The 59698-nt window shown below is 43.0% G+C and overlaps 2 pseudogenes; one reads left to right on the forward strand and one right to left on the reverse strand.

Moving 5' to 3' along the window:
- Positions 1 to 6452: 6452 nt before the first annotated feature.
- LOC119039427 (ribose-5-phosphate isomerase-like) lies at positions 6453 to 54229 on the reverse strand (annotated as a pseudogene).
- LOC119039437 (uncharacterized) lies at positions 37081 to 37223 on the forward strand (annotated as a pseudogene).
- Positions 54230 to 59698: the final 5469 nt, after the last annotated feature.

Genomic DNA, 59698 nt, shown 5'->3' on the forward strand with positions numbered 1-59698 from the left:
GAGATGGAACCTGGGAAGTGTGGTTTAGCAGTGCTCTCAAAAATGGTGCATACATTTGTGGCCAGTGTCTGTCAGAGAGGTAGAGTCAACGTTTCTAGCTTCAGAGAGCAATTGGATAAAAAATTGATGGAGGTCTGCTGTGGAAGAGGGGGACATGTTAAATTACCTTATCACTATCTTTTAAAACAGAGATTTGAGAGACACAGTTTGTGTTGATGGAACAAGGAATGGAGACTGAATTGGCACTTCAAAGGTTCTGATATGACCAGTGGAGGAACTGAAAGTAGTGCTATAGTTGAGTCAGGAGGGAGAGCGGGTACCCAGCAGGCAGTGAGAGGAAGTTAGGTCCTCACCTGTCGGAACAGAAAGAGGCAATGTGTCAAGTTGATAAGTCCAGAAATAGTATTTATAGATATAAAAAGTAACTGCCAGAAAAATTTAAAGCAGAAGTTGTTAAAAGTGGCTTCCTCTTAGACATGGGACAAAGAGAAAGGAATATTAAGATTGAGAATGGCTGCTTTGATGTCTTCTGTGTTATTTGATTTTTTTACTTTAAATAATTTTTATTTTTTAATTACAGTTTACATACAATATATTAGTTTCAGGGGTATAACCCAGTGGTTAGATATTATGTAACTTACTAAGTGACCACCCACTAAATCTCATACCTATCTGGTACCATACATAGTTATTAGACTATTCCTCAGGCTGTACTTTACATCCCCATGGTTATTCTGTAACTACCAATTTGTGCTTCTTAATCCCTTCATCTTTTTCACAAATTCCTTCAAATCCCCTTTCATCTGGCAACTGTCATAATGTTCTCTGTATCTATGAGTCTGTTTCTGTTCTGCTTGTTCATTTATTATGTTTTTAAAATTCAATTGCTGATAAGATATATATTTATTGCCATTTTATTATTCATATTTTTTATCATTTTTTCTTCTTCTTTCAGAAGATCATTGAACATTTTATGTAATACTGATTTGGTGGTGGTAAACTTCATTCACTTTTTCTTGACTCAGAAGTTCTTTATCTGTCCTATTCTAAATGACAACTTTGCTGGGTAGAGTAATCCTGGTTGTAGGTCTTGCCAATCCATTCTGGCCTGCAAAGTTTCTGTTGAGAAACCAACTAATAGTTCTATGGGAGCTCTCTTGTAGATAACTAACTGCTTTTATCTTGCTGCTTTTCTCTCGCTGCTTTTAAGATTATCTCTGTCTTTAACCTTTGGCATTTTAATTATGATGTATCTTGGTGTGAGCTTCTTTTTTTTTTAATTTTTATTTTATTGATTATGCCATTACAGTTGTTCTATTCCCCCCTTCATTTCCCTCCACCCTCCCACCCCCACTACTCCCCCCCTTTAGTTTATGACCACGTATCTCAAGTTCTTTAGATTCTATATTTCCCATACTATTCTTGCCCTTCCCCCTATGTATTTTCTACCTACCATCTATGCTACTTATTTTCTGTACCTTCTCCACCCTTCTCCTTCTCCCACTCCCCTGTTGCTAACCCTCCATGTTATCTCCATTTCTATGGTTCTGCTCCTGATCTAGCTGTTCTCTTAGTTTGCTTTTGTTTTAGGTGTGGTTGTTAATAACTGTGAGTTTGCTGTCCTTTCACAGTTCATATTATTTTATCTTCTTTTTCTTAGGTAAGTCCCTTTAACATTTCATATAATAAGGCCTTGGTGATGATGAACTCCTTGAACTTGACCTTATCTGAGAAGCACTTTATCTGCCCTTCCATTCTAAATGAAAGCTTTACTGGATAAAGCAATCTTGGATGTAAGTCTTTGGATTTCATGACTTGGAATACCTCTTTCCAGCCCCTTCTTGCCTGTAAGGTCTCTTTCGAGAAATCAGCTGACAGTCTGATGGGAACTCCTTTGTAGGTGACTGTCCCCTTATCTCTTGCTGCTTCTAGGATTCTCTCCTTCATTTTAATCTTGGCTAATGTAATGATGATGTGCCTTGGTGTGTTCCTTCTTGGGTCCAACTTCTTTGGGACTCTCTGAGCTTCCTGGATTTCCTGGAAGTCTATTTCCTTTGCCAGATTGGGGAAATTCTCCTTTATTATTTGTTCAAATAAGTTTTCCACTGGTGGCTGTTCCTCTTCTCCTTCTGGTACCCCTATAATTCAGATGTTGGAGCGTTTAAAGATGTCCTGGAGGTTCCTAAGTCTCACCTCATTTTTTTGAATTTTCATTTCTTCATATTTTCCTGTTCAGTCATTTTTTCCTTCCTTCTGGTTCACTCCCTTGATTTGAGACCCAGTTTCCTTTCTATTACTATTGGTTTCCTGTGCAATTCCCTTCATTTCAATTAGTTTAGCCTTCATATGTTCCTCTAATTTGTGACTAAAATCAACCAGTTCTGTGAGCATCCTGATCACCAGTGTTTTGAACTGTGCATCTGAAAGTTTTGCTATTTCTTCGTCACTTAGAGTTATGGGCTCTGGGGCTTTGAGATCTTCTTGTGCCATTTTTGGTCTGTTTGTTCCCGTTAAGTATGAGGAGCAAAGCCTTAGGGGTGGGGCAGGGCCACCAGGGCAAGGTCGCTGGGTTGTGAATCTGTATGTGGGGGCGGGGTCAGAGCGGGAAATGATGTCCCCCTCTTCTGCTTCCCACCACTGGGTGAGGAGCAGTGTAGAGCCACTCAGGTAGCTGGATTGTGACACTGTATGTGGGGGCAGGGTCAGAGCGGGGAAATGGCAGCCCTCTCTGCTGCCTCCCACCACTGGGGCCTGCTGGGTCCTGTCTCACTGCCCACTCCCTCAACAGTCTATCTGCACAGGAATGCGGCACCACAGTCAACGTGCCGCCCTGCACCCTCGCTGGATCTGCCGGTTGTTCACTGGGTTGCTCTCTGGGTCACTCACTGGATCCGCCCTTTGCAACCCCATGCCTGGGATCCATGCGCCTGAGTCTGTCTGACTGAGTTTTTTTGTGCAACCCCGCTCCACCAGCTGTTGGTTTCACCCCTCTTACCAGTCAGGCTGAAGCATTCGTTGTTATCAGACTTCCAAAAAGTTCAATTTTCTGTGTTCTGGCTGTGTTTTATGTCGCTAATATTAAGTTGTCTCTAAACTTGGTTGTGTGAGAAAGCACAGCATCTCCACTTATGCCTCCATGTTGGTGGAAGTCTAGTGTGAGCTTCTTTGGGTTCATCTTGTTTGGGATTCTGTAGTTTTCCCTAAATACTCAATTACCGTCTCTAGGTGTCTGATTCTGTGGGTCACTCTCTTAAGAAGTTCCCTGGGCAGCCTCTCTTAAAGTCAGGAGGGCACATCTTGTTTGGGTATGAGGTGGGAGAGTGTGAAATAGGGGATAATTATTGGGAAGAGGAAAGAGAAGAATGTAGTAAGCAATTAATTATGTTTTAACTCAGCCCCCTCCATAGAATCACGAATCTCTAGAGAAGACATATGTCTCTTATATTTACAAAACATTAAAGAAACATGGCTGTGAGTTTGGGTCCTAAATCACAGTGGTTATTTCAAGATGGAATTCTTGAAATCTCCATTTCTCATCATTAGCCACAGTCCAGATTTGCTATAATCCAGACCAAAAAAAAAAAAAAGTATTCTGTCAATTCTATGAAAAACATATTGTACCTTTTGTTGCAGTAAAAAATGGCAAGTCCTCCAGTAGGGCTTTGAAGAAACAGAGACTTAAGTACACACAGACAACATAAAGTTGCCAGGGAGCATTGTCCAACACAAATGGTCTTCATTTTACAAAGATATTGACATAATTACATAACGTTAGGGCCAGAAGATATTTCAAGTGTTTTTGTAGCTAAGAAAACTGAAGCTGATCCCAAAGAGCTTGTTTGCAGGTCTGTCCAGTGGCAGACACAGAACACTGACAGTGTAGGGGAAGGAAAACTTCCTTCCGCTCTCCTAGATTTTCACGTGGCTGGTCTAAGACTTAAACTGACATGAGCTACATTAAGAGAAGAAAAGCACACAAATTTTATTTAATATTCTTATATGTACACAGGGTCTTCACAAGGAAAATAAAGACCCAAAGAAGCCATTAGACCAAAAAGCTTGTATTTTACACAAGGAACTATAAACTTGGGGAAGGTGACAAGACCAAGCGGCTCGGGCTGGGAGGCAGTAAATTGTGAGTGAGTAGAAAATCTATGGGGAAACTAATGGGAGATCAGGGCTATTGTAGTAGGTTTGTTTGTGCAGGTCCTTTAGGCATCGACCCCAGTCTCTGGTGATAACAGCGTTCTCTTCCTGTAACAGGGAAGATGTCTTTCTCATGGGAAATTTTATGACCTGCTTTTTTAGGTAGAAAAGTGGAGGTCAGAGACCCCTTCCTGCATCTGCTGTTTCTCAGGTGACTTCAGCTTAAAATAATGTGCCAAAGGGGCATATTTGGCGATAGCATGTTTGAACCACCCTTTCAATGGCAAGTCTTCACTGATCTAGTATCGAGCCAACAAATGTGCATGGAACATTTACTATGTATTCTATACTGTGCCAGAGCCACAGTAAATGCAAGCATAGGTGCCTGTGCAGGCATAACTAATTGATCACTGTACTCTTTCTGTTTTAGAACAACATCCAACACTGTGTTCCAGGCAGTCAGTGGAAATGAATCCTATCTTGTTCCCTAGACATAGGTAGTTCCTTTAAATAATTCTCAAATGTATTTCAAACACAATGAAAACTGTGGGGCTTGGCAACCTAAATGTTGCAAGGAAAATATCTCCCTATGGCCCACAGCAGAGATGCAGCTCTTCTGATGCTGCCAATGCCCACATCCTCCACTTTCATGGTCCAACTGCCATGAGCAGGTACGATGGTGCCTCTGGTTTTTTGTGGGGTTTCTTTGGCACCATACTGTGTTCTTTCAACCCTCCAACAATATAAAGAGGTGACGACTTCCAGTGCTGAAGCATGCAAGTAATAATGAAGGAAGAGATAAAATATTAAAAACAAAAACACAGTTACTTAAAAGTCCCATTTCACAGCAGTATTAGCAAGTATTTCTGGCCAATTGCTTACAACAACAGATGTCTGAATGGAACCCCTGATCTTAGCAAAAGAACCACCACGTTTTCTCCCTGATAGTTTACACTGAGTCACTACACACCACACTGCTACACTCACCGACTGCTGTAAACCTCATCTTAAAGTAGTGTGGAACAAGGTATTGTATGTGATCATGACAAAAACTGAAACCTGGAGTGTGGTAGAAAAGTAAACTCCAGTGTTTCCAGTAAGGCACCAGGGAGTCACTGTTGGCTGGGCAGTTCATTTCACCAGTTTAAAGAGAACTTGTGATTTATTAAAAAACTCAATATTCAGAAGCTTAACCGGCAGGGTCAAGTTGTAAGTTTAAAAGTCCCCTCCTTTTTTTTTTTTTTGTATATGTTTTATACAAAACATAAAATCAAGTTCTACTTTCTTTTTAAAAGGAGTGTTTTAATAGTAAAAAAATATATTTACCTTTCTCTTTTTAAATGTCTTAAAAAGGCATTTAAGCCCTGACCACTATGGCTCAGTTGGTTGAGCATCTTCCCACAAAGTGAAAGGCTGCTTGTTCTTTTACCAGGGAGACCGGAGTAAGAAGTCCCCCCACCTCTCCTCAGTTCTTGTCTTGCTCACAAGAGTTTAATTCAAGTGACAGGTAATACATATAGTGGAAATGAGATAACAAGTTTATTTATGAAATAGAGAAAATAAAGTATTAGTAAGTTTGTTAGTACATTTGTTCTATACACTCGAGCAACTGGCTGGCTATAAGTGGGCACTCAGCTAATCTGAGTGTGCCAACTCTTGGGGTTCAGGGGTTATATACTTTAGTCACTTTAGTCAGTTTCTAGGTTCTCCCTCATCCTTTCCCCTCCAGACCTTGGGATGGTTAGAAAGGCCTTCTTTCCCTGTTAGGGATGATACAGAATTTCAAGGGCTTATCACCTCCTGCACTATTATAATTTTGCTTATGATTCTCGGAAAGCCTGGCAATCCTATCGGACTGCGCTCAGGACCGCTGGGTCAAGGGGTGAGACATGTCTCCCTTTTGTTTCTAGCGTCCAGTTTTATGTTCTTTACTAGATCATAAAGGGGAAGTCCTGCTTTATTTCCCCTCTGGCCTCTCATTCCTGGCTGCTACCTAACAGTTTGATTCCTTGTCGGGGCATGTGCCCAGGTTGCAGGTTGGTCCCCAGGTGGGGCACATGCGAGAGGCAGCCGACAGATAATTCTCTCTTATGCACTGATGTTTCTCTCCCTCTTTTTTCCCTCCTTCCCCCTCTCTCTAAAAATAAATTTTAAAAATGACTCTCAATAATAATGCTTCAGAAAACTGGATTTAACTCCCCAGCCACCCTGTCAGCTTTTCAGCTGGCACACACATGGCTCTGGGAGAGGCATGTCCACCTGCTCTGGCTGGGGACTCAAGGTGAATACACTGCATTCCCACAGGGTCAATGGAAAGGTCTCTCCCTCATAGGCACTGAGCATCCTGCATCCTGAGGTAGACTCTCTCAGCCAGGCTGACAAATAGGCCTGTGTCCACTACACCTGGGATCATTTTGATAGATGGGTTCACTTCATTCCACTTGTGTACTTGGCCAAACCTCTAGTCCAGAATAAAATTCGTATTATCTGTCACCAAGGGACATGCCTTGTTGACAACCACTTGAACTTCTGAGTCACAGCTCAGCTTACTTGGACATGGGCCATTATGATAACCTTGATGGGGATGCCCTTGTGCTACTGATCCCCAAAGTTCTTTGATTCTTTCCTGAAATCAGAGATCTCAGTGAAGTGACTGGCATTGCCTGCCACAATCATCTCCCCTGGGTCAGGCAGCCTCCACTGCCCTTGATGAGATTGAGATAAGCATCCACTTCATCAGCACCTACTTCATCAGCACCATCCACGATGAGGTCAACCTCTGGGTGTCAGTCCAGGTCACTGAGAGTTAAACCATATCGCAGGATGTTGACAGGCCCGGAAGAAAGAGGGAATGCAGATGAAGTTCAGATTCCTTTCACTCTTTCAGCTATTCGCTGCACAACGTGGACAATTGTATAACCACTTCCAGTTCCCAGAAAAGAGGGAGAGAAACATCAGTGCATAAGAGAGAATTATCTATCGGCTGCCTCTCACATGTGCCCCACCAGGAGAACCCTCACATGATTCTCCACCACCCCATGGCTAGAGCTTCTTGGCCTCCTCAGCCTTGGATGTCAGGACGGGCCCAGGAAGATGCTGTTGGCTTCTCTACCTTTGGAGCTTGTTCTGCCCATTCCTTCATGAAGCCCAGGCAGCACATACCCCAGTGGCTGAACATGGGAGCCTGGGATGCCCAAGCCCACCAGGGCAGTGGGGCCAGGACCCACCCATAGAGGGTGCACAGTATAGTACCACTTTATATAATCTTCTTGTAAGTCCTGATGCTTGTTCTCACATGTATTTTTTTCAGACTCTGCAGCTCAGTTGGCCAGGGTGAAGGCATGTCTAAGCCCAAGGTCAAAACTGTGTCTCTGAACCCTGACAACAGCAGCTCAGCTTGGTCCATTAAGTTGGCTGTCTGCGTCAGTACAAGGTTCCCTGCTCAGCTTATGGAACCAGGTGAACAGAGAATCCATGTGAGCAGTCAAGCATTAAAGCAGCTTACAGCTCAGACAGAGAGAAGTGGTTAAGGAGGAGGGAGGGAGGGAGTGTCCAAAGCTAATGACCCCTTTTATGGTGAACTTGATACCAAATGTGGCACTATCCCAATGATCTACTTGTTACCTTGGCTATGGGAATATCACCAAGGCCTCTTTACAGCATTCAATCATTCAACAAACTGTCTGACCATGTATGATTTATCGAGCACTCTTCTAGGCCCTGGAGAAAAAAGAGATCAGAAAGCTTGTGTTCTTGGGAAACCAGCAGTCTGAAAACTGAATACAGACACATAAATAAATGGATGCAAAAGGAGGTTATAGACTATTAAAGAAGTAACCCAAAAATCAGCAGGTTCTCAATCAATGAAACCATACTGGAGACCAGGACAGACTACATAATTTACAGAGCCCAGTGCAAAATGCAAATGCTGAGTCCCTTATTTAAGAGTTATTAAGAATGTCAAGACAGCAGCAAGAGAGACTTAAACCAAGCCATGAGGTCCTAAGTGCAGGTTCTATGTGTTATGCAGGTTGTGCATTCAAGAAGTCAGCCCTGTTGGAGATTCTGGTCTCTGGAAGGATAAAGTCCACCCCTGAGAGGACCTAGCTCAGTATATGTGAAAGGAGAAGTGGTCAGATAATTCAGAATAAGCCCTGTGCTTTTCCCACACTGAGGATAACTTATGAGACTGAGCATCACGGTGACCCAGCATGACGACAAGGTGGTGATTCTTTGTGTCTCAATCCTATTTCTACATCCCCTGAAATCATAAGGATCCTCATCCAAATCTCCCTGCACAGCTTCTCAGGATTCATAGGCAAGTGATTCCAAGGTAGCTTATTCTGTGTCTGGCTTTGAAGACCATTAGCTGGCCAAGATCAGTCTTCAGCAATCTGATTAAATGTGATTCTAATCAGAATCAGCTGAGTTCAGCCAGACGCCCTGGGTTCTTGAAAATGCATGCCTTGGTCCACTGGGAAACCAAGGGCCTCAAATGTTCTTGAATATGCCAACAGCTCTAATAAGAGTGAAGAGTGCTTAATTAAAGAAGTAATTAGCTTTGTACATGGGAAGGAAAAATGGAGGAAAGAAACATATATCAGTAACTTTTAGTTGGGGAGTTTAGCTTTTGAAAGGGAATCTTATTGCTGGTTTGTAAGGAGAAACACAGTACTCCCCATCCTCTCACTCCACCCTAGGATGGGGAGTGTTTGACCTGAGTGAAAGTCAAGGACATAATGGGGCTGTGGTGTGAAAGGCTGGAAATTATGATGTGATTAACAAAAAAGGTTAAAAGCTCTGTCTTGCTAGTGGCTAGTCTCCTGAATTTTTCTTTTTTGTTGCTTCTCTTGGATCCTTTTTCTTATCTTTTCAGCTACTATGGTAAGAGACATTGAGGTGACCATTTGCTTGGAAGGGATGTCATCAGGTAAAAACCAAATGGTGGGTGGCTAAGGCTAGCTCTGCTCCAGCTCCTCTAGAGAAATGCTTTCTTTCCTCTGTTCTTTCCTTTGTCTTTGGGTTTGCCCTTCCCGCTTCCCCTTGTCATGGACGTAGTAGTATCTAAAGGCCAGGATTCAGACACTATTATTCAGTAAAAAGTTACCAAGCCTGCTTATGTTCCAGGTCTTTGCCAGAGGTGCCAAATGAGGGCCTTTGACCCACATGTGGCTGAGCCCAGCTACCAGAGTTTGAAGTCTTATAGTCAGAAGCCTTCCATGTAGCTCTCTCATGATCCTTTTATTTGGCTCTTGAATGGAGCTAAATCCAAGCTTTACTGCACTTTGTGACTTGTCTTAATTCATTTAAACAAAATGAACACTTATAAGTCCAGCATGGGCAAGACATCTCTGATCAAAAACTAATTTTTTATTATAGCTTGTAAAGAAACAAGTTTATTTTGACTTGTTTATGATAGTTACTAATTAGTTAGCATTGCATCTGACAATATTCTTCTGGCTAAAGTTGGTCTCAGTCTTTACAAAGCAAAAGTTTTATTCTGGAATTTGACTAAGACCAGCAGAGACAGGCAGTATGTTTCAAAACTGGCCAGCTAAATTGAAGGGGAGGCCAAAAGGTATTTCTCTAAAACTGCTGAGCAGAGTTCCATCCCTGGCCTCGCTACCCTCCTCAAGGCCCTGCCTCCCTTTTTCTGTGATTCTCAGGAACGGCCCATGGCACATGCACAGCATGCTACCCGTGGAGGCCATGGACTCTGTTAAACATTCTTATTCCTGTTCGATTTGTCTGCTCCCAAAGATCTGACTTCTAACTATTTGCATTGCACATTTTTTCTTTTATTTGTTATGCTATTATGTTGTCCCACTTTTTTCCCCTCTGCCCCCTGCACTCAACCTGCCCCCACTGCCATAGTCAATCTCCTCAACATTGTCCATGTCCATGGGTCCTTCCTACATGTCCTTTGACTAATTTCTTTCCCTTCCTTCCACTATTCCCCACCTCTCCACTCCTCTCTTACAGTGTTCCATGATTCTGTGCCTCTGGTTCTCTTTTGCTCATTAGTTTATTTTTTTCATTAGATTCCTCTTACAAGTGAAATCACATGGTATTTGTCTTTCACCAATTGGCTTATTTGAAAGTTTTGCTCTACTATACAAAAATTAAATAGTCTTCTACACTTAACCTTTTCACTCATGACCTCCTCTCTTTCAGGGCTTTAATGGAGACTTGGATTGCCCTGGAGGGCCCTGCGTCCTCCGCAGCCTCTCAAGTGGAGAGAGCTCATCCTTGCACACTTGCTCTATCTGATGGACACAGGTAGTTTCTTTTGGCTCTATGCTTCTTCCCATGTGGTACTGCTCTTGCATATTCTTTCAAACTCTCTTTCTTTGAAAACAATTAATATCCATCAGCTTCCTATTGCTATTGGTATCCTATTGCTTCTGTAACAACTACCACAAACTAAGTGGCATAAAACATCACAAAATTATAATTTTCCAGGTCTGGAGGTCTGAAGCTCAAAATGGGTTTCACTGGGCTAGATCAAGGTGTCGGCCTGTTCTGTGTTCCTTCTGGAGCCTCTAGGAAATCATTTATGTCCTTGCTTTTTCCACCTTCAGAAATTCTGCTCAGACCACAGTCACCTGTTCTTCCCCTGCCCAGTGTTCTTCTCCCTGAACATGCTCTTTGACCTCACAAAGCCCTGTAGTCCCCCGTTACAATCTATAAACAACCTGTTCTCTGATTAGTTCCTTCAGTGACAAGTTTATCAGCAACTCCATTTCCTTTCTCTCTTTGGCCTCCTTGCTCCCCTTCCTCAGCCGACTCCCACCCTTGCAGAATCACTGGCTGAGGGCTTCAGAGTTGTGAAGGAAAGCAGCCCATCACTGTGGTGCCTGGCACCCCTACGGGCTTGGGTCATCAAAGGTGCTCCACAGTGCCTTCTCTTGCCTTTGGTGAGCTCCCTCTGGCAGGTTCCATGTTGAAAATTCCAAACCCAGACTTCTCCTCAAACATCCCCTACAACCTCCACATCCCTCACTCTTGGTATACGATGTCTTCTCAGAGTCCAAAGAGAAAATGGGGGCCACATGAGTCAGAGCATCCTGCATTCATTCACCCACCTGAAATACATCTTTTCTTGCCTCCTTTCTGTTAGATTAGAGGGGAAGGGAGGCTTTAAGGTCAAGCCCCTCTCCTGTGAGCTAAATCCCATCTCCATCAATTTCCTCCTCTTTTAGACCTCCTTAATCTCCTTCCATCCACACTTCTCCAAAAACACATTCAAGTCCTTCTAGCCTAAACACAATCCTTCCCTTTACACACACCTACCCTCCAGTCTCATCAAACCTCTTTCTACCTACAAAGGTGGTACATGAATAAACTGAAAAACATCACCAAACCTTAAAAAAAACTTACTCCTTCATTATAAAATGAGAAAAAGAAAACTTTTAGTTGGGAAATCATCCAGTCTAAAGTGAACCAGAGGTAGGAGATGATGCCGGTTTGGGGCCCAGATCTTACGCAAGGTTGTGGTGGTGGGGTTCTCTTTGTAGAAAGGACACAAGATTAAGTACAAACGTGCAAGGTGGAAGTGCAAGAGGACAGGTAAAAGTCATGGGTCCTGAAACTCAAACCTTATTAGCTTCCCAGTAAATCTGCCCCTGCCCAGGTGATGGTCTGGGATGTTCCAATAATTAAGAATGTGGCCGAGAAAGTGTATATCTAGAAACTGCCATATGTTGTCTGAGAAAATGCTTCCCAGAGGGTAGCAAGCACATCGCTGCTACTATTCAAGAAGATTTGGGAGAAAACAAGATAGTCAAAAAAATGTTAAGCTATGTCTTCACATTCTATTTGTGGCAAGGGATACCAGATTTCTATTTATGCTCAAATCAAAAAAAAGTTTCTCTTACAAAATCTTTAATATTAATTTTTAATAAGTTAATTTAGAAATTAAGCTAATAATAGTACATACTGGTGGTATAAGGGTGTGGCAAACATTATGAAGACAGCATGAGAATGATCATGTTTGGGAGGCACTGAGCCAAAAGGAATGAGATGCTTTTTGCAAAGAAAAATCCAGAGAAACAAAATTTGTCACTGCAACTCCACTGTTGCCCATGAAGAAGGTACCACAGCCCATAAGCATGAGCACCTGAACTGCAGAATATATCCCACGGTAGAGATGGATGCACAACGCAGCACAGACTGAGAACGCCAGTAGTAGCGAGATGATTCCTCAGGCTCTGAGTTCATGCTTCCTGGCAATATTCCGATTATTACTAGGCTTTGCCTAAAAGCTGTAATACTCTCATTGGCAAACCATGAACAGCTGGCTTGCTTGGTAGTCTATACTCAGTACCAATTAATCAACCAACATGTTGGTTTTTTAACATAAGCTCTCATGGACTTGGAGGCCTGTGCTGGCAAACTTGGTTTCTGAGCCCACCAAACTGAGGATTAGAGGTCGATCTGCCAAGGTGATCTCACCTTTATCCTTGTCTAGGTGGCCAGCCTGCCCTCCTTCCTTTGGTGCCATCTGACCTGCCTGGACATCAAACAACTGCCTCATTTGCTTGTCAGCATTTCAGTTGGCCTCTGGCCCTGTCACCCACTAAGGCTGTTCTCAGGAAGTGTGTTCATGCTCTTCTTATCTGATCTGGGCTTAAATGCAGAGCTCAATCTCTACTGACCTCTCTCTGGACGCCTTTGAACATTCGACACCCTCCATCTGGTTTTTGGGTTCTCTGTCAATTTTTTAAAAAACTGTTTTCTGCCCAGATTCCACACTGGCTTGCTTAGTAAACAGAAATATTTCCAAGGCAGAGGGCAGAGAGCAGAACATTGGGGTCAGACCACTTACCAACTACAATAGCCCCCTTTAACCACAGTTTTGCTTTCCGAGGTTTCAGTTACCCACAGTAAACCACCATTCAAAAATATTAAATGGAAAATTCCAGAAGTAAACAAGTCAGAAGTTCTAAATTGCGTGCTGTTCTGTGGAGCATGATGAAATCTCACGGTGTCCTGCTCTGTTCCACCTTAAATGACAATTATTCCTTTGTCCAGTGTCTCCACGATGTATGTACTGTCTGCCTGTTAGTCACTTAGAAGCCGTCTCTGTTATTCCAGAAAAATGAAATCAAAATGACTGTCTCAGTACCTCAGCACTCATATTGTAGTAACCTTTAGTTTACTTCCTCATGGCCCCCAAGTGCAATAGTGGTGACGCTGCCAAAGAGAAGCCATAAAGCTTGTGTACATAGAGGAAAAAATACAGTACATGTAGGGTTTGATACTATCCACAATTTCAGACATCCATGAGGGTCTTGACATGTATACCCTATGAATAAAGGGGACCACTGTATATGAACTTGGACAGATCACCTAATTTTGCTAAACCTCATGATTAGTCACATGAAAAACAACAATAACAAAATATCTTCCAAATGGAATTGTTGCTAGCATTAAATGAGATGATCCACATAAAGTGCAGTGCTTAGCATATGATGAACACTCTATAAGTGACAGCTGTTTTTTTCTCAACCACATGCCTGGCTCCAATTCCTGTGTGATATGATCAAATGGATTTTTCCAGCCCTGAGCTTTCTTTTAAGAGCCAAGTTGGTATTTTAACCGTCTGCTGATATCCATAGGCCCCTCAAACCAAGCGCATCAACTACTGAACTCCTTAACACCATTCCTACCACCCTTCCCCAACCTCACCAAACATATTTACCCTGTCTTCACCTATTATTATCTTCATCTGTTATTATATGGTTAATAGTGTTATGATACACCCAGTCATGCGAGCCAGAAATTTTGGAGTGATTGTTATACCGTACCTTTCTCATACATCCCACTCTAACTGGCCACTAAACCTTGAATTCTTTCCCAAATATTGCTCCTTTAAGTCTCATGTTCAGGCCCCGGTGGACTGTGGCAAATGCTTTCTAAAAGTTTTTTTTCTCCATTCTAATTTATCATCTACAATGCTTTCAGACTTTTATCTTTCTTTAAAAATAAACCTATGACATCAGTCCTCTGCTTACTGCTTAATCAGCTCCAGGCCCTCCACATGCTGGTTACACCGAGCCGCTTCTCACTCCCTCCCCACCGCTGCTCTCCATCCGCACTCCGTCTGCACTGCCTGCACTACGACTTTGATTAATGCTTTGCTCTCTCAATTGTCCTGCTCTTCTCTGAACCTTCTGCTCCCTCAGCTTCAGCGCTCAGCTCAAACATCGCCTCCTCCGTGACCGTTCCTCTGGATCAGAATGCTATCAATTTCTTATGACAGGGCTGATTATGTTGTACAGTTTCTGTTTTCCCCACTTGGGTGTGAGCTCCCTGACTGTGTACATGGCTATTTCCTCACACAGTGCTTGTCACTGTGGGAACAGAGGGGAGGCAAGTACCCAGAAGGCAGCAAGCTGCACCTACCATTGGTTGAGCAGTTGCCATATTCCACACTTTAGACTTAGCATTCTACATCTATTTTCTCATTCACTCCACTTTTATCATCATTCCTTGGTCAATCTTCTGTAACATTCATCTGGTAAAACTCCATCCTTGGTTGTATTCGTTTTCTCAAGCAGCGATAGCAAAACTCCACAGACTGGGTAGCTTAAACAATGGAAATTTATTTCCTCCCAGTTCTGGAGGTTTAGAAGCTGGTCATCAAAGTACCCTCAGGGCTGGTTTCTGGTGAGAGCTCTCTTCCTGGCTTGCAGACAGCATCTTCTCACTATGTCCTCACATGGCCTTTCTTTGCACAAACAAGATAAAAAGCTTTTTGGTGTCTCTTCCTCTTTTAATGAGAACACCAGTTCTATGGGACTAAGGCTCCATCCTTATGACCATATTTAGCATTTATTACTTCCTTATAGGTCCTATCTCCTATATAGTTACCTTGGGAATGAGGGCTTCAACATATAGATTTTTGTGGGGGACACAATTCAGTCCATAATGCTTCCTACTCTTCCTACTCTTGTGTTTATACCCAAGTATCCAGACACAGATAAAGGAAAAACACACAACTATGCCAACTAGTTTCACTTTAAAATCTCAGGTGAGCCCTGGTTCATGTGGCTCAGTGGATTAAGCACCAGCCTGTGAACAAAAAGGTTGCTGGTTTGATTCCCAGTCAAGGCATGTGCCTGGGTTAAGGACCAGGTTCCCAGTTGGGGGCATGTGAGAAGCAACGGATCAATGTATCTCGCACATGAATGTTTTTCTCCTATTCTTTCTCCCTCCCTTCCCCTCTCTAAGAAATAAATAAAATCTCAAAAAATAAAATAAAATAAAGATAAAAACATCAAGGAAGCCTATCCAGCAGGTTTACATATTGATACATTCCTAGACCATCTGCTCACCCCTCTTTAAGAGGACTGTTTCACACCTTCCCCTTTGTCATCAATCATCCCAACAGGCCTTCTTTGCTCCTCATCCTCAGCTGAAGACCTTACTTCCTATTTCACTCAGCAAATCAAGTATCCATTTCCCCATCTATCCGAATCTGCTCCCATACCCCTGGGTGAATCTAACTGAACAGACACCACGCTAAGACCAGTCTTCCGACTGTGCATGGATTCCACTCCCCTTACCAGCTCTGCAAGAGCCCTGTTTCCTACATCATCAATGTCCCCCTTTCTATTGCATAATTTCGTTCAGCATAAAATCTGAATGATATAACATAGATACAATATCTCCCAGCTTAGAACAATGATAATAAAAACAAAAACAACAAACCTCCATAGCTCACTTCCTCTGGTCACTGCTTCATTTTGTCTTGTAGAAAAGTGCCGTGAACACATGATGAAAAGATATACTATATCCCCCTCTTTGCCATTCATTCTCTGGAACCCACACCAGTAAGGTGCTAACCTCCCCACATTACCAAAGCCATACTACTTGAGGTCACCAATGGTCTCCCAGTCAACAAAGGAACCAAAGAGCAATTTTTAATCCTCATCTTACTCAACCTGTGAGCTGCCATTGACAGAGTTTGTCGCCAGCTCGTTCTTGACATGCTCTTACCCTTGATTTCTGGGACAACTTTCTCCCCTCCCCTTAGTGCTGCTCGTTCTCAGGCTCCTTAGATGGATCCCCCTTCTTTCATTTCTCTCTCGTGTGGAGACTCATGGCTCATATCTCTTTTGTCTCTACCATCACTTTCTAGGTGTCAGGATCTTGACTTTATCATATTTATGCTTAAAACTCACCAGTTTAACATGTCTAGCTCCTACCTCTCTCTTAAATGGCTTTTGCATGTTCAGTAGATACCTTCATTCTCTTTCCAGAGTTATTCCTCCTTTAGTGCTCCCCATCTCAATAAATAACATCATGATTCATAGTGCTGCAGGCACCAAACCTTGAAGTCATCCTTGACTCTTTCTCTAACATCTCATATCCACTCTACCAGAAAGTCATGTAGATTCTAATTGCGAAATAGATCCAAGATTTACTCATTCTTATCTGCTCTGCTGTTGTCAACTTGGTCTTTGTCACTAGGACTTCTCTCTTGAATTATTGCAACAGCCCCTTACTATATAACTTGTCTACTTTTATTGTTACATCACTACCATCTATTCTTCACACAGCAGCCAGGGTGATCCTTTAAAAAGTAATCAAAGCCTATTATTCCTCTGCTTTACACCTTCTTGATGGTTCCCATCATACAGCATAAGACCTCGAGCCCTTACAAGGCTTGGTCCTATATTGTCTGACACTGGCCTTCTTCTCTGACCCCATAGTCTCTGTCTACTCCTTTTCATATTTTGATATGCTCCAAACACACTGACACCTTCAAGGAAGAGCAAGAGGGTCAGACATATCTGCCTCTGTGCCTTTGCACTTGCTGTTCCCTTTGCCAGAAAACCTCTTTCCCCAGAGAGCCACATAGTTTTCTCCCTTCTTCTATTCAAGTGTCTGCTCAAGTGTCACTTCCTCAAAAATTTTCCTTAAATTGCCTCCCCCACAATCTAAAACATACACCATCACTCTGTCTCCTTAACTGACTTCATATTTCCTCACAGCAGAGATCTTGAATTGACATGCTATTTTTCAATCTATTTATGTTCTTGGCGATTGCTTCTCATACTAAAATGTGAATTCCAGAAAGACAGATGCTGCCAGTTTTTTGCACTGCCATGTGTCCCAGCACCTAGGACAGTGTCTGGCACACAGTGAGTACTTGTATTAGTTTGCAAGGGCTTCCCTAACACAGGGCCACAGGCTGGGTAGTTTAACAGAAAATGACTGTCTCATAGTCCTGGAGGCTAGAAGTCCGAGATGAAGGTGTCTGCAGAGTTGGTTCTTTCTCAGGGCCATGAGGGAGGGATCTGCTCCAGGCCTCTCTCCTTGGCTTGTAGCTGGCCATCTTCTCCCTGTGTCTCTTCACGCTATTTTCCTTATAGCATATCTCTGTGTCCAAATGTTGCCTTTTTATAAGGATATCCATGGTACTGGACTAGAGCCCACCTAATGACCTTACTTTAATTTGATTACCTCTGTAAAGACCTTATCTCAGAGTAAGGTCACATTCTGAGGTACTAGGGTTTCAACATATGAGTGTGTTCAGGGGAGACTGAACACATACAGTGCTTAATGGAATTTTGTTGAATTAGTGAATGCATGAAGACCAACTGGATAAATGAATTCTCAAAAACAGTTCTTTGTATAATAAGGTACTGATCTTTGCCCATCAGTATAACGTATATTATTTTCTGCATTTATTGTTCATCTTTTTTTTTATGTTTCATTAGAACATGGTTTTTATATGAATCCAATCACATTCTCAAAAGCATATCAACTCCACTTAATTCTGGGGTGTGTATAACTCGTCCAACCTAAAAGATGGCTAGTGTGAGCTTTATCAAAGGGCTATGTTATATATTATTAACAAGAGCCCTTGGACTCCTGTGTGAATAAATCAGAAGTGAATTTTTATCTTGCAGCAAGACAAATATACAGTAAGGGTTAAAACATAGAGAAGAGGGGTAAAGACACAAGACAGGAAACGTAGGTTTGTTTATTAATCCTTAGAGATTATGGTGAAAAGGCTACTAGATGTGTGATCAAATTTATTACAAAATAGTCAAATACCTCAACATTCTGAGGTATTTGACATACTGAACATTCCTTCTTTCTTTACTAGTTTCTAAAACATATGCATAAGAAAAAAAGATAATATACACTAAGTCCTCATTTAATATTGTCAATAGGTTCTGAAATTTCAAGCAAAATGACAATTTTATCATAGGCTAACCTATTTTAAACAAGAGTTAAATTCCTATATCATTTCATCAATGTTGCAATAAAATGATGTTATTCTAGGGCCTGCTAAATAGTAAATAAATTAATATGCTCCTGGGGGGAAAGGCAGATAACCAGCACATGGATTAGATTTTACAGGACTTTCGGTTACATAAAGAATTACTTAAACTTACAAGTAGATAGACAAAACAATGAGTAAATTAAAAATGAAATAGAACTCATGTTTAACCAATGCTCACAATTTTGCAAAATATCATCTTGCTATGTGAACAGTCCACTGAGAAGAACTTACATACATGAAATTCAGTGTCACAGTAAATTTAAATTTAGAGCTAAACTAATTTGACACATTTAATAATATGCATCTTTATGGTGGTGCTTGAAAATTAAGAGTAAATGGGAAGTGGCTCAGTTGGTGATTTTAATTAGCACCTTACAGTCTAATAAAAACTGTCTAGGATTAGCTGGGAAGGAAGTGAGACAAAACATGGCTGGCAGTCTCCTGTGCTGGGACCCTTTTGAGAAGACCTCAAATTTCAGAATCCTGGGGTCCACAGCAATAGACAGCTATCTTGGTCCCATGGGAGCACCCAGGGACATCTGGACACTGATATCTGGGCTTTACTTGGCTGTTCCCTCTTTCTGGAATGCCTCCATCTCTCCTCCACATCTGGGTAAGTTCTTCTCGGGTTCATATTCTAAGGTGCCATCTAGATGCATACCCTCACGACAACCTCATAAGGAAGAGGTACTGACATTCTGAACTAAACTTCTAACACATATGACTTTATTTATTCCTGCCTTCTACAACTTAAGTCTCCAGTTCTCAGCTCAGGAAAGGAATCTGGTGAGCAGCGGAATCTGCTAGAGCAGAGGGGCTGAGACGCAGATGCGATAGAGGAAATCCAGACATATTGCAGAGAGTGCTATCTGGAGATTTAGGGGCAGGAGGTTGTCCAAGATGGCCAAGTGTGGGCTGGAGAGGTTTATGACAGGAGGGAGTCCTGGCAAATGGACAGAACAGCGATGGAGCGTCTTGGAGCTCTATATCATGTGCAAATCTAGGCAGGCTGAACCAAAAAGGCCTCCCCCAACATGGTCAGGACACAAGCCTATGGAAGGGTATGGAAGCAAGCAGCGTAGGTCCAGTGTTAGAGGAATTGAGGTACTAACTAAGAAACCAAGGCAGGGATCTAATTATAGAAGACTGGGGCACAAGATTAGTGAATGTCTTAAGCAAGATTGACCAGGTGCTATAAACTTGGTCTGAAAACTTGGAGCTCCTTAATTTTCTCTTGACAAAGAGGACTTCCTGTACTTGAGACAAGGTCAAGATAAGCACCCAAGCACCTGTGTGAGAACTAAAAAGCTACAAAAGGAATCATTAAAACTATGCTTTGTTTGTCTGTTTTTATCATTGTGTAAAGGATAGATGAGATTGTCATATCACAGAGATGCATTAAATGTTTGACCTTCCACTTCAAGTAGCATTCTTTTCTTTTTTTCTTTTATCTCAATCTTAGACCTTGCACTAAGCTTAATAATTTGCTATAGGAGAGTCCTTGAGACTCAACACTCAGGAAATAAGTTATGCCAGGGTTTTGCCTAGATACACTGAATTTGTTCACTAGTTTGTGTTAATTCTTGAGCTACCCTTTTGAGTTTTGCCTTCAATGCATTGTATTTTCTGTTTTAGAGTAGACTAGATTTGTAAAAATCCCGGGAATAGATGAAATGATGAATATATTCTCTCCAACCCAAAATGGTTGACCTATTTCATCCCTTTTCAATGTTTTAAGTTTTGCTACTTCTTTTATTTTATGGAAGTGGGGTGTCGTTGTTAATAGTAACAAAGTACAGGCCAAACATCAGAAAATGATCTGACGTACAGCTGCCATAAAATAAAGCAAATGCCCATTTTTTTATGTGATTAAGTTTAAATTAAAAATGAAATAGTGATGTGAGAATTTATTTTTTTAAAGATACAGAAAACAATCAGAAAAGGAGAGTGTTTCTTGGGAGCAAACCAGGGATAAGAAAGGAACCACTTAGTTTTGAAGCAGCCTCTGGCCCCAAACACAGTATTAATATGTCTCAATACAGCTGGTGAATGAATAAGAGGGGTGACCAAGCTCGTTCGTACCTTGGGTTCCTGAGGGAGGGAGCCCCATGTGGGTGGGTTTGGGGGTGTGTAGGGGGACTTAAGGATGGAAATGGGCCTCGCACTTCATGCCACCCTTGTTTACCGTAATAGCAGATACTCTCCTACTCCTGACTCTGCCCCGCCCCACGGACACCATATTTTTTAAAAAGATTTTATTTATTTATTTTTAGAGAGATGATAAGGGAGGGAGAAACAGAGGGAGAGAAACATCAATGTGAGAGAGAAATATCAATCAGTTGCCTCTAGGACACACCCCAATCAGGGAACTATCCCACAACCCAGGCATGTGCCCTGACCAGGAAACCTTTTGTTTACCACCACCCAACCAAGTGAGCTACACCAGTCAGGGCTGGACACCACATTTTTCAAGCTAACATCTGAGTGTTTACCATGTATCAGACACATCTCTAAGCATGTTACCGAACAAGAGGTCCGAGGGAGAGGCAATACAATATTTGGCCCACCTAGGGGTGCCAAATATTGCTACACAACAGGGGCCCCTCCCAAGACAAAATACTAATATCTACTGGGCTCTTCTGTCCGCCGCCAATTGGAAAGACATCTCTTAAAGCCAGAGATTTGTGAAAAGGAAACAAAATGTTTATTTAATGCTATTCAGGCCTAACGCCACCACTAAAATAGCAAAGTCCTTTAGGTTGTACACCTACACCCACACAGCACTCCCTTCTCCCACTGTCCCAACTCCAGGTACCGTAAATCAGGAAATGAGCACGTCTGTGTTTCAGGCCGCTGGCACCGTCAGCTGTGTCAGGCAGGATCTCGAGTTAATCCAAAGTACTGTGGTACCCTCTCATGGTCCACTGGCAAGAGTCCTTTGTACCCAGTTCCAGTCAAAGTCTCTCTTGCTTTCCAGGCCACACAGCCAAAGGGGGCACCCCAAAGCCACGTGGGCCTCTTCTACCAAAGCTGCAGGAGTCCGCACTCCACCAAAACCATGTGGCTTTCTTCTTCACCCGGCTGCAGGGATCTCCATTCTGGCAAAGCTGCATGGTTTTCCCTTTCACCTGGGCAGTTAGCCCCTCATGTCCTGGAGCCCATCTTTTCCAAGTTCCCACACAGGCCTCCTCATTCAGGAGTACAGCTCCTAGTTCCATCCTCAGTCCCAGCTACTCCCTTCTCCCTGGCTCCAAACTTGGCCACTACTATTTAACATATCTATGAAACCAGTTAAAGGTTATAGATATGTTAAATAATCATTCCAGAGGTTAGCTGCAAAACTATTGCTATGCAAAACAGCTCTCAATGGCCCTGCTCCATAGTCCCTTCCCCCTGGGGGGGGGTGGGGGGGGGAGGAGGGGGTGAGGACATCTTATATGTCTCTCCAATATTCGTATACACTTTGAATTCTGGACACCACTCCAAATCTTTTTTGGGGGGGGCCCCTGGCTGCACCCTGTATCAAGCATGTTTAGTTCTCTCTACAACCCTGTGAGGTAGATAAATTTTATAGACGAGGAAGTCAAAGCAGAGAGAAGTTAATTTGCCCAAGGTCACACAGACAAGCACGCCACTAAGGTAGGTACCAATCAATTACAGAAACTTTGGTTCCAGTGAGAAGTACTGAACTGCATTTAATACTCTTCCCATTAAACAGGGAAATATGCCCTGGCTAGTGTTGCTCAGTGGATTGAGAGCAGCCTGCAAACTGAAAGAAAGGTCACCAGTTTGATTCCCAGTCAGGGCACATACCTGGGTTGCAGGCCGGGTCCCCAGGTGGGGACCTGTGAGAAGCAATCAATCAACGTTTCTCTCCCTCTTTCTCTCCCTCCCTTCCCCTCTCTCTAAAAAATAAATAAAAATAAAATCTTTTTCTCAAGTCGGGGAAAATGTAACAAAGGGTCAGTAACAACTAGACATTAGACTCAGAAAAGTCAGGGCGAGAGAGGAGTGCTTTTCCCCTAATGCGGTGCCCCATTGGCAAATGGAGAGAATTGGGAAGCCACCCCTCCATTCTCATCCCCCCAGCTCCCAAGTCACCCCTGCTGTCCTCTTCTCCACAGTACCTGTCACCTCCTCACACACCACACAATATACTGGTTCATTTCGCGCATGAGTGCTGTCTGTCTCCATCTGTTTTCTTCCTGAGGGATCTCAAGTGTCTAGCACTCAGTATTTATTAAAAAATAAATACCTGCCACCCCCTCACTTCCTGAGATATCTGGGAAGATTAAAATGTTCAAATGTATAACACACTTCAAAACAGTGTATCAAGAATGGGTAAAATATTAAGAGGTAAAGAAGACCCCTTAGGACGAAACTGAGTGCTATGCGATTGTTATTGCTGTTTTTAACGTCCAGGGGATTGTTCAGTGTTGGGGCTGCACTGAAATCAAGGTGACACCCTTCTTGCCCCAGGGCATTATCATGTGAGTAAGACAAATAAGACTAGACAAAAAGGCACCACAGGAATGAGACAGCAGGAAGTGGGCAGAGGGCGGCTGCGGGTTTCAATTTTCCTTTTCTTCCCAGGCTTATTGTTTCACTCTTTCCCTTCACTTTTTTTTTAAAACTATCCCTTTTGATTTATTGTTAAATCGTATGCTCTGACACTTCATTCAAGTGAAGTCTTTAATTGCATAATTTTAAGGTTGTCCCAGGATTAAACTACACTGTTGTGTAACTGAGTCGTCCTTCATGTGAGCTGCACAATACACCCCTGCTAGAAATCTGACCTTGGTGATGAGGAGAAGATGTGGGGTAGCCCCACAGAGCCCAGGCTCCCAGCTCTGCAGCCGGAGGCCCTGCTCTGCACCGCTGCTCTCCTCCAAGTGTTTGCCTGATCCGGGACCCTCTCTACCTCTCTGATGGGGCTGACGTGGAAGCAGAGAATTCTGCAAGGAACCACATGAGGGCTGCTACTGAAGGACATTTCTTGTGCTTCTGAAATCTGCCAAAGGACCTGTGTTCACAATGACACTTTGGATTGGCACTCTCAAAGCAGACTGTGTCTTCCACAGGCATCCGCACTGGAGATAGATAACCACACAAAGATGCAGAATCATCTCAAAGATGAATGAGGTAGAGATGACCTCACACTGTTATCAGTGATGTTAGTAGTAAAAAGTAAAGGAGCTTGTTAGGTGCCCAGAACGTAGTAAGCACTTTACATCAGTCAGTTCACATGTATGTTAATTCACTCCTCACAATAGCCAGGTGAAGAAAGTGCTATTATTGTTACTGGTAGAAGAGCAAAACAGAGGTTAATAACGTGTACAGGGGCACACAGCTAGAGAGCTGCAGTGCTTGGGCCCAGGCTTCTGGCTGCTGACTCTCCTTTCAAAACCACAGCTCAGTTTTGCCCTTCTGTCCTGAAAATGCACCTGGTAATAAAAGTACCTGCCAAATAGGATCCTAAGTGCTTTATGGATTCTCTCATTGAGAATCTCCATGAGAACTCTATAGGGTTACCCCAGTCTAACCCTGAGAGACACATCAGACAAACCTAGACTAGGGGACATTCTATAAGATACCTGGCCATACTGAAATGGGGTGCAGAGTGAGGGGTTCCCAAAGATATCCCCATGGCCCATGGTTGGGAGATGGGAGAAGAGAGAGCGACGATACAGTGTTTAAGATCCTGTGCATCGCTATGGCAAGTGTTTCCTGAAGGGAAGCTGTGCTGCCACCTGGGTGAAAGGTCTATGTGACTTTCAGAAAGTATAGTGTTGAGTATGAGGTCATGTAGGAAGCTATTGGGGAGCATTAAAAATAAGGGTGAGTAGCCAAGAACGGGGCCAGCCATGAGGGTGCAGCCGTGCATCCAACTTGAAAGTTGTAGGAGGCCCTCCACCCACATCCACCATGAGGTCTGGGGTGCAAGGAGTTGCCACGTGGTTTCGGATTAAAACCTGGGGTAAGAAAGAGGAGATCTGCTGGGAAACCTGCCTGGAGAACACAGGCAGCACAGCTGACGGTGCTGGGAATTACGGGCACCTGCCCAGCCAAACATGGGTTCCTGGGGGATGCCCAGGATGCTCAGCTGCGACCGGAAATGCTGCCCCGTGGACTTCTGCTTTTCTGAAAGATGGTAACTTCGATTGGCATATTCTGAACCTGGCCTGGGTTGGCAAAAGGAGGCAGGACTCTATTTTTGGATGTTTTAAAGGGAATGGGACTTAATAGCAGAATTCCACCATTATTCTGAATCTGTATAACATTTAAATAAACAACCCATTCCCTTTCTCACCAAACTCTTGCATCCGGAGTCACACTTCTTGGAGGCAGGCATTCGAACCCCACAGCTGTTCCAGAACAGCACAGAAGGGTTCTGTAACAATTTTCCTTAAGGTTCTCAAGGTCATGGGAAATAAGGAAATGTTGAGAAGCTGTCGTAGATTAGGTGAGACTGGGGAGAAAAAACAACAAAATGCAATGTGGTTTCCTGGATTGGATCCTGAAATGCAAAGAGGCCAGCAGTGGTGAAACTGGGGAAATCAAGACAAAGCCTGGAATTCACTTAATAATAATTTACCAGTGTCAGTTTGTCGATTTTGACAGATGTATCATGATAATATAAGATGTAAACAGTGGAGAAAACTGGGTGAGAGACTTAAGGGAAAACTGTGCTATCTTTGCAATTTTTCTGTTAATCTAAAATTACTCCAAAATTAAAAGTTTATTGAGAAAAAAATCCCCATGAGGTAGCTTCTGTGACTCCAAGTTACAGAGAACAACAGCTTAGAAAGATCACCTTGCCTACAGCATCACAGCTGTAAGGGAGATGTACCCCAGGAACCCCCTGGAACAATTTGAACAGGACTGCATGGGATTTATTGTACTTATGCTTAGAATCTCCATGTGGTCTCCTATGGACACCATCACCTGGTGATCCCTGGGAGGGCCTGGGCCTGGCTTCGCCCCAGCTCTTTTCCTAACCCAAGAGCAGTATCTTCCATTTACTGAATGCTTGCATGATTTGCTTTCTTTAATCCTCAAAACAACCCTATGAAGTATTACTCTACTTTATAAACAAAAAATAATAATAGGGCTTATTGGCATTCAGTAACTAATTGAAACTTTAACTAGAGCTCAAATTTGTCTAAAACCAAATGTTGGCATAACCACTCATAGCTACTCAATCCACTTTGCCTGAGTGCTGCTCGTCTCTTTTTGGCATTAACTATAACTGCAGTGAATAATTTAGGTTAGAAATGTGTTACATTGAATGGAAACTTTCTTAAACAGTGGAGGTAAAGGAAGCTGGGCCACTCGGCCACCAAAAGGGAGCAGCAAAAGTAGAGAGGAAAATATATCCTAGCAGTTCACTAAGCTATATACTAAAATATTTCAAGTTTTTATGTCTTTGCAAGAATGATTTTGACATTGTTTTGATTAATAGCAATAGTACTAAAAGCTGCTGATGTGTAAAAATGCCCACAATAATGCCAGGCATTGTGTTCAATGTTTATTTTTCCTCCTATGATCTAATTGAATCCTGAGTCAAGTAGTACTACTATCTGCATTTTACAGGTGAAGAAATAGAAGGCAATGATTTGAAAGTCTGTTCCTTAGGGGAGCAGGTAGGAGCTGGGAATGGGCAGCAGCTGGGGAATGAGTGACCAGGCTCCAGGATCAGATTCCTAATTTAAACAGAGCACTTAGGACTTCATCTGTTTTGCTTATTAGACCTTTTTGGAAACAGTCCTTTCAAGGAAGAGTTACAAGGTGTGACGGTTAGTTTTATGGATCAAAGTGGCTGCCCTGTAATCATTTACTCAAACACTGATCTAGGTGTGGCAGTAAAGGTATGTTGTGGAAGTGGTTAACATCCAAAATCAATTGACCTTAAGTAAAGGAGATTAAGTAAAGGAGATTACCTTCAATAATGTGAGTGGGCCTCAGGCCATCAGTTAAAAGGCCTTAAGAGCAAAAACTGAGATCTCCTGGGGAAGAATTCTGCCTGGAGACTTCAGGATTAACTCCTGCCTGAATTTCCAGCCTCTGTCCTATGAACTTTGAAGTTGCCAACCCCCACAGTAGCCTGAGACGATTTTTTAAAGTAATACTTCTCTGTCAATTCACACACACACACACACACACACACACACACACACACACACACACCTATACTGTTGGTTCTCTCTAGAACACCCTGACTGATACACATAGCTTAACCAAAAATTCTACAGCCTTGCTACTCAAAGCATAGTCTGCAGGCCAGCAGCACTGACAGGAGCTAGGAGCTTGTTAGAAATGCACAACCCCAGGCCACATCGGATTTAGTCAGAAAATGCATTTTAACAAGATCCCCAGATGGTCCTTAAGCACCTTTGCAGTTAAAGGAGGATTTAACACAACATCAAGATAGTAAACTACGTGCATTTAACCTGAATAAAACCCTCAAACATTTCAGCCTTGAGGGCAATTGAATGGAACTTCTGAAAAGGAATAGAAGTACAGCTTACCTCCTTTGAACTAAATGGCTCCCTGGCTGCTTTGTATCAATGTCAACAACCACATGAACTTGCCTTTAAGCCTCCAGGCCATCAGCATGGTCAGAAGCCCAGAGATAGGCCTATTTGCTTCCTAACAAAGACACATTCTCAGCTATTAACGCTTTTATATCCCATTTCTTATCCTTCCTCAAGGAACTCAAGCATTTCTTTCTTTTAACTAAAAGGAAAGCAAATCCAAGACTGAGAAAAGTGTTAATTAACTTATTACCAGATGGGGCCTGGGCCCACAGCAGGTCTGCCTCGGGCTTCCCAGTGATACGTGGGTTCTTGACTTCCTGCAGAAAAGATTTCACGACACAAGTGCAGGTGATTTCACGAGTATGTTGTCCATGGCCACACCATCCTCAACATGCCTGATTTTGTCTGATCTCAGAGGCTAAGCAGGGTCAGGCCTCATTAGTACTTAGAAGGGAGAGTATGTTTATTAAAGCTGGGGACAGTGAAACAAAGGAAGGGCTTAAGGTCGAAGACTCACCAGGAGAGAGACTGTCAGAGAGAAAGGGGACCTTAGAGACAGGTTCAGAGGGTTAGCCCAGGGTGAGTGGCCACTGCCCATTGCTCCTGTGGTTGCACGTCTCAGGGGGTCCCTTAGAGTTTAGGAGAAAAACAGCAGAAACTCAAGGCATGGCCATGCTCTAGTGCGAGCCCTCCTTGCGTCCTTTATCTTGAGGTGTTTTATCTTCCTTTGGCCACCTGGAATCCTAGGGGAAAATCTCAGGGGAGCGTCTTAACAGAATACTCATTAGCTTCTCAGGTGTGTCCTTCAGTGCGTTGATCCATCCAAATGTGTGTACTCTGGGACTAGGGGTTATTTTCTGGTTAGCTCTTTTTTAAAGAATGTCATCAAAGAGGGCCGAGGACCTAGGACATTCTGTCCTGAAATGGTCTGGAATGTGTAAACCATTTGCTCCTAAGTGTCCTTGGTTAGGGAAGATAAAACCTTCTGATTCATTAGCTGGCTGTAAATTGCTCAAATTGTTTGGCCTTGTTTAATTATCTAGTCTCAGTTGCCCTTATTCCTCTTATCGAGGAATGTCCCCAGATTCTGACTCTCCTACCCTAAATTGAAATCCAGTTTCTTCTGAAAGAAGTGGCAAAATAACTAACTAAAAGACAGACTGAGACATTTTAAAGGCTCAATCTCAAAAGAAATCCACATGATTTCAATCAATTTAGCAAGTTCTTTTCTTTAACTAAAATTCTGTCTGCCTCTTTTCAAGATTTGCACTCAATTACCCTGTGCTGCTGGAAAAAAAGATAACATTCTCTGTAGCTGGGTTTTACATTATCTGCACTGGATAATACACACCAGAATTAGTTCAATCATTCCCCACCTCTGCCAGAACCATTTCATAATTCTTTCAGTATTCTAAATACACTTGTGGGATGCCATTTCACATCCCAAGAGTCAAAACAAATGATTTAATCTGGTAGAAGACAGTAAACACCTTCATCCTCAGGCATCACAGCAATTCTTCATAGAAATTAGAACAGTCACGAAATTCTCTCTGGTGGTCGAAGGCCATGCTGCCTTGTTTTTTGTGACCTCCACTTGTGGCTCTGCAGGTGCCAGGGGAACAGGAGGGAAATCAAGACTAACCTAAGCTATATGCCGAGTTCCCGTGGGTGGACCTTCTTCCCTCAGTAACTGGGTGGCCAGACAGCAGCAACTCCATTTCAGGGCTCCAAAACGTTAATGGTTCTCAACTGGAGAGAGAGTCTATAGCAGAATTGTGCCAGATGCTTTCTGAAGTTGCAGACACACCTAAAGATTTTGGTTCACTAGACCTGGGTTGGGCTCAAACTCCCCACAGGTGGTTCTGATAAAGACCATCTTGGTTGGGTCCCCAACTTTAAATAAAAGTTACACCTTGGCTACTAAAGTTTCTATACCCAATTCCAGTTCCTTGCGTCAAGTAATTCTCCAACACCAGCTGGGTGTCCTACAGTTCCATTCAATCCTGACATTATACACCTGGAGACAGCATCAGATACCACAGCTTAGGTGCTCAGTCTCACAAGACTGCCCTCCTCACTCCCACCTCCGATGCCAGTAGAGATTCCACTGGTACTCTTAACTGTCTAGCTATAAATCAAACTCCCACAACCCGGATGGAAGAGGTGCACAGGGTGAGACATGGGGAGAAGGACCCAGGTTCCCGTGCTCTCTCGGAGCACTCTGCCAGCACTTCCACACGCTCACCAACCTGGACACTGTCCGAACCCTCTCCTTTATGTTCTTATGGAGCTTTCATTAAATTGTTAGCCAGTGGGGACCTATTCAACCTCCAGGCTCTCTCCCCTTTCAGAGGCTGTGGGGTGCGAATGGAAGTTCCAACCCTCGAATCACATGGGTGGTTCATCTGACAACCAGTCCCCCATCTTTAGTGTTTTCCAAGAGTTACATCATTAGCTTAAACCCAATTGTGGTGGAGAGGGGCTTGTTCTAAATAACACCCAGACCACCTTTATAGCTCTGAAGCATTTTCAGGAATTGAGGACAAGAGACCAAAGTTTATAACAAAAGATGGTTTCATTGCTCTCATCACTCAAGAAATTCCAAGATTTGGGGGAACTTTGAGTCAGGAACCATGGGTGGAGACGAAATATACTTGTATATATGAGAAATATATTTTGGTTATCTGAATGCTCAAACATATATTTCTTTTTTTGAAATTTTATACATTTTCTATAAATCATAGTATTGCAGCTACATGTTGTAATCATTTGGGGTGTTAGTGAGGGGGTGTTAAAAAATATTAATGCCTAAGAGTGTGCCTCAGATCAACTAAGTTCGATGCTCTGAGTGTTAGCCCAGCATATTTTAAAAGCTTGTGCAGACAAGGTTGAAAACATCATGTCAGGAGTTCTTTTTACCAGGGTTTCTCAAACCTGAACATGTGGGCACTTCACTTAGAGATCTTGGCACGATGCAGGCTGTGACTCAGCAGGTCTGTGGCAGAGCCTGACACTGTGCATTTCTTGTGAGCTTTCCAGGAGATGCGAATGGGCCATGGACCATCACACTTTCCATAAAGGGGCATTTGTCATAGTGTGCTCCATAGCCCCAGTGTTAATAAATTTGAGCTACTTTGAATTTCAGATAAATAACCAATAATTTTTAGTATAACAATGTCCCAGATATAGCATTTCTATACTAAAACATTGCCTACTCTGTGAGTCATTTGTTTCACAAAATACTTCAAGATTTTACATGAAAAACATGTTTTGTGGGGAAAAAGTTCTGAAATAAACAAAGCCAGGCAGGCTTCTTTTTTGCAGGATCTTGCAAGTGTTAAAAATACTATTGTCTTTTGGGACTCTCAAAAGGAGTATTTCCTGAATTTATTTGGTCAGCTATCTTATTTCTTGCAAGGTATCTCCTAAGATTAGCGGTATCTAGAATACTCTGAGTAACACAGCCCAAATAAATCTATTTATTTAGATTTTTTCCTATTACTACGAAAAGAACAAATGCTCATTATGAAAAATTAAGTACAGCAAAATATAATAAGAAAATGTTACTCATAATCTTATGACCCAGAGGTACCCGCTGTTAACATTTTAGCCTATTCTAAGTGATGAAGGCTGGTGGCTCAAGAAATGAAAAAGTTTTTATGAGGAAACTAGGACTTTTGAATGTAAGCAGGAAGTCTTGATGGTCTGGAAGAGAAGGGTCAGAGTAAGAAAAGATTTAATTGTTTGAATGTTAATAAAAATAAGCAGGAGGGATCAGAACATAATTTTCTCATTTAGTGTCTCTTACTCTACTGAGACCATATAATTAAATTTCTAGGTATTTATTTCACTTGCTAAGTTTCTGATAAACACTCTGGCCAATAAGCACAGAAATGGCTCCATAACTTCAGCTTCTGCTCTGTCATTATTTCTGGCATTTACCACTTTATTTCATCTGGAAGGCAAAGAGTGTTACTATTTCAGGCAGTTGAGTATTTCACTGTAGTCACTGAAATAGAATTCTCCACCAGTCACAAAGTCATAATATGCTTACATCTGTGAAAGCATTTCAGTGGAAAATGGAACCAAAGAATATAAAAATGGGGACTTTCAGAACAGAACTTAATGATTGAAAGGCTGATATCCCCTATATGCCCAATTTAAGGAAGACTGAGACTTATCTCCTGATTTATCAACAACTGGCAAGAATTCTTCCTCGCCCTCAAGCCTTACTGCTTGGACCCTGGTGCAATAAACTAATCCCTTCCCTCCCTTTGCATTCCTGGCCCACAAATACTGCCCACCCCATACCCTCCACCAACTCCCTTGTAGCTTGTAAAGCACGCATTTCCCAAGTGGCAATTCTTCTTTATATTCCCAAATCAACTCAATTTTTGGCCATTGGAGCTTGCCTCAGTTTATGTCTTTATTTAGGTTGACACATCTTTCCATCATCACAGCTCATGTCTTCACAACCCTTAATAGTTAACACTACTACTAAGCATTTTCATATAGGTTATATTGCTGGAGTCTATCTGCCACCCCAGACAGGAAAAGAATGTTTGTTATTACTGCCCTTTTAATTTTTAACAAATAAAATAAAGTGAGGCTCACAGAGATTAAGTAATTTACTCAAGCTTGTAAGTGACCAAGTTTGAACCAGAACTACCATCTTTGACTTCACCTTCTGTGCTGCTGCGTAAAACAACTAGGGGACAGGTTTTGTGCCATGTTTGATTTTTAAAGACATCAATGTTTGTGTTTTCATGGAAGACAGAAGAAAATAATTCTTGAGGTTAGTAAATATAGGCATTCCTTAAATGTGGAATTTATTTTTTAAAGAATCTCATATTCATTCTTAGGCTACATTCTGGGCGCCACTGCATGAGTGTTTCCAAGTAAATAGTGGGTTCTAGTGTTGTCAGCACAAACTGGAACCAAATCTCGAAACTTTCACTCAATAGATGTTTAGTGGATGCGGTCTGGGTTCTATAGGAGACACAGTCAGGTATTCCGACTCTCCACTCTGTGCCATTAGCCTCTCTGCTAGGGCAGCTCTCCAAGAATTCTTTGGAGGCAAATCCTAAACAGTGATTTTTTGCTGTTGTTGTTTCCTGACAGTTTTTCCATCTTGAAAAATAGTTTTAAGGAACAGTTTTCAATGACCATGCACAGCATTCGTCCTGTCATTTAGTTCATAAGTCTTCACCAAGTACCTACTCATGCCAAGGAGCTGGGCCCCAGCAGAAAGTGAGACAGAGAGGCTGCCTCAAGGACATTCTACAGAAAACAAATAGATAAGATAATTTCAGATAGTACCTTCTGTGGAAAAAAATGGAACAGGGCAATATGATGAGGGACAGTGACAGGACGGAGGGAGTGACTGAAGAAGGGGAGGCCATGTTGGACCCGGTGGTCAGGGAAAGTGCCCCGCGGAGCTGGCATTGGAGCTGAAGATCTCAAACTTCCACAGAGTTAATGGAAGCCCCAGTTTGTTTTCAATTAACACTCAATCCAAATGTTTCTACTTCATGCAGTTTCATCCCTTGGTTTACTATTTCCAAATACTTGAAGTTTTCTCCTTTCGGCAAAGTTTCTTTGTGAACAGTTCTATATTAATTTGAAAGGCTATATTGCTCGAAAGGCTGGTTGGTAAGATTTATTTTTACATGAAATAGTTCTCTACTCCCCCTTTCTTCTCCGTATATCTGTCTCAGCTGCATCAACAAACTGCCCTTGAAAACATGCTCATTCCCGGTGCGCGAGACTTCAGTTTTCGGGTATGTGGTCTCCGGCGTGGAGGGAAGGAGAGCAGGCACTCAGAGAAGGGGGTATTGTTTCTCCTCTCTCTGTCCCCGTGCAGGCTGGCACGGTGGGAAAGCCTCTGTCTCCATTCTATCCCAAAGTATGTTCCCATTCATCTCTTCAGTGTTTTGAGCAACCTGGGACTATGGATACAGAGTCCAGAACCCACAGGAGGAACGCCCAGGAAGTGTATGATTTTTTAGTGTGTTTCTTTTTCCTTCCTGAAGGTGAGAAACATATATGATATAATCATCTGTGGGGGCTTTTTGAAATACACCCCTTCCATTACCACTAGGTGTGCGAGTGGGAGGGAGGAGGAGCCAGAGAAGGCTTTCAGGTGAGGCTCATGAGACCCACACTGCCGTGCCCTTCTCAACACAGTGCCTGGAGGGAGTGAGCGAAGTCTAAACTGTGACCCGAAGTAACAGTGCTGAGTTAATTATCTTTTATTCAAAAGATAACTATTGGATCCTGGCCAGGTAGCTCAGTTGGTTAAAGCATCACCCCACACACTGAAGGGCTTCAGGTTTGATCCCCGGTTAGGACGTGTATGGGAGAAAACTGATCAATGTTTCTCTCTCACACTGATGCCTCTCTCTCTTTTTTAGAGATTTTATTTATTTGTTTTTAGAGAAAAGGGAAGGAAGGGGAGAAAGAAAGGGAAACATCAATGTGTGGTTGCTGCTTGTGCGCCCCCTACTAGGGACCTGGCCAGCAACCCAGGCATGTGCCCTGACTGGGAATAGAACCTCCCACTCTTTGGTTTGGAGGCCAGTGCTCAATCCACTGAGCCACACCAGCCAGGGCTCCTTCTCTTTTTGGCTATCCCTTTCTCTCTCCCTTCCTCTCTCTCTAAAATCAATAAACATATCCTCAGGTAAAGATTTTAAAAAATGGTAACTACTGAGTCAGAATACTATACTCAACAGGAGGGACTAGAAAAAAATACATGAGTTCTACCTTCAAGGCCTCACAACTTAGTTGGCACAGCAGCTTTGAAAACAGGTTAAGTTATAATGAAGTGAGACAATGATTATATAAAGAGGTTGCATTCATTATCATATACAATAAGATCTTAAAATGCAATAAGATCCAAATGATTGCCCAATACTATGAGACTATTTAATAGATGTTGCATTTAAAAGGAATAAAGTTATTATGAATGAACAACCCCAGGAATTTTCCACAAATATTTGTTTTAAGGATATAGAAATATGTGTGTCAGGGCTCAGCTTATAGAATAAAGAAACACGGTCACACTCAGCAATGTGCAATAAGTGTAGCCCATCCTGCAGACAGAAACCATCCACTGCAGACACATACTTTCTCCTGCACCGAACTACTGTCCTCTACCAAGTTTCATTCGTGCCCATTGAAATGCAACATATGAACAGGCCCAGAAATCTCAAGGGAATTTCATGGGAAAGCTGGCCCTGAAAATTTAGCATTGACAAGGACATTAGAAGTTATGCTTTTACCAGTCCACTCACTTTCCTGATAATGTATCTGGGGCCCAGGGAGTTTAAGTGACTTGCTCAAGGCCACACAGCTGTTAGTGGCAGAGGCTAAAAGCCTGGTATCTCTTGATTTCTCCAGAGCTCCATGGTAGATGGCCTCTCTGAGTTAGCTGGAGATGTTTTTGTAGAAGGAAATAGATATAAAAAACCTCTCAGCTCACACATAGAGTAAGATGTAATCAAGAACAACCGACTGTTTAAAAGGAGAAAATTGACAGGCTAAGAGAGATGTACTGGGAGGTACTTGGCACCAGGCCCTGTTCTCTCCCAACTCACACACACACACCCCTGACCATATGAGCACCGCCAATCTCTCACTGATCCCCCTTCCCTAACTACTATTGGCTTAATCACCCACTGGGCCAGATCTTGCTCACCAATGCCAAAAATCCCCAATTCATCCTATATTTCAACTAAGCATAAAGTATCTCTTTTACTTCTCCTTCTACTCAAGGTGACATAATCATAAATAATTCTCTGTAAAATATTTCACAGGCTGACATCTGCTTTTCCTTCCTCATCTCCCACAAGGAAGATGTGATCATAAACAGAGCTACAAAAATTGCTCCTACAGCTGTTTCCATTATACCACTACATCTCCAGTTGCAGTCCTGAGGGTGTTTTCTACTTGTGTTACCTAAGAAATAAATCCTCTTACTTCAAAAACAAATAAACAACGTATGGTGGCAAAGTTCTAGGCACAACATAAATCTCGCCAAATTAGTCCTGTTCACTAAGATCTGAAAATGGCTTCAACGTTGACCATCCTGCTTGTGTTATAGAGCCGTCTGGCAACAGCCACTAACGTGAAAGGACTTGTGTTCCTTTTCTCAAGGGCCCATGTTGAACACAGAAGGAATTCTCTGCATTTGCCCAACAAAGGGGGTCTTTCTAAGGGAAGTCTCTTGAAAAAATTCAGACAAAGGAAATGCCTTTACTTTAAAAAAGGGATTTGTGATTCTGGAGATGTGCCTAGTTCCATAAACCATCGCTCTGTTACTGAAAAAATAAAATAAAAAGTCAACCTGTCCCATGTAACGCTATGAGGAAATGCTGGCCAAAGGGAGGTGACGATGTCAGCCATTCAGAGAGCAATGTATCTCCAACATACGCCACGACAACAATGTCATCTCTGGGCAAACACTGGCTCTCTAACCACACGGATGTGGGTCCCACTCCAGTTCCACCAATTACAGTCTCTGTGGGCACATCGCATTTTCCCCGAAGATAAAATGGGATTTAAAATTATACAACACTCTTTATAGGGTCACAGTTAGGATTAACTGAGATAATCCAGACAAACTGCCTAGCCCTTGCCCTGGCAAACAGCAAGCTTGCCATAAATGTTAGTTAATAAGTAAGTGAGTTGACCTGGGCACAGAAGTGGGGAAGCAGGCCAGGGAGCTACCCTTGGAGATGAACAAAAGTAACCCCTGTGCTCCAGGGAATGAAGCCAGGACTCACACCCTAGATATGCAGAATGGCAGGGCCCGCCCCACTCACCCAGTGGGCCAAACAGGTTCCTGGCTAACTTTAAGAGTTGCCCAATCAATGAAAGACTTGAAAGATAACTGAGCGCTCTTTGTTTCTCTTGGCAAAAATCATAATTTACAAAATCCTATTTGGCAAAAGAAATGTTCCCAAATGACATTTTTAAAAAACATTATTTTAATACCAAAAGGTGGGTTATGTGAACAACCTCTATGTTTCTTTTCAAGTCAAAGCATTCCATGGTGTATGTGGTAGAAGGAATGTACTTGGGCTTCGGTGCCAGGCAGACCTAAGGGTGGGGGAGCCTGGGCTCCACTTCTTACTGCTTGTAACTCAGTCGGGGTCCATCATGTCTCTGAGGCTCGATGGTCTCATCCACATATGTGGGGATAGTAATGCCTACCTTATGGTGAGGTTGTGAGAACTAAATGAGAGTTTTGTATGTGAAAGTGCCTAGCATGGCTCTAAGCACATGGTAGATAATGAATAAATGGGAGTGCCTCTAGCCTCCTCCGAAGTCACTCCGAAGGCTAACCCAAGTCTCTATGGGCCCCCCGGGAGAGCTCTTCCTTAGGGAATAATTGCTGTGGATAAGGCTTTGTCATCTGACCATATTCTCTATGTGACCGATTACTTAAACAGCCCCTTGAGAATTTTTGAGGAGGAAGCGGGGTGAGAGAAGTCAGTGGTGGAAACCTATGTGCTGGAACTTTGGCACTGCTCAGCTCACTGCTCTGAAGACATCACCCTACCCCATAGGCATCCAGCCTCCTACTCATTCAACAAATCCCTCCTGAGCACCAATTCTGTGTCAGCATTGCCCTTGGGGCTACGGAGACCACAGTGAAGAATCAGCAACCTCTGCCCTTAAGGGTTCTCAGTCCACTGGCAGAGACAGAAAAAGAGATATGCGCGAGCAATTAAAATACAGTCCAGGGTCATCAGTGCGGAGAGAAGGGAAGTACAAGAGCCGTGGGCACAGCGAGAATGAGACGTGTGCTTCCTGGAGAGACGATTAACTCAACACATTTAAATGTATGTGGTGAGGGATGTGAGAAAATGCGTTTTAAAACTATTTTTAAAAGAATAAACCAGCCAAACAACAACAACAAAGAATAAGATAATAAGAGTACAGCTACTACACCACTTAAGAAATAAAACACTACAGTGGGTGGGGGTGATGTGTCAAGGTGGCCAAAAGGAACAAACTTCCAGGTATAAGATAGGTAAGTCCCGGATGTCACGGCAGCGTGAAGACTGTAGTTAACAGTACCGCACTTTGTATTTTAAAACTGCTAATAGAGTAGATCTTAAACATTTCCATCACAGCTTGTCTCATATGAGCCAGGAACAAAGTAACTCCTTGTTTATCCCAGGTTGGCTTTTGGTCCGTGCCCATACCTGGTTCCCACCTTGGACGCATGGCAAAAAAAGTTTTCACCACAAGAAAAAATTTGTTAGCTATGAGAAGGGATGGAGGTTTACTAAACTCACTGTGGTGATCATTTAACAATATATACATATAGGTTGAGTCATGTTGTACACCTGAAAGTAATACAAATACAATAATATATGTCAATTATATCTCAATAAAACAAAAAAAAAAAGCAACCTACTACAAACGGAGTTGAAAGCTTTGTTCTTTCCTCCCCCATTTACATTTTTACACTTTTATTACACAAGGATATATGTCCTGTGACATGTAGAATTTTTTTAGTGAAACAAATACTCCATTAATAAACATTGTATTTAGAGCATTATTTCCACTAGCTAAAATTCAGAGCAAATCAAAGTTCTGAAAATTTTTTTAAAATGTTTTCACTTTTTTATAACTATTTCCCAAATCTGCCTTTGGGTTTCTGAACCCCACGCATTCTTGGAAAAAATGATGCTTTTTTAAATTCAGAAAATAGAATATATCACTCATTCACTGTAAATATGACTAGACTGTATATAAATGTCAGTTTCAGAATGTCTGCTCCCCTGACTGCTACTGCAAAAATGCTGAACGGAAATTGGTCTGTGGTAAAGAGGGCAGCTACTTGATTTTTCTTTAGATGCCGCACTCAGGAGTGTTGTTTACGGCAGTAGACGTGGAACCAATTTATACCGGGTCCGGCAGAAGTGAGGCCTGCTTCAGTGTGGTTGGTAGGGTAATAATATGGGTGTGAATATTTATAGTTTTAATGTGAACATTTTACCTGATACATCATATGGTATACTCGAGTGTGATATTGTTATGTTACAGAATTACACGCTTATGATTTTGCAATAAAAGACTTTGTCATTTTATTTTAAAGGGTGGAGGGGGGCGATATTTGTTCGGACCCTGTATGTGCTCAGTTATGTGAGAGTTGGGTTTCCAGTGATATTTTGCACACTCTTAGGTGGGCCCCCTCAGAGATGCTGGCTATGAAAGCACATAAGGAGGTCGCCCTACTGGATATATGGTTTAGGGACATTTTCCCACATTACCACATGGAAATGGAAGGGCTCAGTAGAAATTACCAGACCAATAATTAAGAGGTGGGAGTGGTATGGTAGAATGAGCGGCCAGAGGGTAAACAAAGGCAGGGCCCTCACCACTGCAATCTAACGAAGAACTTAACACAGGAGGCTGGAAGGAGTCCTGAGCCTGGTTTGATGAGGCTGCCGAGCATTCTGAACAACAGGGTAGTGCATGTGTCAGGGGAGCCCTTGAAAGCCTGTGTGCATCATCTCCACCAGCTGGAAAGAGGAAAACCTTGGGACTGTGTGTTCATTCCAAGGCCTAGAAGGGGGAAGGGGAGGGGTCTACAGTGCCCAAAGAAAATCCCATAAAACAATTTTTTGGTTAACTGCCTGCCTCCCGTCATGTACACAAAATGAATAGAGTCTGGAGCAAAGTAAGGGTGTGGGCTAACAGACTCCCACACATCCCTACATTTGGGCAGTCTCGTCTCCCCAGGGGGAAGCTGGCATCACCTTTACCTGTCAATCAATATGTGACTCCCTCACCCCCATCCCACCAATTTTATAAATCCTCAGAGCAAAGGACTCCCTCTCTTGACTCTTGGCCCTCTTGTCTCTTTTGCCACACAGCGGGCCCTGGCCAGGGGATCCCTGGTCACCAGGCCTGTAACCACCCCTTTTTGGCCACCAGGGTGGTGGCCATTCAGCCTCTGGCCCCCTGCTTTTGCTCTCCCATTAGAACTTAGCACTAATAAACTTGGCTTGCATGCTAGCAGGCTTGCTGATCTGTAGTTCTTTACTATGTCATCATGAAGAACCAGGGTTTCTCCGCTAACAGGAGTAAAGGCACTATTTCAGGAACAGCATAAGGAAAATAGAAGTAAGAAAGAGCATGGCATATTTGAAACAGTAAATGGCATTTAGTTTTGCTGGGTCCTAGCATTTGAGCCGGGAAGTAATAAGACATAAGCAACAGGAGCCAGGTAATATAGGAGAACTCTACCAGAATTTCCTACATGATGGAATACATTTTCTGGAAATGAAATAGACCATGCAAAAGTGCTCAATGCATATGAGCAATAAATTAATGTTGCATTTGAACTCTCAACATAATTTTCCCAAATATTCTTCTACAATGCCCAAGACTTGCTGCTTTTCTTCCTTTCCTCAACCGAGAACATTTTTTTCATTGCTCTTAGAGAGAAAGGAAGGAAGTGAGAGAGAAATATCAATGTGAATGGGACTCTGCCACCTTTTCGTTATGAAATCATGTTCCAACCAAATGAGCCACACCAGTCAGGTCTGAACACGCCCTTTCTTAACTCAGCTAACCAGTGGACACTTGGAGCTACCACAAGATGGCGCTGCCTGCCATCCAATAGTTTAGTTCATCAGTGTCAACCTTGTTACCAAGGAGCATGATCAACTCAACTCTACACCTGAGGCCCATGGGCAGCAAAAGGAAAATTTCTCAGTCCCTAAGTAATGTGGTTCCTCTTCTGTCTTCAGCCCAACTGGGCACAGTCTATTCACCCCCTGGGCCTCACCCTCTGCCTTTCAGCTTGTGAATGACCATCACCAGCAACTGGGGTTTTGTACATATAGAAGGGGACTCTCAGTGTCTGCCTGTGATTCCTCTGAGCTCACCCTTCAAGAGGATCATCGCACTATATTTCTAAACAGATATGCATCGTCCCTGTGAGTCCTCCCGCAAACGCCAGCTGCTGCTGCCCTTGTGTGAAAGGCACACCCCTCTCTTGCTTGCCTGTGAGCTCTGCCCCTGTGCTGGGTTGCAGTCATGCCGCCCCGTCCTTCGTCTAGGAAGGGAAAACTTCCAGGCAGCGCACGGCCTGCAAATGCTGCCGTGAGCCTAGACTAAAACAGTCGTTGGCACCCATTCAAAACGTAACTAACGAGAGATACAGGAAATACAGCAGCGTGCCAAGGGCCTGGAGGGGGCTGGACATGACAGGTGAGTGGCAGATCACGTCCGCGTGTTCTGCATCTTCCTCCAGCATAACTGTGGGACTGGAGACTAGGAACAGAAACTGAGAACGTATGTTGGAGTGGCTCACTGGGCAGAGGGCATTCAGAGTCCATGTTGGTGAGGAATTCAGACTGAAGGACTGAGCACGTTATCCAGGCTGAATAAAGACACCAAGGTAGCCAGTGAGGCATCAGTATCCCAAGTGAAGGGCAAAGATCTGGCTCATTGGAGGTCCTACGGATAGGGAATAGCATCTGAAAGATTAACTTCAGTACAAAATAACCAGAAATAGCAAATAATATTTTTATGCACAGATAGCATAAAAACACGCTGTTTTTATCCACATTAAATCTCCTCTATCTAAAAAGAAAAACCTCCTGTCTTCAATTTCTGGCTTGATGGTTCTCTTGCATCCACTCCAGTTAGACTTCACCCTCATAGCTGCTGAGTCAAGGGCACCAGTGACTTTCATGTGCCGAGATCAAAGGCAGTCACCCTGTCAGCAGCCATTAGCACCTTGAACCATCCCGCTTTCTGGAAATGCTTTCCTCGTTTGGTTCTAGGACCCCACACTCTCTTGGTTTTGCTTTTTTCTCTCCAGCTTCTCCTTAGCCTTTTGCTGGTTTTATCCTTTCTTCTCATCTTCTTACTGTTACAGAGCCCTAGGACTCAGTCTGGTCTCTCTTCTGACCCACGGTCCAACTGCCTAGTCCTGTGTCTTTTATTTGCCCCGAGACTCTCAACATTATACCTCTAGGCCAGACCTGTCCCCTAAACTCTGGGTTCGTATACCCAACTGTCTTCCCTTTCTCTACTTGTACGTCTGATAAATATCGCAAACTTTGCTCTCCCACTGCATCCCAGCCCCACCACCAAACCCACTTCATCTACAGCCTTTTCCCCGTCTCAGGTGTTGGCAATGCCATTATTCCAGTTGCTTGGAGCCAAAACCTTGTCGTCTTTGACTCTCCTTTTCCTTTCACACCCCACATCAAATTCATCAAGAAATTCTCTTCTATCTACTATCAAACTATGTACAGACTATGACCACTTTTCCTCACCTTTAGTTTAGCCCCCCAGTCACTAAAATGTACCCCCTATGTGTCACCGTGGCCTCCTACCTGGTCACTTCATTCCTCTCCTTAAAACCTTTGACTGGCTGCCTATTTCTCTTCAAATAAAGGCCAAAACACTTCCAGTGGCCTGCAAAGCTCTCTACGACCCCGCCGTGCTACCACTTTGCTCTAACCTTTCACTTCTCCCCTTCTCACTCCACTTGGTTTTCTTGCCGATCCCTTGACGCAGCGACCATACCTCAGTCTCGGGGCCTTTGAATGGGCATTCCCTCTGCCTGGGACGCTCTTACCCAAATGTCTGCAGGGGCCTCCATGAGCCTTTTTGAGTCTGTTCCAATGTCATCTTCTCCGTGAGGCCTTTTCTGATAACCCAAGTTAAAATTGGCTCACCACCTGCCCATCGCCCCCAGCTCTCCCACTCCCCCTGCCCAGCTTCACGTAGGCTTCATAGTTCTTATGACATTCTAATACATTAAATACCACAAACTGTTTATTAACTGTATATTTTTTGTCTCCCCTCGTATGTACAGGGTCTGGAACATACTAGGGTTTTGTCAGTATTTTGAATGAATAAAGGCTACTTAGACCATTATACCTACCTATTAAATTGCAAGGTAATTCTTTTTACAGAGCCAATAATTCCATTACTTGTATGGCATCGTTTTAAACTAAATGTTATTTCCTACTATTAATTATTCCTGTTAACTCGCTGTCACTTCACTGAAGATCGTGTAACCCTCTTCCGCAGATTCCAAAGTACTTGTTCTTTCTCAACTTGCACAGGGGAGACCCCCTAACTGGACCCCCAAACTGCCTGCAGTAGGAATCACCAGCCTCTGTGACTGGACACTGAAGTGATGCCACTGCACCCAAGGTCCCAGGATCGAGTTGCCACGGTAACCTTCCTGCCATCTTCTCTGGGTTTATTTGCTCAATTCTGAAACTGTACACTCTTCAGTTCAGCACGTTTCAAGTCTGCCAGGCCTCAGCTGACAGGAAATTAAACAAAGTTATTAGTTTTCATCATGATTATTTGCCAATGATAATTTATATTTAGAAGTATCAGAAAATATAGAAAAGGGATATTTAGGAGAACATTTCAATCCAGCTAAAGCTGTTTTGAGTATTGGGACTAGCTTTGTTTGTTTTAGGCACACTATGTTTACCTTCCTGGCCCCCAGAATGCACTCTCCTGACCCATAATATCTTTATCTTTGTCCCATAAGACTTGTTTCCTTGGTCTCAAGTCCTTTAGAAGACTCGAGCAAAGAAAAAAGTTGTTGGAAAATATATAACTTACATAGTTTAAGTTGTGGGAAGTAAAAGCCTCATTATTGAAAAAAAAAATGAGCCAACAAAGAATTTTCCATTTTCTTGACTATTTGGGAAAATCAGAAAAATCATCATTTAAAAATAAATTTGTAGTAGCTCAGGTAGTAAAAATAAATGGTGACTTTTAAAATATAACCTTTTCCAATCTTATAAGTATTATATAATCTTTATTTTCTTTTTAATTTTTAATGATTTTTTTTTTAGAGAGAAAAACACTGATTTGATGGGCCCTGAGCAGGGATGGAACCCACAACCTTGGTGTATCAAGGTGCTACTCCAACCAACCAAGCAACCTGGCCAGGGCCAAGTATGATCTTTATGACTGGATACATTTTTTAAATAACAGAAGTAATTTATCTTATTCTTTGGCTTATCTATATTTTTCAAATCATAGATGGCCACCAGCTGCACACCTAACTAGGCCTTAACAGATCCTGGAAACCCGGGTCAAGCCGGTGACAGTGACATTAGAGAAACCCAGCACCGCCCAGTGGATGCCTGTGCCAGGGTCTCAGTTCCCTGGGGCTGCGGGCTCAGCTGGGGCAGGATGGCTTCACTCAGGGTCTCAGCTCACTCGGGTACTCGCGGGGTCGGTGTGGATTGAAGACCTGACTTCTTCTTTCTCCTCATCTGCCTCAGACTGAGGCCACGTGGTTCTCACCAGGTAGCAACACGCAACACGGAAGCTCGTTGCCCAGGCTGACGGGTCTGAAAAAATTCTGGAGAGAAAGCAGGTCTGAGTGACCGACCAGTTTGGCCATGACTTTTAATAGGCACATTTTGGAAATAATATTGGGTCATTTTTCTGTGTTCTCTGGAGTCAGTCCAGTCTGCACTCAAGGGGACGCAACTGCAGAAGAATGTGGAAATCGCAGAAAAGCCACGGAGGAGACCCCGAGAAAGCCCAGGGGGCCCGCGCCGCACCCAGAACCACACGCCGTCTAGAACCCAGGCCCAGGTACGAGCTCTGCTCTGTGATCTCAGAATGGAGTCCTGGCAGCACCCAGGCCAAATCAGACGTTCTGGAAAAAGCCGGGCCACTGTACCCACGTGGAGACACGCAGACGGCATGCGTCCCTGCTAACAACCCACCCTGTGTGGATGCAGCAGGGACAACTTAATGCCGAGCTCACACTGATGTAGTTCTGAATTATGTTCCTTATTCAATACTTGGAAAACTGAGGCCCACGGAGATACTGGGCCTGGACACGGACGTGACAACCAGACTCCAGAGAAGGGTTTGTTCCGACCTGCCAGGTTAAGGTTCTAACCCCTCCCATAGGTTTGGTGTTAAAATTCAGAAATCCAAATGTTTTGGGAAGCTGTTGCCTATCCCTCCTTAAATGGGACGGCATCTTCTGGACACCCACATTATTTGCTCAACACACACACACAAACACTCACTCTAGAAGTAAAAACTAAAAGTAGAATCTGAAACAGAACATACACATGGGGTAACAAGAGGAAAACAGATGTGGGAGGAACTTCATACTCGTGACAGCACTTTTCAAATTTTGCAGGTAGTGTCCCATGTGTGGTTGTGGCCATTCCTAAAGAGCACAAGCTAGAATAGTCACCACTGTGCGGACAGGAGACACACAGCCCAGGAGAGACACCCTGGCTTGTCCAGAATCCAGAAGAGGGAAGAATGAGGGTTGAGTCTGAACACAAGTCTGTTTCAAAGCTGGCACACTGGCTGCACCAGACCGTCCCAGGCAGCTGTAGAGAGAAGACTGTTAGAGAAATTATGTAAAGATATGTTCTGCATGGACGAGGGGGCATGGAAGTCACATGCTTCTCACCAGATAACAACGCATAACATAGAAGTTCATTACCCAGGTTGACGGGTTTTAGGGTCTTAGAGAGAAAACAGGTCTGAGTGACCAACCGGTTCGGCACTGGCTTTTCATAACCACATTTTGAAAATAGCATTGGATCACTTTCCAGTGTTCTCTGGGGTCACTTAGTCCAGTCCACACTTCAGGGGAAGGGCTTAGAAGACCACTGGAAGAGCTGTGATTCGGGGAAGTGACTACGAAAAGGAACTTTAGGAAGTGAAGCTACTTCCTTGGTAACTGACACCAACAGAACTTGGAACCCCTGTTACCAGGCATCCATGCTCCACTAACAGCCCAGAGCCAGCTCACTTGGCAAGAGACAGACAAAGATGTGGTCTTGCAGTTTTCTAAATCCCCGGGGCTCTGACTATTGGAAGTCCCCATACTGAGGGCCTTTTCAGATGCTACAGACGTCAGCTGCATCCTCTTCCTCAATATCTCTGACCAGGAAGTCCCCTAAGGTAATAAATACTCAGAGACAAGGACAGGCCAATGCAGGCCAAGTTACCTCTGTGAGCCCTTCATGGGGGCTCCTACAGAATCCCCTCTATGTGAGGGAGAGAGGGGCATGAAGACAGGGGCTGCCCTGAGCAGTAACATGTTATTGTGCAGTATATACCTTGTGGTCCTGTCCAAGTCACATCTCAGGTCAGGGCTCGTGGACAGGAACTGGGGACTGCTGATGGCCTCTCACCTGTGCCAATGTGCCTGCGAGGCACTGAAGCTGCCGTGTCTCTTCCCTCTTCAATGGATGTCTGCGTCAACCATAGCGTGTGTGTCTTCACCATCAAGAGCAGGGCCTGTCTTTTACCTGGAATTGTGGATGACACAGAATCACAACAGTGCCAGAATATGTGCATGGTGATGGTATGCACACACCTAAGGTGGCAGACACGGTGCATTATTCAAGGAGATCAAAACTGTACCCTTGGACAAAAGAGAATAACTACCTATCAGGACAGGCAGGGAGACCAGAGTAAGCAAGAGTAGGCAAAGTGGATCAGTGATTCTGGGAGACCCCTGGGACCAGGTCCGTCCCGGCTTAAAGCGCACTGGGAAGGACAACGTTTGTACAGGGCCTGGCAGACCACACGGCACCTGGTCTTCATGATCTCACATCTGAACAGCTCCGGACTGGCTCGATTTCAAACACAGTCTCCAGCCTGTGGTCTGCGTCCCAAACTGACTTGCTGCACAGTAAGTGCCACGTCTTCATGCTCAGGTGCTGGGCTGGGGGCCTGAAACTCTCCAGAACCAGGGTGTGGACTCTGCTCTCGGACAAGTGGGCAGTAGTGGCGGCGATGGCACGCAGAGTCTTCCTGCTATGGGAAGACATGGGGTCATTAAAACCATAACCTTATCTCTCTTTCACTACAACTATGACCATTTTATACTATTCTGATCCTGCTGCTCTTGTAGGATGAAAATAACTCGATTCACATTCCCCAGGGCAAAGCAGACTCAGCACTTGGAGGATGGCAGACAGTTTGGCCCCAACCCTGGCTGTGCTGACGGGCGGTCCCCACTTGGACAGACTTCCGCTGAGACCCCTGCCCAGCACGTTCCCTGCGTCCCTCAGAGACGCAGTGACATTTCTACAATGCTATGACTGGGCCACTTGCTACTCAAAGAACCATATCACAAAAAAGGGACCACATGATGGACAGCTACCTCTAATACATTACACAGAGGGTCAGCTTTACTTTGTCCAGAGGCTTACACACGACTGGAGGGAAGGAGAAAAGGACAAAGGTGGGCACACACAAAGTTTGGACACATCATTTACAGGTCTGCTTTTGTCACAAGGAACATTTTCCTCAGTGGCTCAACCTGTATTTGGTACTGATAGTGGATTTCCATCAGCTTCCATATGAAATTCATTAAGAAAAGCAAGTACATAAATTCATTTAAGAAATCCTCTGAGTTCAGAAAACACTTTCTTGAAGGCCAGCCAGTACAGGAAACTTGGAGCCAAAGCAGTGTCCTCGTCGTCGTCATCCCAGCAGACACGCACTGCCCCCTGGTGGCCCTGTGAGACATGGCACCAGTGCCGCAAATTTCATGGTTCTGTTGGCAATAGAAGCCAACGCCAAAATGAGATCTTTTCAGGGTACCTTTAGACCACATTACATTCTGCAAGGTTCACCATCTATGGGGTACGTCCCAGTGCAAGTCATTGTCTTGGCATTTCTCATGGTAAAGCATGAGACAGTTGTCAAGTGCAGTATTTCAGGAATTATTTTGGGGCACCTGAGTCATGCCCAGGGTCCCACCACAACAAAAGAAAAAGTGTTAGAAGTAACTACCCCACCATTCTGTGTGCTTGCTTTAAACAATATATTATCGGTATAACAACAAAAACATATTTATGAAATCCTCCCAATCATACTGACAGGAAAATATATTTTTTAAATTGGACAATTACAACTCAACATGTTTCTATGATGCCCTCTAAATTTACAGTTATTTTTAATGGGATTATTCTATATCCCTGGGTTTTCACTTCATGTAAAGCATTACCCCATCCCTATTGGTTTCTCCAAATATGTTTCATTGCTGCATCGTCTTCATTCTAAAATCTTGTACATGAGTGACCTGCTTCTGTGGTTGCTGCTGCCATCTTCCTTCAGCCACCAAATCCCCTTTTTCTTTGAACATGGACTTAACCTGCAGTCATCCCAGGCTGCTTCCAAATCTAGAATCACTCACTGAACTTCCAGAGCCCTTCCACTCGATCATTTTCTCCCAGGATGCCAGGCATCGTCTTCATTCAATGTGGTGCTTCTCCAAGGCCAACTGCTGCTCAGTCTAATTGCACTTCAGCCCTTAGTACAGTGTTTGACATATGGTAAATACTCATTACTGATTGGAAAAACATTATAAATCTGAATGAGTTACTCACTATGGCAGACGACTTTAGCTCTCCAATGAAATGATTTTTTTTTTCTCTCGAGATCCAAGGCCAAACTGCCTCTCCCAAACTCCCATGTGGCCATGTGACAGTTCCATTTGTTGCTAAAACATGAAGATAGAGACTCATGTACCATTGCAGCCCTGGCCTGTATTGTTCTTGCTCATGCATTTCTCCATGGTCCCCCCAATTCTGCTAATAGATGCAGAAGGCATGGGTGCCCTAGGAATGGAGAAGCCACAGGGTAGAAGAACTCAAATGAGCATATGAAAGAGTACAGTGTCTCCAAGTTCAACACCCACCCAGCAACAGTATTTGCAAATGTATGTAGTGATGAGCTGGGAAATTATGGGAGTCACATGGTCACACAGCATAACCTGAAATATAGAGCCAGTTCAGGCAGCTCCTCTGGCGGCCATCACAGGCCAAGGCACAGCCTTGTGGTTGGACACCTGCTAGTAAGTGTTGGGCAGAAAGACAGACAATGGCCCCCTGTCAGGGAGGGCAGTCAGCGCCCCGCAGGGACTGCCCACCTCCGCAGTTCTCTCTCAGGACAGCGGCAGGATTCACCCTCTTGCCTGTGCCTGTATCACCCTGGGTTTTCAGCTCTGTGCAGAAAAGTCTAGCAAGAAGGAAACTACTAGCTTTGCTTTAAAACACTGTGTGAAGCTGGATGAGTCCCCTCCCATTCCCGGAACACATCTCTGTGTCCACCAGAGAGGATACAGGGGTGACATATGCCAAGGTAGTCTGAAGACCCCGGGCTTTGACGCACTCCACATTTATGTCATCCTCCAGTAGTCAAGGAACCACGGTTTTTCTACGGGAACTACACTTCCTCCCTTGATTTACAAGTGAGGCAGAAAATCCTTCACTGTCTGCAAAGCAGAGCCATTGGAGCACCTGTACACTCTGAGGAAGGACAGAAGGTGCTCCTGATGCCCCTGCAACATGGTCCCAGGGAGCTGAAAACACAATAGCCTCTTGGCTTCATGCAAGTTCTAGCAGCTCGTTGTCTAACCCACCAGTGTACAATTAGGTGATGTAGACCACCCAAGGCAGGGTTGAACTCTGCCAGTGTGATTAGGTTGGAAGCAAAATCACCACGGACCTCAGCCTACTCCCACCTCAGGAGGTGGAATCTCTTCCAATGGGGGCTCACGCCGGTACAACAGCCACACACAACCACTCATGTAATAGGAGAGGTCACTGGGGCATGAATTCAGAGTAAGCATGAAACCTGAACAGATAAGAAAGACAAAAGAAAAAAACATTTGGGTACAGCATAGAAAAATATACTCAATAATGTTCTAATAACTATGTCTGGTGCCACTTAAGTATTGGAAATATCAGGGAGTACTTTGTAAAATATATGATTGTCTATTGGGAACTGCCCTGCCTGGTTTCAGAAGCTGTAACTCCCTATGGCTAGGGCTGAGTAAAAAGACCTTGGGACCATAAGCCACTAAGAAACAAAGCTTATCTCCCCAGCAGGGGCACCACCTCTACCCCCTTTACTTCACTCTGCTTGGCCCTGGGAGGATGACTGGTTACCCAATGAGGGTAAGATTCCTCAAGGGAGGGACAACCTAAGACAGGCATGGTCCCAATAGGGCAATCAGGGAAGAACTTGGGGGGCTATAGAAAAAGGGGGTGATGGACCCTCACCCTTTGGCTTTGGCATAGCCTGAGTACTCATTCCGTCTGTAAGAAGTCTCCTACAAAGACTTCTTGGCTGCCCACTTTCCCCACCTGACTTAAGCCTGAAACAAAGCCGGAGGTGGGTGCAGCCCTGGGCTGGAAGGGGCAGGTTTCCAGGGCAGTCAGGCCTAAGAAAGAATGCATAAAATCCTGTGAAATCTGCTTTGCTAAGAATACCCTCAATTTAAATGATAAGGGTCCAAGCATAAAATAAATTTGTTTCCCAAAGTTTTGTGGCTGTTTAGCTATCTGACCCTGACTCAGAATAAGCCCTCATAGTTCTTTGAATGTTATCTATTGTTCAATCCTTACTGCCTGACAATGATTGATGAGCTTTACCTGTATTCCTGTGCAAAATGAACCCAATAAAAGCCCATTGAAAAACAGGCTCACGGCCCTTCTCCTTTGAGAGATCGGCCACCTTTCCTCCCCAAGCAGATCATGTCTTGGTAGACTTATTCTCATCCAATGGCCAGGGAATTTAAACCGTAATCAAAGAAACTTAAAAATTAAAAAAATAGTTGGAGTCTGCCCTACTCTGAGGAAGCAGCATATGTTCTCCCAGGACACAAGCATGGGGACTGGGGAGATGATGCAAGGGTGACAGGAACTGAGACCCCCAGTGACCAAGGGTTTTGGCCTGGTGGGGATCATGCCCAGGGCAGGTAGAAGATGAGAGAGCCTCGGGACCGAAATCTGCAGATCTGCATAAAAACAACTCAAATAACCCCTGTCTGCTCCTTTACTACCACCTTCATGGTGGAAGGAGTTGGCGCAGCGATCTCCATTACCTCCCCTAAAAATAAGCGGGCTTACAGGGGAAGCCTGCATCCCACAGCCTCAGAAACGTTATCAGAGTTTCTCTGTCCATGACCCCAAGACACCCAAGGACATAGAATATGCTTTCTACGCTCTGGAATTTTTTCTGAGCACAGAGAGGCTAAATGCCTTGGAAGTCGAGGACTGGGTCTGTAGAAGCCTGTGGCAGAGCACTAAACTGCTCGTCCTTGGATTCAGGTAAAGATTACAGCGTCTGAGTCTCAGCACCTGCTTTAGAAAGAAGATCCGCATCACCGCCACAATCCTAGTGAAAAGTCCCCATAAATGAACTAGTCATCCCAGAGCAGTGTGGACAGAAGAATGACCGGGGACGTTTCTGAGACACATCTCAAGCCACCTGGAAAATGCAGGTCCTGCTGTTTTGTCCCCTGGAGCCCAGGAGAGCCCATGCCTTAAAGACCCCCCAAAAGTGGTGTGTTGGGCTCTGTGGTTTTCCTGATTGCGGTGCAGTGCTAGTGCTGACCACCAGGGGCATCGTAAGTTCAGTAGGTTCAGGTGAAGCAATAGTAGCAGGGGTGTCACCTGGCCCCTTGCTTTTCTTTTCCTATTCAGGCATGATGTGCGCCACTTAATGTTAGCACACCTTCCTAATATCTGATCTGGTTAGTAGTGGGATGGATCATCTTATGTCTTGTTTCAGCAACCAAGACCTGAGCAGGTGAAATGTGCCCTTGCTAAAACAAAACAACTGCACCCCTTCCCTGTAAGCAATCACAGTCCAGAGGGACAGATGGACAGATTCACTAAACAAAGACAAACAACACAAAGGCACAGGTGCCACTCAGGAATGCAGTGGGGTGCGACCAGGACTGGGGTTCCCTCGGATGGGGGAGTCTGGCAAGGCTGCACTAAGGTGAGACTTATATTTTCAGCTGCATGGCAAATAAGAGCTGGCCCTACACATGTCAGAGAGTATTCATCCTGAGTAAAAGCCACAACTGAGCAGAGAATGGAAATAAAAATGTGTTTGGACAGAAGGAAATCAATAAAAAGATCAGTGTGGAGGCAGTGTGGAAGGGGGTAAAGGGAGGCGAGCAGGGTTAGGGCCTGGTGGGGGTCTAGCCACATATGCAATCCATTGTCGTGTAAAAACATCACCACGCACTTGGTTCTTAACCAACAAACCTGAGTATTCCCTCACCACTTCTTTGGATGAGAAATCCATCTGCACAACAAGGGGACTTGGAAGTCAAGAGTCAGCCCATGGACTGAAACCTGATCTATGACAGAGGAGGCACTGCTGGGCCAGGGAAAGGATGTTTAATCAATAGTCTTGGGACAAATGGTTTTTAGTTTGGAAATCATACAATTTGATTTTTACCTTACACCACACACAAAAATCAGTTCAAGTTGAATTAAGATAAGAAACGTAAAAAGAAAACTCTGAACGCATTAGGGGGAAAATTAGAATGTTTAATGAAAATATATCCTCATCCCTAAATTGATGTAGCATTCTATACTATGTTTTAAAAATATTCTAAATTGTGACAAAGTTTTGTTATTTAAGAGTGAATGTGAGTTTTGGGATTAGCCAAGAGCCATGTAAAGTTCATTTTAATACAACCACCCAAAGTTCATTTTAATCACATGGGACCCTTCAACTCTGCCAAATTTCTTTTTAAAACGTGTTAGCTTCTCCTTAGCTCTGGAGATAAAATGTTGACTAAAAATGTCTACACCAGTCTAGGACCACTGAACTCAGGACTCTCCTACATGAAAGAAAATTGATCTAGTTTAAGCTACTTGGGTTTTGGTTGTTTTTTTTTACTTGTAACCAAATAAAACTAATGCAATTAATAATAAACATAGTAGTACCTAAAAATATGTTCAATGTCAACAAAGTGGCAGATATCAGCTCTTTATCAAAGCCAATGTTCAGAAATTCATAATTCAGTATTGTCAAAAAGTTCTTTATTCCTCCTGCTCTGTCATGACAGACTCTGAAATCATCTTTTTATTGCCTCTCTTTGCAAGAGTTTCTGGCTAACCTCAAGCATGCCTAGAGAGTCATCAGGGACATCTACTGAGCTCACTCCTCTTATCAGTTTATATTTTCATCTTTGATTATATTTTGTGTTCATGGCCAATGCATGTCAATCAACTGTGGCCTAAAAATTCCCAAGAAGGCCTATTGTTGACCAAATATTTTTCATAATTTTGTTTAAATTTATTTTTATGATTTTTGTTTAGATTGTTATTTAAGAGAGTTAATCCATTGTTAACAAAGTGCCTAGGTACTGTCTGTGAGGTCAGCGGAAACCCCAAATTAGCCCATTGAGCGTTGAAGAAATCTGTTTCTTGTCCTATGTTTCTGCTTTACTCTGCTCGACAACGTTAGATTTCAGTGAATAATTCAATGGCTTAAATGTAATTCCCATACCACTACTGTCCCACTTGAACACACTGAACAACACAAACAAATAACAAAGAGAACCCGGGAAGACTGAGGTCTTTTCATTATGTTAATAACGATGTACCCAAAACAAGCCCTGGGAGACACTGGGGCTTTTGCTTTAACGATAACTCTTGTGTTTGGATTTTTCAGAAATGCAGTGTGATTTAAAAGTTACCCATGGGAATTCTTTTTACCTCATTTCATAGTAGATCACTTCAGTTGATCATATAAGGAATGTTTTTTATTACACCTACGAGCCTCCATAGTAGAGAAGGTAAGAGAGGAGAATGGAAAAGACACTGAAAGGACCACGCTAGGGCACTGGCTACAGAAGTCATTTTCATAGTTACCTTGGAAACTGTGAAGAACAGAGATGTTTCCACATCTCTGTTTGTGTGATTCATCTCTTATTTGGGTAATAAAAGGTCTAGGAAGAATAATTTGGGATTCTTGCTAATCCTCTTGTTTATTAAGGGAGAAAATGACAGGATACGACCTTTTGAGGTGGCACCTTTGGGCGTGCGGCAGATCACTACGAACCAAAACAGAGTATTATCCCCACCCAGCCTGGTGCACATAAAAAAATAGTGGGGCTTTGGGAAAGAGAAAGACCATATAAGGATCACAGAGCATCTGAGAGGGAGAGTGAGGGAGAGGGACCAAGACAGAAACTGTAATGTCTTTCACAAACCAGTTTCAAAAGTTATATAGCATGCATGAATAAACCAGAATTACAAAGACTCAATGTGAATAAATCTCAAAACTGTTCCACAAAGAAAGCAAGATGCACAAGTACACACAGCATATTAAAAATTAGCATATATATGTGTATACATTTTTATATATAATATACCTATTCATATGTATACAATATAAATACTTATGTAATTATATGCAACTTTGTTAATGTATAATGTGTAAACATATCATATAAAACATTTAAAGCCTACTTATCTTGTTTATAGATTGTGTGCGTATGTGTGTATGGTCACCACACAAACAAAGTGTTCACGGAAGTGATAAACTCCCAGCCTGCATAGTGATCACCTCTGACGGGCAGGGGAGGAATGAAGTTGGGGGACGCACACAGGGGCTTTACCTGGCAACATTTTATGTCTCAAGTTTAATTATGACTACAAAGCATTTGTTACATTAGCCTATTTGCCTTTCTGTAAGTCTAAAAGGGTTCATTTAAAAGATCAAATCATATAGTTATTTCCTCTAGAAGAAAAAATAGCAAAATAGGACTATAGACACAGTGACTTCATTTTGAATATACATGATTATATTATACACATATTTGCATAAAGCTAGAGTAAAAATAAGAAAATGTTAACATTTAGTAATTTTAGGTGGAGGGGTCTTGGATAATGGTTGCATAGTTTCTTGCTTTTCACTTTTTTCTTTTTTCCAAAACTGGGAGAAAAAGATATAGCCATTTCCTGTAGGGAAACATACTTCCTGCGAGAATAATCATCACCAAAGGGAGACGCACCAAACTACTGCGCTCCCAGCCGATCACGTTCTCGGCATCTCCACATGTGCCTGGGGAAACAGAAGTCAACGTATTAGACTAATCAATGCATGTTTCAAAACCTCACAGCAAATATGAAGAATTATTACACCCCCCCCCAAAAAAAAGTTAGCGAATAATTCCTCCCATTGTGACTGGGTCTAAGTAATTTTGTAAGTCTGTGGCTTAATGTTAATAAAATGGTGGCATGGGAACGAGGATGGTGATGAATAGAACATGAAAATGCATTAATCCCTTGGCTGACTTGCTGCGCTTACTGAGCCGCACAAGCAGGGCTGGGGCCCCCCCACCTGCGTCTGGCCCCTTCCTCTGGCAGCAGCTCTCACTTTTCCCTCCGGAACCGTTCCTCCCACTCCCAGTCCACATGGTGTGGATGGGTGTGACCCACCTCCACATCTGGTCTCTGAGAGTCTTCCTGCGACTTCTGGTGGAACTCTCAGGAGGAAACTCCTTCTGCTGAGGATTTAATTCTGGAGCTGCCGGTAGACATCTTTGCTTCAGAAGACAGCACAGAAAAGCAGAGCCAACCCATGGATGGGGGTGGCAGGAGAGACATTGACAAAGAGCTTGAATGTCCCTAGACATTGTTGAGCTCCTAGGTCCAACTCCCAGCTACACAGGACACAAAATTTTATTATTTTTTTTGTTACTTTGAGTTTCAATAACTTGTAGTCAAAGGAATCTTGAGAAGTATACCTATACGCAAGTACTAAGTCATACCAAAATTCTCATTGTGAAAAGCAGGTGCTTATTTGTCGAGGTGAAGGACAAACCCCTCCAACCCCTCTGCTCTCCGAGGGAACGGTAAGAACAGAGGACTCAAGTCTCATAAGATCAGGTCCAGGCGCATGAGACACTTCCCTGTGCTGCTTGAAGGAGTCCTTAGCTTGACCCCCTAGGGTTTTGTGAAAGAGCCTGACAGATGTGTGAACACCTCATCAAATTGTGGGTAAAATGTTATGTGTACCTGAATATCTGTGCTTTTCTGGGGAAAGGGCCCATCAGGTTAATCACATTAGTGAAGCAACTGATAAACCAAAAGAGGTGAAAAATCACTTCTGGGTGACCCTGGCACACATGTGGGGTTACGTCTGAGTTTTCAACTCTCTGTGTGTCGGGTGCTAAAAGTTTTAATTACAGAATTGGAAACAGAGAATAAGCATGTATCCATTTTGAAATGGTGACATCATGAAATAACTTGTTTAAATATAAAATCATTATGGGTTTAAAGTACTTGATTTAAAAAGTTCATTTCATCACAGGCCACCTGTAGTTACTACTACTACTTGAAGAATAGGCCAATATATAGATTTAACAAATAACTAGAAATCTGCTTCCCAGAAAAGTTCAAATATTCCCCCAATATCATGTAAACAAATAAAAAAGACTGTAGTTTGCTTGTTCTGTTTGCATAAAATAATTCTCAGCAGTATCAATACATTTCACATGCCACTGGTAAATCTGGGATATTCATGCACTAAAAAGCCTTCTGTTGCTATGGGAAACCTAACACCATACAAGTGTTCCAGCTTCTCTTTAGGGAGAACAATACTATACTAAAAATTAAAGCAAAGCTGTTGCTTATCAATAAGAACAATCAGGAAGAGAGAGAGAGAGAAAGAGGAAATATTGCCCTGAAAAGAGCAGAATAGGCTAGATTCAACTCCCAATGAAATATTACATTAATGTCTCATAGGCCTGGAGCCTGGAGAGACTAATATTCAAGCAGTAATGAGTGTCTCCAGACCCCAAGCACCAACTGCATGTATCAGTTGCATTGTTCTGTTGCATGAGACAACAGAACTCCAGAATGACAGAGGCAGAGGTGAGGGACACTGAGCAGGACTGACCACGGTGGAGCCCAGCATAATAATGAAACCATCTGGAAACTTTGGCTTTTGATCCCAGGCAAGTTCTGCCCTAAGTAGCTAAAAAGAATGGAAAATAACTTTGCCTTTATGGCATGCCTGCTTAGAAGTGAAGCACTTACTGACCCTTTGAAGTAGAATCACAGAAATAAGCATCAACATTTCTGTGTTGGACAGTTCTTTTTTGTCGGGACCTCACATCCTGGGGCCCTACTCCAGACCTACTGACTATAAAGTGATCCTGAGGTTGGCTAAAGTTTGAGGAATAGTAATCTAACTCAACTCCCTCACCTCACAATTCCAGATCAGAGAGGCTGGTTAAGAACTGCCTACCCAAGCTCAAACAGCTGGTCAGCAGCCAAAGCAGTACACCCTCTCTTCCCTTCCAGAGAGTTTGCTATGAGTGTCCTCGCAGGAAGACATGGCTATCCTGCAGGGGTATGTCATCCCAGCACCCACCACGGTAATGACACATGGAACATCCTGGTGCGCAGCAGGAAACAGTCCAAGACTGGCTGAATGTGTTTCTCAAATTTGGTCTCCTCCAGTCAAAATGGAGGTGTAGGTAAGCACGCTTCACCTCCTCACACAACTACAGAAAAAAAATTACAACTAGACTTCAAAACAAATATCAACCTGAACTGTCAGAAAATTGACCTGCTTGAAGTCCAGCAACCAAGCATTTAAAAAAGCCACATTCATCCAGATGGGTAGGAGGGATGGGGACATGGAGACGGGGCAAAGAGGTGCGGAGAAGCTATGTGGCACCGAGAGGTGGCTGAATGAGTCGTCCCACATTCACATGTGGTAGATGAAATTTGGGAGGGATACCTCAGGAGTGAGGCACCCCAGCCCCAGACCAGACCACACAGCCCAGGATTTCAGCACCAAGAAGACAAATCCCTATAACTTCTGCGTGTAAAAACCAGTGGGCTTGGTGTGGTGGAATGAACTGCTGGATTTTCAGGAGACTCCTCTTAAAGGGCCCCCATGAACTTAGGAATTTATGCAGACACACCTGCTCTGGGATTCAGCACCAGGGCAAGACCTGGAAGAGCACCAGTCACATATAGGGAAAAAGTGAAGTGACTGGAAACAGGGTGAGTGCTGGGTACATCTTCAGAAGCCAGGCAGTGTCATTGCCCCCTCTCTGAGCCCTCCCCCCACACGGCCATAAAGCAGTGAAGTGGGTTGCCCTGCTCTGATGATTATCTAAGGCTCCACCCCACACAATTTATGGGTGCCTTCTCTATAATAGACCACATTACTAAGGCAGAGAGTCAAAGCAGCTCTATCTAATACACAGAAACAAGCACAGGGGGGCTGCCAAATTGAGGAGACAAAGATATACAGCTCAAATGAAAGAACAGAACAAAACTCCAGAAAAAGAACGAAACAAAATGGAGATAACCAACCTATCAGATGCAGAGTTCAAACTTGGCCTAGACTCCCAGGTTTCCTAGGCTTTTGTGCAGAACACTTCACTTTTATTGACATTATTTTTCTAAAAGTATATTAATAACATGACTAGTTTAGAACGAGGCTGCTTTATTGTGTTATTTCTTCTTGACTGCAATCACTAGATCCCTATTTTATTATGCAATCACCTGGAGTTAAGAAGGCCCTTATTTTTACAACCATAGTAACTATTATGATTACTGATGCTGATAGATATATGTCGATTTAAGATTTAAAAGCTTACTGTGAGGTCAACTAGAATAGAAAGCAGCTTATGTATGTTTGAAAATAAAAAATATTCAGCTCTATGCATTTGAGGAAACGTGCTCTTGACTGCTTATTAGAAAATAGATTGCTGTGCAAAAATCATTTTTATCTCTGGTAAATGAGTATAAAATATTAAATAAAAAATAAACTACTGCTTATTTGCCCAGTGTTTCTTCTCTTTTTAATAAAAGATAAATGCACTCCCTCCCTGGCATTGTTAAGCCACATCCTGACTTCTCTGCCCATAGCCTTGGGGTTAATTGTGTGGGAATTAAGGAGACTTGTGAGGCCAACTTGTGAGGCCAACTTGCTCTGCATGAGAGGCCACAGAGAGGGAACGTCACAGTCAAAATCGATCTACCTGCTGTTGCTGTGACCCAGGTTTATGTGAACAAACTCTGTAGAGATGGCAATTTTTCTTTCAGTGTTACTTGTGCAATTTCTTGGAATAACCTTGCAGATCTGAGTAAGTGTTTTTATTCAGATTACTAAGGACATTAAAATAAAATGAAATAAACTGTGATAGATTTACAGCTGTACTGTTAGACTTCACATTGTTAAATTGCTGTCTTCTGAAATTTCTCCATACTGAGAGGTAATAGTCAACATTTTTGCTGATTGTCTTTTCATAGATCTCCCTATGCAGGCACACACAGAGAAAGTTTTACGTAGAAAGGATCATAAACCTAATGTTTTATCATGAACACTTGTGTTTAGTCTTTTTCCTACTTTCTTTTTTTTGTCAATATATCCTTCCAAATAGTTTTCATTGTACAATCACATACACATATAATCATATACATCAAATTAATAATTATAATTATTATTATGTCCAACATATACAACAGGGCTGAGTATTTAGAGCAGTGCCTGAAACATTATGGATGCTCAGCAAATATTTGTTGAATAAATTACTGATTTGCTTTATAAAAATAGGATAATTATATGTATATGTAATTTTTATATAATTATTTTCACTATATATAATTATCCCATCTTCCTGTATCTAGCTTTATCACTCAATGCTAGGTATTCTCTCCATATATTTTAATTAATTATTATTAATGGTTGCTTAATATTTCAGGATTATATGAAGGTAACATCAATTTACTTATCTCAAATTGATCATCGAGATGCTTTTTTTGCCACTATAAATAAATAATAGCTAACACCTAATGAGCATGTACCAAATACAAAGCACTTTTTTTTGGCACTTGTTTAAAGTCACTTAGTTATGGTTATTATCTTCGTTGTAGGAAACTGAACTGGGGTGGGTAACAAATTTGCCCAAGCTTATACTGTCAGCAGGCACTAAACTAGTCAATGTGGCTTCAAAGTACCTTTCAATGAACTGCTTCTATACAAGACAGTAACCAACACAATTGTACAGATGTCCTAATGAAATGGTGCTTTACTTCTAGTTGACAGTTTCCCAGGAGCAAAATTATTATGAAATAATATGTATATATTTTATATTGACACATTGCTTTGCAAAAAGGCAGTAACAGTCTACATTTCCACCAGCCTGTATAAGATAATTCTTTCCTCCAACAGATTATCATTTTTTAATATTTTTTTCTTTTTTGCCAATCTGGTGGGTCAAAAGCAATATTGCGTATAGACATGTGTCTCTGGTAGTAATGAGGTTGATCATAATATGTTTATCAGCCATTGGGTTTGCTCTACTGAAAATCGCTGTGTCAGGATTCTCTAGAGAAGCGATATAGAAAGGGTATATTCACATGATTATGAAGTTCCGGGAAGTCCAAAATCTTCAGGGTGGTCCAGCAGGCTAAAGACCCAGAGAAGGGTTACTGGTGCAGCTCAAGTCCAAAAGCTATGAGGTTGAAAACCCAGACCTCCTTGCAACAGAGCTACGAGGTCAGACTGCCTGGACTGGAAGTCTTAATTGTGGCTGAGTTCCTGAAATAAGAATAACAACCTGCTTCATAGGGTTTCTGGGAACACTGAAGGAACTGCTTCACACTTTATAACTTTCACCTGATATTTGTTCTATTACTGGCATTTGTAACTTTTTGAGCAAATTGTAAAACTGTAGGGATGAAATCACTGCCTGTCATTTACAAGGCACAGAGGGTAACAACAAAAATCATGTATTGGGATCTTCTGTCCCTAAGTAACAATCTGTTTTCAACATGTACCTCATAAGAATCTTTTATAGGAGATACACAAGGGTAGATTTCAGATCATTGTTTCCCATGTCACAGATGTGAGGACTTTT

Source organism: Artibeus jamaicensis, unplaced genomic scaffold, assembly GCF_021234435.1.
Source record: "Artibeus jamaicensis isolate MK-2021 breed Jamaican fruit bat unplaced genomic scaffold, CSHL_Jam_final contig_233, whole genome shotgun sequence".
NCBI classification, from domain to species: Eukaryota; Metazoa; Chordata; class Mammalia; order Chiroptera; family Phyllostomidae; genus Artibeus; species Artibeus jamaicensis.